At 37.4% G+C, this 72,089-nt stretch overlaps 3 protein-coding genes and 3 pseudogenes across 3 annotated transcripts; 2 read left to right on the top strand and 4 right to left on the bottom strand.

Moving 5' to 3' along the window:
* Nucleotides 1–5,232: 5,232 nt before the first annotated feature.
* LOC138092892 (olfactory receptor 4P4-like) lies at nt 5,233–6,165 on the top strand. The gene has a single exon (XM_068988949.1). The coding sequence runs from the start codon at nt 5,233–5,235 to the stop codon at nt 6,163–6,165; it is 933 nt and encodes a 310-aa protein (XP_068845050.1).
* Nucleotides 6,166–14,313: 8,148 nt separating this feature from the next.
* On the top strand, nt 14,314–15,245 carry LOC138092255 (olfactory receptor 4P4-like; annotated as a pseudogene).
* Nucleotides 15,246–21,935: 6,690 nt separating this feature from the next.
* Nucleotides 21,936–22,874, bottom strand: LOC138092254 (olfactory receptor 4P4-like). Its single transcript, XM_068988065.1, has one exon. The coding sequence runs from the start codon at nt 22,872–22,874 to the stop codon at nt 21,936–21,938; it is 939 nt and encodes a 312-aa protein (XP_068844166.1).
* Nucleotides 22,875–39,711: 16,837 nt separating this feature from the next.
* Nucleotides 39,712–43,659, bottom strand: LOC138093283 (olfactory receptor 4P4-like; annotated as a pseudogene).
* Nucleotides 43,660–50,447: 6,788 nt separating this feature from the next.
* Nucleotides 50,448–51,359, bottom strand: LOC138092667 (olfactory receptor 4C11-like). Its single transcript, XM_068988732.1, has one exon. The coding sequence runs from the start codon at nt 51,357–51,359 to the stop codon at nt 50,448–50,450; it is 912 nt and encodes a 303-aa protein (XP_068844833.1).
* A 7,340-nt stretch (nt 51,360–58,699) lies between these two features.
* On the bottom strand, nt 58,700–59,644 carry LOC138092665 (olfactory receptor 4C15-like; annotated as a pseudogene).
* Nucleotides 59,645–72,089: the final 12,445 nt, after the last annotated feature.

Below are 72,089 nucleotides of genomic sequence, written 5' to 3'. Positions count from 1 at the left end.
TTATCCCAAAGGGAATTTCCAAACTCACAGAGATACTACAATAAATGTCTGCAGGTTAAATATCTCCCAGTTAAAGTTGCTTAGAAATCAGACAGCAGCCTTGTGTTGTCTTTATTTTAATGTTTACCATAGAATATAATAAAAGTGTTATTTAAAGAGTAGTAAAGAATAGTTGCCAACATAAATGATGGCACATTTTATTCTCTTAAATATTAAAATAAAACTGGGGAAAGCCTTTTGAATTTACTTAAGAAAAAAGCTGGACACCTTACCTTAGAGAGAAGGTAAGTTCTATTTTCAGATTTCTACAAAATTATTTGTATAAAGAAACATATTACTACATAGTCATAGAATTTACTGGTTAATTTACATTACGGTACTGTGAAATATTACATGTATGTGAGATTTAAGCCAAGTATCTGGTGAGTTGGACATGAGTTAACTTTTCTTTAATCAACCCACAATTCATCACTGTTGCTAGATCAATATGTTTTTAGAATTCATTGTTTAAATATAATGATCATCCTCTTGGCTAATGTTTGTTAGAAAACTTTAACCACATTTTCATACAGTCAACATTTGAAACTATTGCTCTATCTACCTGGTAATACAGAGCATTTCTTTCATGGCTATATACTTTTTGTACAACTCATGTGTGATAACTTACCCTTCCTATGTCAACTGCATAAAGTAATAAAAATGACAGTGATAAACATTTTTTCATACCTTGGGGAATGTTAAAGGGAACCAAGTAAAGCAGAAAGTCGGTGACTTATATTTTAGTAAAGGATACAGAAAATCTGCTAAGGAAAAACTCAAGAAGTACAGAGTATGTTAAATCACTCTGCTCTTACTTTCTATTAATTGCCCGAGTGTGCCATATTTGTAGCTTGAGTTTCTCATTCCTGTGTTTAAAAACACTGCTTATCCTATTACAATTTGGCCAAGACAGGGTTGTCAATTAAAATAGGAGGTTAATGAAGATGATCTGAACAAATATTCAGAAGAAATGAAAGAGTGGCTAGTAGAGCATGGTCAGATTTAGTTCTGTACCTCTTGGAGACCACCCAGGTTGGAGACAACCAGGGTTTTAGGGCAAGTGACTAAGTTTTAATATATACGACTACTCTTAAGGGTCTAGTCTCCACAGTTAAGCCAAGGGAGTGAGAAGTGGGGGAAGGTTACAGGGATGGATTTATGTGACCTTCAAATAATTTTTTCTAATAGAATACTAGCAAAAATTAGAGAGCATTTCTAAGGTGATCTTTCTGAGTCTCCATCATTCTGAAGTAGATTTTATTATAAGCATTCTGTGTTTTTATGTCTCTTAAATACATGACAAAATAACTATAATGATAATGACATGGAATTAAAATGAATTTTCATTTCATTCTGTCAAATATTGAATTAAAATTTATTTATTTGCAAATACATAATGAATACTTAAAATAATCAAAGTATAGCGTGAGGATATAATGGGAAAACTAACAGAATTAATAATTTAATTCTTGATGAGACACAGTGCCATATAATTGATTAAGTGAGGAATGTATTGTATAACCTAATTCATCCTCAAGGATTCAATCTAAATCCTTCATAATTCATCATTATCCAGTCACAATCTTATTATGGGAGAACTAGGTAACTAATTTACTAAATGGGAATTTCAATAAAGCCTCCTACGCGATTTTAGTCTTTTTTCCACCATAATTCCTGACACATAGTAATTGATAACTGGTTAATAACTTTTCCCACATCCAAAAGAGATGAGTTTTATTTACATTTCTTTAGAGATTAAACAAGTAAGATGGCTCAGAAAGTTTATATAATCTGTTCCAAAGTCAAGCATTCACTATTCAACATAGATTTGAATGGTATAAATTTTGTTTGGTTTTGTTTTTCATTATGTCCAGTTTGGGGAGAAAATGAGGCACTGGCCCTAACTCTCACCACGATAAGATTGTTTTAGAGAGATAAGCTAAAGCACTTAATAGTATCTGGTAATAATTAGGAAAAAAAATACGAAGCAAGGTAGATATACAAGACTTCCCTGGTGGCTCAGACGGTAAAGCGTCTGCCTACAATGCGGGAGACCCGGGTTCAGTCCCTGGGTCGGGAAGATCTCCTGGAGAAGGAAATGGCAACCCACTCCAGTATCCTTGCCTGGAAAATCCCATGGACGGAGGAGCCTGGTGGCCCAAGGGGTCATAAAGAGTCGGACACGACTGAGCGACTTCACTTTCAAGGTAGATAGTTCTAAGAACCACAAGACTTAGAATATTTGAGTAACCATAGCATGGTGGGCTGTAGTTAGTAAAATCTACCTGGAAGTAGTAAGAGTTTAATACACTGTGATAGTACTGAGCAAAAATTGGTTTGAAACTGCTAGTCCAGGTTCACTACTTCAGGGAATCATTAGGGATTCCAGAGAAGAATACTTAAGTTTGAACTATAGATGAGGGAGCCTTCTATATACCTGGACTGGATAAAGGGAATTTAAAGTATCAGGCTATAAAGGATCCAAGGAAAAGGAGAGCTGGAGGAGTTGTGTTTCTTTCTGAGACTGGATCAGTTAATCTTAAAGGAAATGAGAGACAATAACCTGGAGGGGATTTGTAAGTTTATTCTCATTTGTTTGGAAAATAATAGTCAGCAACATCCAGCCATTGACTCCTCAAAATTTACATCGGAACCATGGACAAAGAGTTAGAGTCTAGCAGAGATCCTTAAATATATAGTTTAACTCCCATTGCTTATTGATGCTTAAACTGAAATACAAAAAAGGGATGTGGCATACTCATGCCAACAAGTTAGAAAACAGCACAATGAGATGAAGGAGACAATATTTTGCTTCATTTTCCTAATAGTCCAGTATTTTAAAGAATATCTTCTGTTGATATAATTATTAATTTTTAAAAAATATGAATATGACACTTGTAGACATATGAATCATGCTCTCTTATTTTCCATAGAAATAACTGAAAATAGGGAAAATGCTTTCAGGTTGTTCAGGAATATAGATTATAGTTTTGAGTCATGCATTATACAGCTTTTATATTTTAAAATGCAAATTAATTTATAGGTATTTTTCACGTACTGCCTCTCTTTCTAATGGCCTAGACTGAGTGCATTTTCAAGATTAAATTTTTTAAAATAATTTTCAATTTGTCTGAAATATGCAAGTATTGATAAGACAAAAGAATCTGCATTTTAAAAGCTTTTGTTTATTTTCTTGGTAATTCATAATCATTTCATTGATTTTCCACTTTTAGTCTGCAAACACACTTACCAAAATGGCATTTACACTGTATTTTTCAAACATGATTTGACCTGCTAACTGATAAAGAATCTCAGAGGTAGGATTTTAGACAAATCGTAAGGGAAAAAACGCTGAGAAGATATAAGTTAATTCATCAATTCATGCAGTAAGTTAAATATTAAATAAAGAATAATCTGTGATTGAATATATAACTTATAGTGTTTCCCGTCAAATCAGAAGAATATAATTTAGGGGAGAAGTTAGAATAGAGCCCTGCATTCTTTTAAATTATTGGGAATTATTTTAAAAGCCTAAAATGCAACTGTTAGTTGAATGAGATGGCTTATTTGACCACTACAAATATCCTCTCTTCACTATTCAGTTGTTACATATTTAAATGTCATCTTGTGGCCATTGATGATGACTCTCATACACTAGATAGATTTGCAGTTTTTCTCTTCCAAACCCTACTTTATGTACACAGATTCGAATGGCAATTTCGCTGAAAATGAAGAATAAGGAGAGGAGCGTTACAGATTGAAAATAAATTGTGAATATATTGGTTCTGAAGTTTGGAGTAAATGAAATAAAATATTTTAAATACTAAGGTCTTGTGTTTTATACAGTTGATATAGAGAATTTTGTTGTGATTTAGTGAAATAATTAATTCTCAGTAGTTGTCCCTAGTCTATCCTTCTTGAACTTCTGCCAATAGAAAGGTATTTGTTTGTTCAAAGGTGTAATAGTTATAAGCATATTATTAGAGCTGGTCTTACATTGCTTTACAGCAGTGACTAGGAAGAGGAGGTAAAAATAACAGGAATGGAAGAGACAAAAGCCAGCCTGAGATACTAAGACACGTGATGTAGGAACAGAAAGAAGCAAACATTTTTAGGATGACTGATCATTAGGGAGAGTTGAACAGCTTGAGTACATTGATTAGAAAGAAGCCAGTTTATGCAAGTGAGTAAGACACTATGTGAGACTAAAATTCAAGTGAAACCTACTATTTTTTTAATTTAAATTAATTTATTTTAATTGGAGGCTAATTACTTTACAATACTGTATTGGTTTTGCCATAATCAACATGAATCCGCCACAGGTGTACATGTGTTCCCAATCCTGAATCCCCCTCCCACCTCCCTTCCCATACCATCCCTGCATATATATGGAATTTAGCAATATGGTAATGATAACCCTGTATGCGAGACAGCAAAAGAGACACAGATGTATAGAAACATACTATTAACCTCAAATGCCCTACTGAATGTAAAAAACAAATATTTTTAAAGTTTGAGATGATACTTTTTGAAAAAATAGAGGTAATTATACTTTGCTTGTTATCCTTTTGTTTGACTATAAAATATACTATTCTATCTGTATATTAAGCACACTTGTAAATTAATCATATTGGTAAATTAGGTACAACAGATATATAGCTGATTTTGGCCATGTATATATACCTCATGAGTCCAGATTGGTTGATTATCTTCTATTTATCACATTTCCACCTAGGATAGATGGAAGGAAATTTCTCACATATAACAGTATCCACATATAAGTGCTTTTTTATTTTCTTTCAAAGTTTCATTTTTGTGTCTATTTTCTCAATAACAAATAGTGAGAATAGGAAAGGGATGACTGATTTTTTTCTACAGTACCATTTCTTGAATTCTACCAGGGCATAATGTCCAGTTATGGTTGATAATACATGCTAATAGAATAGTTACATAAACATGCTGCATTCTACAGCATATTTAAATCAGGTATCAAAGTTGTTTTATCAAGAATTAATATTTTCCAGAAGAACAAAAACAATGCAAGGAAAGCATTTCAAAATAAAAATCAAATCTTTTTCTTCAAGGTTTGAATACTTTCCATTTTAAAATGCCCATGACAAGGAATAATATACATCATCATATTTACATAAAGACTGATAACTAATTTCAGGTGGCTACACACTGCTCTGAGTCATGGAAAACAGGAATAACATCACAGAATTTATTCTCCTAGGACTTTCTCAGAAAAAGGAAATTGAAATTCTCTGTTTTTCACTGTTCTTACTTTGTTACGTTGCAATTCTGATTGGAAACCTACTTGTCATGATTTCTATCGCCTCCAGTCAACTTATGAAGCGGCCCATGTATTTCTTTCTGAGTTACCTCTCCCTGGCAGATCTTTGTTACACCTCCACTGTGACCCCCAAGTTGATCACTGACTTGCTGGCAGCAAAGAAGACCATATCCTACAACGGCTGCATGACACAGCTCTTCACCATGCACTTCTTTGGGGGGATCGAGGTCTTCATCCTCACGGGGATGGCCTATGACCGCTATGTGGCCATCTGCAAGCCTCTGCAGTACACTCTGATCATGACCAGACAGAAGTGCGTGGCCATGATCGCTGCTTCCTGCACTGGGGGGTTCCTGCATTCCTTTGGTCAGTTTCTCCTGGCCATCTTTGTACCCTACTGTGGCCCCAACGAAATAGACCATTACTTCTGCGATGTGTATCCATTGCTGAAACTGGCCTGCACTGACGCCGCCAGAATCGGTCTCCTTGTCATCGCCAATTCGGGCCTCATGGGCCTGGTGACGTTTGTGGTCTTGTTGATATCCTACGCTGTGATCTGGTACTCTGTCAGGTCCTACTCTGTGGAGAATCGCCGCAGAGCTCTCTCCACCTGCAGTTCCCACATCACTGTAGTGGTTCTCTTTTTTGCTCCTTTATTCTTCATTTACATTCGACCAGCAACTACTTTACCAGAAGACAAAGTGTTTGCTCTTTTTTATACTATCATTGCTCCCATGCTCAATCCTCTAATCTACACGCTGAGAAACCTGGAGATGAAGAATGCCATAAAGAAACTCTTGTGCCATATTGCAGTAAGAAAGGAAATGAACTAAAAGATACCTCTGATTTTCACTGCTGAACTTGTTGAATATATGAATTTTCTACTCTGAAGACTTTAAAATGTACAACGCTTGCCTTATATGCTTTTCTGTTTCATTTTGTTTTAGCAATATATAGATTTAAGTATGAGCAAAAGCTTACAACTGCCTGGATTTATCCAGACTCTCTGCTGTGCTCTTTTCTAGTTTTCTTGTTTTCTTATTTATATCTCCTCTTCCCCTCTGATCTTTTGGCTGTATAATCAGTTTAGACATTTAGCAGTAGACTATCAAAGGCACCATGTAATACAAATCAACACTGAGAACCATAGAGTCCATTCTTGTATGTGACTTTATTCAATAAAGCCAATTCTGGGTAGGAATGATTTAGAAGATAATTCCAACATTTTACTTGCATCATTTAAAGAATATTCTAAAAGACCAAATTTTGGACCTGCAAATATATTTCTTAAAAATATCGCTTTCTACTCTGATAATTTCGTAGCCAGTGGTGATCTGGAGCTTCTCATATGTCCAACACCAGTACTCTTATCTAAGCCCTACATCAGTCTCTTTTCTTTTGTTCAAAGAAACTGTCTCTCCCAACTCTGTCAGTGTAAATGTGAACTGCAACTCTGGCTAATTCCAGTGCCTGATCGTGTATATTTGTTATGGGCATGTGTTCTAGACCCAGAATTGCTTACTAACTATAAGGACTGGGACATATGCTCAACAAACCATCCATCAAGTGATAATAATAGCCCAGCACACAGTCTAGTGAGGATATGGGCAGGACTGAAACACTGCTTAGTCACACAGTAAGTGCTCAATACATATGAGCTATTTTATTGCCCAGTCTCCCGTTATGCATCAGAAATGTAACCATTCTGATAATAACTTTCCTTTGGAGGAGTGACAGTGTGAGAACGGGGCCCATATTAATGTCACACTCCTATTACTAGGCTTCCCTGGTGGCTCAGACAGTAAAGAATCCACCTGCAATGTGGGGGGGTTTGGGTTCAATCCCTGGGTTGGGAAGATCCCTTGGAGGAGCGCATGACAATCTGTTCCAGTATTCTTGCCTGGAGAATCCCCATGGAGAGAGGTACCCGGCAGGCTGCAGTCCAGGGGGTCACAAAGAGTAGGACATGACTGAGTGACTAAGCACAGCATGGTGTGCAATGGGCACCTGTTACTGGTGAAGTTCCTTTTTTCTTAGAGTGGGCAGGTGGAGAACATCACTTACAGTCAATGGTCACATCTTTGGCACTGTTCAAGCTAATGGCAGTTGGTCCTGTAAATTGAAAGTCATCCTGGAGCACCTTTGCCCAATGTCAGAAATGACTATGAGCAAGATCAGGCCACTAGATAACTGATTAGGAATGGGTAGAATCTCAAAAGTCTTTTAAAAATTTTGTCGATGATGTACTTGCATGGGAATTTGTTTTCAAGTTGTAGAGAGAGCCAGGTTAGGTAAAAATGAGTTGTCAATGTTGAGAATTCTTAAAATGGATTCATAATATAAAAAAGAAAAATAGCATTGTTCTATGACTAAGTTTAAAATGCCCAACAAATAAACCTAAAAATATGATGTGCTAGAAATTCTTATAGGAAGATCCTAACATATTTGCTTGTTGTTGTTTTAAACCTAGCTCTTGACAGCTGTCTGAAAACTCCTGGAGAGGGCATGCACAGTATACAGGTCAGAGGACATAACAGAGCAGGAAAGTGAACGATCACTTTCTGGTGTGAAATAAGCAGGGTCTTTAATAAGAAGACCAGCCAGCCCTCAAAGTTTCCCTCTGCTTCAGAAGCCCTATCCTCCAAACATAAATAAAACTTCAAAAATTAACACAAATGTTCTTGTTTTATTTTCATTCTTGGAACAAAAGTTGTGAATGTAGATTATTAAAATACTTGGAGTCTGCAGCAACATGGGTGGACCAAAAAATTATCTTACTAACTAATAAGTCAGACAGAGAAAAACAAATAAATGCAATCACTTTATGTGGATTCTAAGAGAAAAAAAAAAATACGCAGATGGACTTATTTACAAAACAGAAAAAGACTCACAGACACAGAAAACAAACTTATGGTTACCAAAAGGAAAAGGGGAAGGGAGGGATAAATTGGAAGTTAGGGATTAACAGATACAGGCTACCAAATATAAAATAGATAAGCAACAATGATCTATTGTACAGCACAGGAAACTATACTCAATATCTTGTAATAACCTACAATGAAAAGTAATCTGCAATGGAAAACATGCATACATATGAACACACATATATATGAACTGAATCACATGACTATATACCCGAAACCAAGACAACATTGTAAATAAACTACAGTTTAATAAGATAAGCAAGCAAACACTTCATTGTCAATATCAGTCAGGGAATTATGATTTAACGCCTCCACTTTTGCACTGTGATCTCCTCCCTTCTCAGCTTCTCAGGAGCATCAGCCATATTTCTCTCTTCAGTTGGATCATTAATAGCACATATAATATCAAGAAACCACAGTGAGATTCTTTGTAATTTAGTGAGTGACCTTACTAGTTCTTGCATTCAGGTTATTATCTATCTTTCATTATTTTTGGCTAAGACATTTTACAACTCAAAATAGAGAAGCTGACTCACACAAAATAATATCAATGTCAACAATGTCTGGCCATAGCAATTCAAATTGTGTCAGGTGAAATGCAATTAAGGATAGCCCTTTGGATATTTGACTAGTTTTGTATCAGCTTATAAATTCATTTTAGCACCCCTTACTGATGATAAATGTATGGTGAACTATTGCCTGAACTGATGGTAACATCTTACTCATTTCTACATTAAATATTAATAATAAATTCAATAGAATCTTTGACGTGTCCATTCATTTGCATAAAAATTCAAATATATTTTCTTTTAAAATGTATCCTTTAAAAAATGGTAAACTTTAAAGAAACTATAGAAATAGATCCATTCACAGATACCCACTGACTGTTTAAAAAAATTCAATGGTATATGAAAAGATCTTAGAAGCTTTCAGATAAACAATAAAGATGAAGTAAATTTTTTAAAAGATGAATTCAGTCACATGATTTCAACTTTTCAACAAATATAAATACTACATTTTCAGGTAAAAAATGAATGAGAAAATGCAATTGTCTTATGAAATTACATAAAGTAAAATTTAAGAGGCAACTCATTCGAAGAGTTAACTCACTGGAAAAGACTCTGATGCTGGGAGGGATTAGGGGAAGGAGGAGAAGGGGACGACAAGGATGAGATGGTTGGATGGCATCACTGACTCGATGGACATGAGTCTGAGTGAACTCCAGGAGTTGGTGATGGACAGGGAGGCCTGGCATGCTGTAGTTCATGGGGTCACAAAGAGTCGGACACGACTGAGCGACTGAAGGAAATGAAATGAATAAGGAATAAATATCTGTATAACATAAAAATGTCCAAGATTTCCACTTGCCTAAAACTTCTATAGATTAAAACGTCTATAGATTAAAAAGAAATGACCCACAACTTCCTATTCGTTTACTTAAAATATACTATTGTGATCATACATTTGCTTGCTTTCTTGTTTGTTTCATTGTCTGTCTCTTTCCTTGGCCTCCGGCCTCGCTGAGGACAGAGGCTGTTTTGTTCCCCACTAAATACGTTCTCTAGGGCTTCCCTGGCGGCTCTGTGGTAAAGAACCTGCCTGCCAGTGCGGGAGACGTGAGTTTGATCCCGGGGTCAAGAAGTTCCCCTGGAGAAGGAAACGGAAGCCCACTCCAATATTCTTGCTGGAAAATTCCATGGACAGAGGAGTCTGGCAGGCTACATTCTGTGGGTTTGCAAAACAGTGGGACATAACTTAGCGACTAAACAACAATAAATGCTTTCTCCATAGTAAGCTTTGTCCAACTCAGACCTTTTAGAATTAAGAGATAGCAAATATTTTTATATGAATAAATGTATAAGACCATTTTATTTTTGTTACAGTTCTTTTTAAAATATATGTTCTGCAATACACATATGGAAAATTCAATCAGAAAAAGTCTATCTTTTTAGAAAGGAGTTTGCCTTACAAAGATAAATTGGGAAATTGTCTGTGCATCTGCAAGAGAGCCCATGGGGGCATGTGAGCTTCCCCCCTGCCGCCCCCCCCCCAAAAAAGCATAGGGGTAAAGCATAGGAGTCTTTTCCAGGCATCAGCCAGAAATTATAGTGCCCTAACAAGCTTCATTTTTTTTTCTCCCCAGGAAAAATTAAGTCTTAAATCCTGGGTCTACCCTCTGAACTTTTAATTCTAGCCATAAGGTTCTCAATATTTCCCTTGGCAGCTCACTGCAATCTCCCTCAGCTAACTGATTCTGCCCTGTCCTGACAAATGAGCATTATATTCTCCATGTCCATAGTCATTATATGCTCCATTTCCTCATAGTCTCCGTGTCCCATGTCTGATCTCAGTGCTTTGGATGTTGATGCAATAGGGAAATGCAATTAAGAGCTTTGGCTTACCTAATACTTATTTATTAGGTAGAAATTGAGAAATTGAAGCTATGATTTACATCTTTGGCAAAGTATACTGATGGGAACTTTCTATATCTTCAGAGATTGAGACCTTTTCTATATGACACATTTTGTCAGAATTCTCTTTAAATGCCAATTTAACATCAAGCAGAATATGTCATGTATATATGTACACATATATATGAATATATGTAACTTTTTCATAGAGATAAAGGTAAAATATCAGAGACACATTTATTTTTTTAGAAATGGAAAAACTGCATGCTAAAAAAAAATCTCAAAATTAGTTCCATTTACCAAACATATCTGTAACAGTGGAACTCATGAGTTCTCTTGTAAGATTTTATGCAATTAGAGATGGATTACTGCATGGAAATGATAATTTTTAAAATTCTGACTTTATGTTAGGTGTGAAGCCTCATCTTATAAGCAATCTGTCTGATGAGTTAAGCAGCTGGTAAGTTAAATCCAATTCCTAATTATAATAGTGACTTTCCTTAAAATGAATATTTGAATCATTCTGATTGTATTTATGATCTAAGTCTTCTAACTAACCTTTGAAAAATTGAGAAACTTTGAAATGCTATTTTTACTATTTGGGAAAACCTGGCTTCAACTATCATGACTTGTGATTTGCACATGAGCTCTTAAAGTAATCAGTGCCATGTCTCTCAGCAGCTATCAGAATATTACTAGACTTACTTGTCTTTTCATATTTCACAAACTTAATCATATTATTAGTCCTTTGGATTCCATTATGGAAAAAAGTTTAATATGAAGAAGAATGTACTGGCCCAGCAGATAAGTGGACAGCATTGCAGTGAAGGAACTGAAGATATATTTAGAAAAAAATAAAATCAAAACACCAGTATGCTTCTAAGATTATGCAGAAGCAAAAATGTGTGATGAAATTTTCAAACAAGCTATTTGAATGGATAGTATTTAAGTGGTAGATTTCTTTTTCCTAAGTTTAGTTGAGATGAAGAAAAATTATCAAAGGAGAACATAAACATCTGTCTAATTTGGATAAGGTTAATTAATTCAAAAGAAAGAAGACCAAAAATACTGGCTGAAATAAGCAGTACATTTATCTTCAGAAATGTGGGGAAGTCAGCTCAACCCAGACCAAAGAGAAAGATTTGGCTTAATGATAGGATGTTTCCCCAAAGTGAGCAACCCCAGCCTTTAGGTAAGAAAGAGCAGATTGTTTACAGTGGGAAACTCTGCTATGTCTTATCCATATTTTATCCCATGTTACAATATTACATATTTTAAATAAGCTACTCAAAATGTATAGTAAGAATAATACAATATACCCATTGACATGACAAATATAATGTCAATGACAATGAATATTTACTAAATGTTTTATCTTAATATATACCAGTTTCTTTCCTAAGCTGTTATATAAGTGAACTCATCACATCTTTACAGCAGATCTTAGAGTTAATTACAGTATTATTCATTTTATAGATGAAGAAGCTGAGGTTATATATTTTATCTGTGATTATGCTCCAAGTGAATTTTGGAGCCAGTATCTCATTCTATGTAGGTCCAGAACTCATAACCTTAATTACTAGAATCACCTACCACTCGAATAGTGTGAGGACCTCCTAAATTTTTATCACTATGGGGGTTCCAAGAGGAAGGAGGGGAAATTGACATGTTTTTGAGCATCAAGTTCTGTATATGTAAGCTTATTTACATTCCACAGTAATCCTGTAAATTAGGCACCACATGCTTATTTTAAGGAAGAAGGAAAAAGTATTTAAGGAGGTGAAGACTCTTGCGTTTGAGTATCAGAGCTGTGTGCTGAATAAGACTCTATCTCTGAAGTTTCTGATGTTAATATTAATAATATTTCCTATCTTGTTCAGGGAAGGATAGTACAAGATACAATTCCTGAGATGGTGTACTTACATTTTCTCTGGGGCCTTGATATTATAGTTAGTAATCATGTGTGTGTTATTTGCTCAGTTGTATCTGACTCTTTGTGACCCCATGGACTGTAGCCTACCAGGCTCCTCTGTCCATGGAATTTGCCAGGCAAAAATATTTATCAAAGTGTGTAGCCATTCCCTTCTCCAGGAGATCTTCCCAACCCAGGGACTGAACCCTGGTCTCCTTCATAGCAAGCAGATTCTTACCACTGGAGCTATCAGGGAAGCTGTTAGTAATTGCTGAAGTTGGCCAATAGTTATTCAATAGATAGTACTTTCCAGATATTGCTTTAAGAAATTTCATATTTAGAAACTGATTATTCAAAATATCACCAAATAAAGAGATATTATCTTTACCTACATTTTCATAGAAGGAAACTGAGGCACAGCAAACTGAGGAATTGTGATGAAACTGCCGCTGTATTTGTTACTTTCTATAGTCTCAATGTATCAAGCAGAGGAGGGACGGCAGGAGAGAGGTAAACAGATGTCTTCTCCAAATTAATGGAGGATTGGAAGTCACACATTACTGCAATCTGGGGAGATCTTCAGAGATCATCTAATCGCTTTAATTTTATGAATGGGAGCTTGGGATCCTAGGGAATGAACAATTAAGCAACAGAATGGGAGGAAAACCAAGGTATTTTGCCTGCTTATATAGTGTATTTACCTGATGGTTCCCTGAATACAGGTATAACTGCTTCCATTTCAGAGAACTGAAGAGACTCGTTTATGTAGTCATGCAGATTGTGCGGGTGAATTCTCTAAGAAATGAAGGGGAGAAGGGCTACCTCTTGTTTAGTGTATTGTGTTTGGGGAACTATTTTGGAATTAGAGGAGCCCGCTTCTCAGGGTATTATTTCCAAACTAGGCAACTATAATTACAGTCTGATAAGACGTAACTCAAATAACTTCTGAATGTTAATTTATTTTGAAAGGGGAGATAATCTTGCAAAAGAAATGTAGACAAATAGGAAAAGCAGAGTTGTAGATATATTAACCTAGAGATGTTACAAATAAAGTTTAAGAAGTATGAAAGTTTCATGTAGTATTTCACATGAAGGAATTATCTCCTCTTAAAAGTCAAAAAGGATTATGAGTCCACTCATGAAAATGATTTGTTCTTCAGTTTTATCATGAATTACCGGACTAAAGGATGATTGATGATTTCTTGTATTATTCCTTCAAAATTATAGCACATTGTTCACTTTCCAGTTTTTTTTATTTAATTGATATTTATTGAACATTGACTCTGCACCAAGCACTGTAAAAGCTACCCACACACCCTGCACCAATTTTGTGATTTCATTAGAAACCACTTAATCAAGCAAATTCTGTAGTTACCTCTATTTTGCACCCTAAATTAGCACCTTATATGTCACCCTATTTAACACTATTACGATTAACTCTTTTTTTATTTTTGACAAATATAATTCATTGCTTCCTCACAAAATAATTTAAATTATATAACAACTGGGACTTTGTCTAATTTATCACTGTATTCTTAGCTCTTAGAAGAATATTAGTACTAGATATTCAAAAAGAGTTGTATGTATTAAATGAAAATGATTTCAGTGGGTCTCAAAATAACTTGTCTTTAAAAGGCATTGGTGCCATTTTAAGTAGATATTAGGTTTTCATTTTCTCATCAATGATTAGTTTCATTGCTTTTCATTTCAGATAACTTTCTTGAACATCAGATCATGGAAGATAGAAATAATGTTACTGAATTTATTCTCTTGGGGCTTGCTACGGACAAGAAAGTCCAGATCCTCTGCTTTTTATTTTTCTTATTCTGTTACCTGGCTATTTGGTTGGGGAATTTGATCATCATGATTTCTATTACTTGCAGTCAGCTAATCACCCAGCCCATGTACTTCTTCCTTAACTGCCTGGCACTCTCAGATCTCTTCTACACCTCCACTGTGACACCCAAACTCATGACTGACTTACTGATGGAGAAAAAGGTCATTTCCTACAAAAACTGCATGACACAGCTTTTCACGACACACTTCTTTGGGGGGATTGAGGTCTTCATCCTCACAGGCATGGCCTATGACCGCTATGTGGCTGTCTGCAAACCTCTCCACTACGCCATCATCATGAACAGGCAAAGACGTCACTCAATTCTCATAGCATCAGCTGCAGGGGGACTTCTTCATTCTCTTGGTCTCTTTCTTCTTGCGATTGTTTCACCTTTCTGTGGCCCCAATAAAATAGATCACTATTTCTGTGATGTATATCCTTTGTTGAAACTAGCCTGCACACAAAAATTGGCTTTTTTGTCATTGCCAATTCTGGCTTGATGGGTCTGGTGATCTTTGTGGTTTTGATGGCCTCCTGCATTTTGATTTTGTATAACGTGCGCACATATTCTGCAGAAAGCCGCCATAAAGCACTTTCCACCTGCAGTTCCCACATCGCAGTCGTGATCCTCTTTTTCGCACCTGTCATCTTTGTTTACATTAGACCTGCCACAACATTACCAGAAGATACAGTGTTTACGCTCTTCTACACAATTATTGTCCCCATGCTCAACCCGCTTATCTACACACTTAGAAACATGGAGATGAAAAATTCCATAAAAAGAGTTCGGTGCAATAAAAGGTCCTGGGAAGGGAGGTTAATCACTTGAAGGTCATTCATCTTTGATGTCAGTCTTCTCATCACTCCCTCTGTTGCCGATTCTCTCCTGCTAATGGGAAAATCAGTCAGAATGTGTAAAAGCCAAGCCTTCAACAACAGCTTGCCTTCAGTGGTTCTTTCTTTATTTTCCTCTCAATGCGTTTTCCTCAATTTCACTTTTCACTAATAATCCCCTTTGTTAAAAAAAAAGAAAAAGAAAACTTTTCACAGAGTAAAAACACACTGAAAAATCAGGAGGGAGAATGATCCTGCCTGTATTGAAGGCTAAACCTGAGGGAGAATTAGCTCTCAAAATATTTGGCCTCAAAGTATAAATGGTAATAATATGTTAAAAGGTAAAAGACAGTTAAAGAATCCGCCTGCTAATGTAGGAGACACAGGTTCCATCCTTGGGCCAGGAAGATCCCCTGGAGAAGGAAATGGCTTGCATTGCAGGTGGCTTCTTTACCAGCTGAACTACCAGGGAAGTCTGAACCATTAAAGGGTAGAGAGAGAAAAATGGAATTTTTGAGCAATTATCTAACGGAATTTAATGGAGTTAAAACTATCTTTGAAAAAGTAAGATTCATTTACCCAATATCTAGTTTGCTGAAAAACTAAGCCAGGGGTTCCTCAGTTTTATCTAGTCTGATAATCCCATTCCACTCTATTTTCTGCTTTTTCTACTATAAATGCATGCTGCAGACCATGGGGTCACAAAGAGTCGGACACAACTGAGCAACTGAACTGAAGTGAACTGCTATACATGTCATTATTGAGGATGAAATCTTTGCTCTCCACGTTTATGATGACTTCCTCCTTGCTGAAAAGCTTTAAATAAAACTTTGAGTGTTGCCATCAATTTTATGGTTTTTGGTTTCCCTTACCTGACTATTTAGGGAGCTTCCCAGGTGGTGCTAGTGGTAAAGAACCCACCTGCCAATGCAGGAGACATAAGAGGCATGAGTTCAATCCCTGAGTCTGGGAGATACTCTGGAGGAGGTTAGAGCAACCCCCTCCACTATTCTTACCTGGATAACCTCGTGGACAGAGGAGCCTGGCGGGCTATAGTTCATAGGGTCACAAAAAGATACTACTGAAGCAACTTAGCGCACACACACACAAACCTGACTACATTAGTGTCTAAACTATACTTTGCCATTTGATGCTTAAAAGAATTTTATCTGCTGCCAGGGTCCAGCCCCGGTGGATCCAGGGTGATTCAAAGGTAGGGACGGAGTCGGCGTCTTTGGAAAAATACATATTTAATCACAGATATACAGAGATTAGAAACGGATAGTGTAATAGGAAGATTAGTGGAGAAAAAGAGGCTGAATAACTTGGATTACGTGGAATAGCATCCATGCTCCAGATGGGAATTCAGCCAGAAAAACGGGAGCAAGAAAGAAGCGACATGGGGGAATCAGTCTTTCCAGAAACTGATCTGATTTCTTTATTTTGGGGTTTGCTTATATACCTTTTGTTACACATAGGGATGAATACAGAGTCACGCAGGGGTCAGCAGTCCTGACCTTTATCAAAATCAGGTGCTTCACATAAATGTATAAAAAAAGGTACATCATCTTCTGGCCATAAGTGAGACCTGCTGACATTTTATGATCCTTTCTTTCTGATAACCAAAAAACTTATTTCTTCCAAGGGTGTTTTTTCTTAAACCAGGCACCACCCTCCAAATATAGTTACATTCCTATAGGGTGAGGGCGTAGTGAGTTACAATCAAGAAAGGAATTTACTTAACCCAAGGTTAACATGATTAGTCTTAAAGGTTAATACTTATTTCTCCTATATGTTAGTTATAAGGGTAGGGAACATGGAGATTTAGCAGCAAACATCAGCCCAACAAATGAAAATCCTTTCACCAATGTTGCCCTTAAGATCTATTTGGTCTTAAGATAGTGATAAAGTTACGTTTTTGCATAACAAGGACACAGTGATTATAACAAAGCACAGTGATCTATTATAAAAGAGAAAATCCATTAACTCAAAAAGTCTAGTATTGCTAACATCAAAAACTACCATATTTTCTTTTCTATATTCCAAATACATTGATTAATATATTCCCAGGTGCTTAAGGATATGGAGGCCTGGCAGCAATCATTGACTCAAGAAGAAGAAAAAGCCCTATGCTAATTAAGACTCTCAAAATACTCCAAAACTCTCTGTGCTGTTTATGGTTAAGAGGTAGTAAACAATCATGTGCCTAGTGGCAGGAGTATGGATAATCCTGTCACACAAGCTAGTCTGTCAGCAGAGAGGTTTGACCTGAGACATCCTTGTCCCACCCAGAGCAGGGAATTAGCAGCGATTATTGACACAACAAATGAAAAACCCTTCACCAATATAATTCCTAACCAACCCATTATACTAATAGTTTCTAACTCCCCAAAAGAATTTGCCTTTAGTAAGTCTAAACATCTCGTGCCTCTCAGATCGAGAGGCTGTAAACAATCACATGTGGCCGGACGAACCTATACAGGCGGGCTAGATAACCTTCAGAGGAGTCCATAAGCTGAAACACTGTTGTCACGCCCAGGAATTTTTATTGCCTTGGAGCTGCACGTTTACTCCTTCTCCGAGAGAAACGGTTATCGGGGAGAGCCCCCAGTAAAGTCAGAGGTGTAGGTGAGAGCATAAGACAGACTCTGGTTTGGGGGTAGATGCTTGGGAACAGGGGGTTTCCTGAGGCTTGATCACGCCTTTGCGTATGCCAAGCCTCCTTCCTCATGACCTTTGCCATGGGCAGAGTCCCTCACGCTGGCTCCCGGCAATCTGCTGAGTTTCAATTTACACCTCTGTAACATAACATAGATAATTAGATCAATATTTCAGAACTAGAGTTTATAGGGCTTTATAAGAAAAAATTATCACATATATCTTGTGAAGATTGAAATCATATTGTATTATAATGCTACTTAAACATGAATGAACATAGGCCACAGAAATTTTCTGCTTGTTTCTAATATAATGAAAAAAGTAAAAATAAAATATTTATTATAGAATTATTTCACAGAAATTAATTTATAGAAATTATTTGAATTGTATTCTAATGTAATATTAGATATAAGAACAATAGTGAAACAATTTTGAGCAGTTTCCATTCTAAGAATAATATTATACATTTCCTTTAAGCATCACAATTAGCTTATAAGCTAGTTACTAATATCTCTAAACAACAGTTCAGTTCAGTTCAGTCACTCAGTCATATCCGACTCTTTGCGAACCTATGAACCACAGCATGCCAGGCCTCCCTGTGCATCATGAACTACCGGAGTTCACCCAAACTCATGTCCATCGAGTTGGTGATGCCCTCCAGCCATCTCATCCTCTGTCGTCCCCTTCTCTTCCTGCATTCAATCTTTCCCAGCATCAGGGTCTTTTCAAGTGAGTCAACTTCACATCAGGTGGCCAAAATATTGAAGTTTCAGCTTCAACATCAGTCCTTCCAATGAACACCCAGGGCTGATCTCCTTTAGGATGGACTGGTTGGATCTCCTTGTAGTCCAAGGGATTCTCAACAGTCTTCTCCAACACCACAGTTCAAAAGCATCACATCTTCGGTGCTCAGCTTTCTTTATAGTCCAACTCTCACATCCATACATGACCACTGGAAAAACCATAGCCTTGACTAGACGGACCTTCGTTGGCAATGTAATTTCTCTGCTTTTTAATATGTTGTCTAGGTTGGTCATAATTTTCCTTCCAAGGAGTAAGCATCTTTTAATTTCATGGCTGCAATCACCATCTGCAGTGATTTTGGAGCCCCGCAAAATAAAGTCAGCCACTGTTTCCACTGTATTCCCATCTATTCCCCATCTATTTGCTATGAAGTTATGGGACTGGATGCCATAATCTTCATTTTCTGAATGTTGAGCTTTAAGCCAACTTTTTCACTCTCCTCTTTCACTTTCATCAAGAAGCTCTTTAGCTCTTCTTCACTTTCTGCCATAAGGGTACATATCTGAGGTTATTGATATTTCTCCTGGCAATTTTGATTGCAGCTTGTGCTTCATCAGCCCAGTGTTTCTCATGATGTACTCTGCATATAAGTCAAATAAGCAGGGTGACAATATACAGCCTTGACATACTCCTTTTCCTATTTGGAACCAGTCTATTGTTCCATGTCCAGTTCTAACTGTTGCTTCCTGACCTGCATACAGCTTTCTCAAGAGGCAGATCAGGTTGTCTGATATTCGTATCTCTTTCAGAACTTTCCACAGTTTATTGTGATCCACACAGTCACAGGGTTTGGCATAGTCAATAAAGCAGAAATAGATGTTTTTCTGGAACTCTCTTCCTTTTCAATGATCCAGTGGATGTTGGCAATTTGATCTCTGGTTCCTCTGCCTTTTCTAAACCAGCTTGAACATCAGGAAGTTCACGGTTCACTTATTGCTGAAGCCTAGCTTGGAGCATTTTAAGCATTACTTTACTAGCGTGTGAGATGAGTGCAATTGTGCGGTAGTTTGAGCATTCTTTGGCATTGCCTTTCTTTGGAATTGGTATGAAAACTGACCTTTTCCAGTCCTGTGGCCACTGCTGTTTTCCAAATTTGCTGGCATATTGAGTGCAGCACTTTCACAGGGTCATCTTTCAGAATTTGAAAGAGCTCAGCTGGAATTCCATCACCTTCACTAGCTTTGTTCATAGTGGTGCTTCCTAAGGCCCACTTGACTAAACTACAGAGGAAAAGAAAAAAGAGAACAAGGTCTTTTCAGGGCCCCTCACTTAGTAAGATATGATTTATCTGTATGCTTCCTGTTCATTTGTTACTAAATTCATATTTTAATAAATCACTTGAATCATAATTGCCATGTTTACTATTAGTACAATTTTAGAGTAACTCAACATTCTATAATAATAATTTTATTGGAAAACAAAGTCTTTTAACCTAAGGTAATGTATTAAAAAATGAAACTCTTGTTAATAATTTCCTCATTGCTTCAAGATCTCTTTAATGAACTAATGCAAACTAGCATGCATCATGATGTAGGCCTCATAATAACTCATAGAATTCGCTAGGTTATCAGCTTTAATAATAAATTTTCTTAATTTTTTATTACCTATATGAACATTTCCCTTACTTCCCCACTTGAACTCTGAAATTTTTCATCATCCACTGTGCTATGACATTATTTTGTCTTTCTCTGTATGGATTCATTTACATATTCAGTCTATCTGTAACTTTTTTCCCGTCACACCTGCTGCTGCTGCTGCTGCTGCTAAGTTGCTTCAGTCCTGTTCAACTCTTTGCGACCCTATGAACCATATCCCGCCAGGCTCCTCCGTCCACAGGATTCCCTAGGCAGGAATACTGGAGTGGGATGTCATGCCCTCCTCTGGATCCTCCCCACCCGGGGACTGAGCCCACATTCCCTTTCCTGCATTCGCAGGTGGGTTCTTTACCCTAGCTCCACCTAGGAAGCCCCTATACGTGTGCAATATAATACATTATTCCTCCCACTCGAGTTATTTTCATGATGTCCAATGAATCTTATTTTGTTAAAGAATTAAGAAAAGAAAAGAAAATTCAATTATTTGAAAACAGATACTTCTTAATTCTGTATATATACCTAGGGATCTCAAAGTGTATAGAAATTCTATGGAAATTGAAAACATGTACCCTTTGTTTCGAGCCTCCCAGATGGCACTAGCAAAGAATGTGCCTGCAGCGTAGGAGATGCAGGAGGCCTGGGTGAATCCCTGGGTGGGGAAGATCCCCTGGAGGAGGGCACAGCAACGCGACGGTAATGGAAAACCAAAAGTATACACTAGATCGAATAGTTTCAGTACCAGCATTTACTTCTGTTTTTACAACCCCATTGACTTCAACTAAGATAACATGCAGATTCTGCAATGTTCCTGCCACTAACCTTTTCACTAGAAGAGTATCCATACATCTCAGACTTGAGAAGTGGGCAGACATCCTACTTGCTTGATACAATCCCATTCTATGTCCATTATTTCAGCATGATTATTAGCAGAACTCCTCTTTTTACACTCAAATAATCTCAATTTGAGCAATAAATCATATAGCTATCCTTTCTATGTCCAAACCAATTTTTCAGTATATTTGAAAATATTGTTATGGTAAAAGGTTATATAATTATTAATTTTTGTCATCTTTAAGATGATTTCATTAAAATCACTTTAGATACATCTTCCAATTTTTATATAGTGATTCTCACATAAATCATATTTTGGTTGTTCAGCTCCTACATAACTAATTTTTGCTTTTCAAATAGTTGCAATGAATATTGGAAGTCATCAGTTGAGTAGCAAATAAGACTTTATATTTCTTATACTCCTTTTTTATGAGTATGCAGGGAGTATAGCAAGGTTCTATGGACTTTCTTTCTTGGATGATCAACATGACTGTAGCTTATGTACATTTGGAGATTCGTTTCATGGAACTCAATTATGGGGAGATTAGAATGGTATCCTTCATTTAGCAACTTATGGAAAGAGAAAAAAATCAAAGCAAAACATAACTTCAATAAGGAAATGATGACTCCTGTTACTAGGGGAAGACGTTAATAAGAAACATGGCTTGTTAGAAGAAACGATTTCAACTGATGCTAGTGTTTATGCTTAGTTTTTCTGGAGCAAAGGCCATTGTTTATTAAACTAAAGTAAGCAAATATCACTTGAATAAGATGTGTAATGAGGAAGCAAAATGATTTCAGATGATTTGCCTTGCAATCAAAAGTAGCTTCTGGCACCACACCCTCCTCAAGGCACTCTTCATCTCTGCATTTCTGAGAGTGTAAATCAGAGGGTTGAACATGGGGGCAATGATGGTGTAAAAGAGAGCAAACACCTTGTCTTCGGGAAATGTTGTGGCTGGTCTAATGTAAGTGAAGAGAATAGGCACAAAGAACAGAACCACAACTGTGATGTGGGAACTACAAGTGGAAAGAGCTTTGTACCGGGTTTCTGCAGGGTAAGCCTTGATGGTGTATAATATCAAAATGTAGGACAGCATCACGACCACAAAGATCACCAACCCCATCATGCCTGCGTTGGCCACCACTAGGATCCCAACTACGTAGGTGTCTGTGCAGGCCAGTTTCAGCAAAGGATACACGTCACAGAAATAGTGATCTATTTCATTGGGGCCACAGAATGGTAGGTTAATTGTGAGGAGACCCTGGACAAAGGAGTGCAGAAATGCCCCAGCACAGCAAGCGCTGATCATGGCATAGCGTCTGTGCCTGCTCATGATGATGGTGTAGTACAGGGGCCTGCAGACGGCCACATAGCGGTCATAGGCCATCACGGTGAGGATACAGATTTCAATGCCCCCAAAGAAGTGCATGGTAAAGAGCTGTGCCATGCAGCCAGTGTATGAAATTGTGCTACTTTCTGCCAGCAAGTCAGTGACTAACTTGGGTGTCACTGTTGAGGTGGAACACAGATCTGATAGAGCAAGGTAATTAAGGAAGAAATACATGGGTTGATCCTTTAGCTGACTGCATGTGATAGAGATCATGACGAGCAAGTTTCCCATCCAAATAGCTATGTAACAAAATAAGAATAGTAGGAAGCACACGTGTTTGATTTTCATGCTCTGGGAAAGTCCCAAGAGAATGAATTCAGTGATGTTATTGGTATATTTCATGGTCTAATGCAGTGAAGACTCAGTGAGTTTGCCTTAAAAAAAAAAAAAGACAGGTTAGCATGAGAAATATTGACTAAGCATGGTGTCAATCAGAGTGAGTATTGGAGAAATACATTCATTTAGTAAATCAGCTTCTTACACTATACTTTTAAATAGTTAATTCTAAGCCCCATATGATTAGCTTGCCATATAATATGCCAGATCTGTTTACTTTCTAGAGTGAAAGAGAATAGTATTAATAAGTACACTTGCTCAAATATAAACAAACATGTGCAGTCATCTTATGTATGGCATGAAAAGTGAGCTTAGGAAAGATCATTTCTTTTCCTGAAGCAGCTTGTTTGCTTAGGACATTCAAACAACCAGACTTAAAGTGAAGGGAGTAAGGTAAGTTGTGCAATTGCAGGACAGAACCCTGTCTTTATTTAAAATGTTTGTAATTTTTTTGTGGAATATGATTTTTTTTAATACTGCACTAAATTATTATCTTTACCAGTGAGTTGCTTGCACACAGGGCAAGTGACTCATTTGCCTCACTGAAGAAAAGCTATAGCAAACCTAGACAGCATAAGAGATATCACTTTGCCAATATAGGTCCATATAGTCAAAGCTTGGGTTTTTCCAGTAGTTATGTACAGATGTGAGAGTTGGCGCATAGAGAAGGCTGAGTGCCAAAGAACAGAGGCTTTCAAACTGTGATGTTGGAGCAGACTCCTGAGAGTCCAAACAGCAAGAAGAACAAACAAGTCAATCCTAAAGGAAATCAACCCTGAATATTCATTGGAGTGACTGATGCTGAAGCTGAAGTTCCAATATTTTGGCCATCTGATGTGAAGACCTGACTCACCGAAAAAGACCCTGATGCTGGGGAAGATGGAGGGCAGAGGGAAATGGGGATGACAGAGGATGAGATGTTTGGATGGCATCACCAACTCGATGGACATGAATCTGAGCAAACTCCAGGAGACAATGAAGGACAGGGAAGCCTGGCATGCTACATGTAGTCCATGGGGTCACAAAGAGTTGGACACACTTAATTACTGAACAAGAAGAAGTCCGGATTCTGAGAAAAAGTATGATATATTTACAAACAGTGTGGAAAAATAAAGAAAATACTGTATCAGGTAAAGCAAAAGTAACTGTGGCATTTCTTTTTAATTTAAATTAATAAAAGGTAATAGTAATTATGTGTAAAATTGAGAAACAAAGATTGCCTAAAAGACTAATAACAATAATGAGGAAGTGGATGGCACTTGCTTGACACAGATCAGGTTTCAATAATTTCTATAATAGAATATTTTACAATTTGACTAGTTATAATCTCCCTGCTTTGTTATCTTTTAGGTTACAATGATTTCTTTTAGAAATAATGAAAATTTCATAAGTAATATATCCTAAGAAATATTTTTCAAAATATCACATATATTATTAGTATTTCTATAATCAGAAAAATATGTAAAATTTACTTCCTTAAATAGCTTTAGTTTTCCATTATGCTTCTATAGTTTATAAGCATATTTTTAGTCCAAGAATTTAACATCATTTTGATACTTTGCTCATAAGACTTTTGGAGGAAAGGATATCCTAACAAAAAAAAAGTAGAAACATTCCATTAATTCCCAGGCAGGATAGGTTGAAAGTTTGTCTCTCTCATGTTAAATAGATGCTATACTAACAAAATGGGAAAATAATTAGAAAACTTAACTGGTTCCCTTTTTTTTCCTCTTAAATATTTCTCCTTGACAGCCTCCAACTTAATATCAGAGACTTCATATTCATGTTATTTAAATTATAACTTATATTTCCAAAACTCCCATGTTATTTCCAGTTTCCTTTGTTAATATTTGAGTTACTGATTTTATATATACAAGATCTTCATATTCATATTTAAGTGATTTAAAGAGAACATTTCGTATCATAAATTATAAGGACTAACATTGCTGCTAACACAAATTCATTATATATGACAACAAATTTCTTTTTAATATGAGCATTTCTAGTATAAATATAATCGTTTCGTGGTAGTGCAGGTAGAATTACCAGGTACATACTATGAAATGGGCATTGATTATTTTCTCTTTCACTTTGTTTCTCTTCATATCATATAGATTGAGTATCCCATACACCATGAGTATCCCATACACCAGGATAAAAAATAAAAATGTGCTGAAAGATTAACAGCTAAAAATGAAGCTATTACAACTCATATCAAATTGATTGTTATTGAAGGTCTTTCACAAACATAAAAGATAAGTAATGATAATGATAATAATACCTAATATTTCCTTCAAGTAGGTTTAAACATTTCACATTTATTGAACCGTTAATCCTAATAAAGACCAGTGATCATTTTGTTATCTCTCTTTTGCAAAAAAAGGAAGCCAAACAGTTAACAATCTGGATAAATACTGATAAATATTAAAGACTGTTTTTAGGTTTACTTTACATTTTTTTCACTATTTGGATGTTGCTAATTTGGTTGTCAGATACAAACTATGATTCTAGGGAAAATGTTGCTTTTTCTTTTGTTGTTATTTCTTTCATAACCAAGTTGTCTCACATGACAAAAAGTCATGAATAAGCTAAGTTTTTCCCAACAGCTTCAAAGTTTTCTCTTAACAGCTGTATCAATTACATTTGGTAAACTGATTATATTTGCTCTGTGTAACTGTTCATCCTGTTCTCATTCTTCCTAATTGAATTTGCTCTACCTTGACATTCCGGATCCTCTGATATCAAGGTTTTCTATACGATAGCCTTCCGCTTTTTCAATTAGTCAGTATATATGGATTTTGCAGAGAAGCAAAGGAAGCAGAAGAGCGATGAATCTCTATACCAGCACATTCCCTTAACTTATTTTAACTGTAACCCTTTTTGTCTTTAATATTTTTTTTCTCTTCTGTCTGAAGCATAAGAAGTCTTTTTTTTTTTTTTTACTTTTCTCTTATATAGCCCCTATGTGACACAAATGCTATCATTTCTTCATGAATTTCTCAAAATCATACCAAAAAAAGTCTGTTTAACTTTGGCATCTTCTGAGGCATATGACAAGGGGAATGAACATGTGGAATCAGCATGTTTATAGATAAAATTTAATTTAAATTATATATGCAAAATTTATTTTTCTTACTTGAAAGTTATTATTAGTTACTATAGTTTGATTGAAATTTGACTTACCAGATTATTATCTCATTAGATAAAATCTTTTATCTCTGAGTAAATGGTGGCAATGTTCTGAATGTGGTCAGAATCTTAACTGCATTGCTAAAGATTCATGAATTTTATCATATAATCAGCTCACATGAATTCTGGTTCTAAGACTTTGCTGCTGTCCTTATAGAAATAGGAAATGCTCTTCTGATTTTTGAAACTAAGACAAAGTGAAACGATTGCTAGCATTTATGTTGAATAGTGGTTTGTTTGTTTGTTTTTTCCTACACAAATGTTGTATCTCTTCTGGGGTTCTGGGAATGGAAATGTACACATAAGCCTTCTGTCTGATTTCCAAAGGTGTTTAAATTAGGTGACCTGGGAGATCATAACCCCCAACCTCCCTGTCACCTTTTCTAAGGATGAGACAGTTCCCCAAAGAAGAGCTGGCCAAGTCCTTAAAAAACAGTTATGCCACAGCTAACAATTTCTTATACTCTGAGGAGTTAGTACTAACTGAAACCCCACTTTTGTTCAATACTGAGACTGTAAATCATGGCCTTTATGTTGAAACACAATTTGAGGAAACCAAAGGCCAAGATAATCAGAAATAAGCTTTTTTTTTTTTTCAACATGGACCATTTTTAAAGTCTTTATTGAATTTGCTACAATATTGCTTCTGCTTTATGTTTGGGTATTGGTCATGTGGGGTCTTAACTCCCCAATCCAGGGATCTACCCCACACTTTCTGCACTGAAAGGCAAAGTCTACTGAACTGTCGGGGAAGCCCCAGAACCAAGTTTTGAAGTTTGGTTTATTATAGAATAAATGGTTTGAAAAGAGAATGAGAAACATCTTGTGTGTTGCTTCAAATCTAAAGGACCCTCCCAACCTCACTAGTTGCTTTATTGTATAGTTTTAAATTTCAATTTGTTTAAAACATGTGCTTATTACAATAGATACTTAACTGAATTGTCATCAGATGAGGTGGTCAAAGTAATGAGGATTTGAAGAAAATTAATTTATAGCACAACATATGATATTTTAAAAAGTAATAACTGTGTGCTTAAATTAAATGCATATTCTAGTCTCTGGCTCAAGTGATCTGTAGCTGTTCATGAGATCTCATTAGATATATGAACTTCTATTTCCATAGAATTTTTATAGTTTCCTAGTGCAATGAAATGTCATTAACACTATTGACATAATTTTTTCTGTTAATTTTTTCTTTTGATACTAATATGAATACTATCTTTCTTTTCATTAGTGCTTACCCACTCAATATTCTTCCTTTACTTTTAACCACTTGGCATCTTTATTATTTAGGTTAATCTTTTAAAAATATATGGCTATATTTAAAAGTCTAGACTGATAGTTATTATCTTTTCACTCAATAATTTAAATCAAGCAGTCTGACATATTTTCATGGATTCATTTCAATAGTTCTATATCTGTTTTCTATTTTTGAATATGTTTTTACTTTGATTCTGTCCTCTTTTCTTGTCTGTTAAGAAGATTTTTGTTTGTTTGTTTCACCTTCCCGAAATTTTGGAAATTTTCATTTCTGTCATTCCTACAGAAATTTGTCACATGTGAATCCTATTTATTATTTAAAAGAAGATTTTTTTTGTTTCTGTCATAGTCCATAAAGTTTAAGGGGCATAACCTTCACTGATGATGCCACTGGTTTAGATCTTTGCAGCGGTAGCAGATATTGTAACAAGAAGTTTATAGAATATAGTAAACAGGGATTCAATTACTGTGAACAACAATTTATGATAGATCAGTAAGTTCCCAAAAATAGACTTCTTTTTTTCAGTAAGAATCTTGGAATTCTGACATGGTTGACCTCAACTGAAAGCACTTCACTACTCGAGATAAGGTGGTCCCAGGCCATCTTATATTGGTCTCCATGGGAACAAAGACTCACACTATGTTTATCTCCACAGTTCCTAAATGCACAGCTAAAATAAACATTTTTGATGACAGAAGCCTTTCATTGGTTTTTTATTTTGATTCTTATTATACCCAAATGTAAGCCCATGGAATATAGTTTCCCTACCAGTACAGTGTAACCAAAATAACACCGTATCTCTGATAGACATGCATATATTAAGGTCACCATAACAACAACAACAAATAAACAATAGAAGGCATTAATTTCTATTACACATTCTTCTCAATTTGCTTGTTTAGCCTGGGGATAGATATACCTTGGACTCTGGTAACAGATGTTCATAAATTACTTAGATGATGACTTCAACTGTACCTCCTGTTGCAGATCCAGTAACTTGACCAAAAGCTCATGTCAATGTCTGAGGATTTAGGTCTCTGAGGCAAAGAGTATATACCTTCCCAAGTGAAAAACAAGGTGGTAAATTTACCACCATGAAGAAACTTAGTGATTGCCAGCAATATACCATCAAGTCAGAATGATATCTAAGAGGTTAGGTTTGAACAAATCTCATTGGCTTAAGAAATGTTCATGAAACTCTTGCCAAATTATCTCTTTTCCCTCAGTCAATAGCTGTGATCTTACAGGGGGTTGGCAGAGGAGGAAACACATGATTGCCTCTGTTTGCATTTAGTTCTACAAGAAAATTCAGCATTGACTGAACATGGAATGTTATAGCATTACAGCCTCAAACATGAATGTTTCCAAAAGGGTAGAGGTGAAAACCTTCTTAGTAGTCAAAACCTCAGCCAGTGTATTTGGTTGTCTAGTTTGTATAGGCCACAAGATGTCTAGATGTGTAGGTCTATTCCCATTCATGACATTTGCTAATGATTTCACTGGATGTTTAACTTTAGAAAGCATAGAATAGAAGGCGTGAAAGAAAAAAAGCATTTTTTTTCAGCTTCCATACTGTACAGAAACCCAAACTAGTCCTTTGAAAACCCACACATACAAGACAGATACAGATTTTTATGGCCAACAGCTCAGCTGAGGTCCTAGCTCACAGCCAGCATCAACTTCCAGGCATGTAATTCAAGGTGCTAAACAACTTCAGCTGCCAGTTAATGAACTTTTGAATTTTCTAAGCTGCAACCCCAGACATCACAGAGCAAAGATGATGAAGGGTTAATAGGGTAGCAGAGATGTGCCTGCAAACGGGTCTCTCTGCTCGGGCTGAGCGTCCTTGCATACGAGGCGTTCTGCCAAAGAGTCTGGACACAGCCTTGAGTTTAATGGTCCCTTGCAAACGAGGGAGCATTCCCTTCTTGAGATAAGAAGGAGATGGGGATTTTGTGAAGACTCTGCAGTAAACAGAGATTTCACTCCCCTTTGCTATACGATAACATGTATGCACCTGCGCTGTGCTGAAAAGGCTTATTCATGCAGTCTGGAATTCTGCCTAGGAGGCTTTGTATAATAAACGGCAAATAGTTTTTTGCCCAGTTCTGTTCCTCTGGCCAGAGTGGTGTCCTGTCTGTCTCTTGTGTGTCTTGTATGTTCTGTGTCATTTCACTTGTAATCACCAGTAATCTACAGATAAGCCATCTTCACTATGTCTAAATTCCTGATCCCAATCACAGAAACAAGGGCTAATTCAGTATTGCATAATTTTCATACATTTAATTATATACATTTTTCCTCTTTAAATTTCGAGTATTAATTTTACAATCTACTCTTAGTGTTACAGATTATTCAATAAAGATTGCAACTTGAACTAGAAGAGAAACTAGCATTGTCCAGAATGTTCAGGATTTGCATTTCTTTTTTGGGAGAGAAAGAGGGAGACGATCTTAAGCATCTTGTTTGGCAAAAGCATAGAGATGTTATTGGTTTTTGTAAGGAGGTTCAAATTTGATGTAGAAGAGTGTTTATAAACAGTAGCAAAAGGAGTTAAATGTCCCACTCATTTACTTATTAGCCTCAGCTCAATAATCCACCTTTAAACGCTCTCCTCTGAGATGCTGGGAGTAAAATTTCACAATATTTTTCCTTTAGCAGATGACTTCCTGTTAGTTTACGTCACTAAGAGCACACTAGAATGAGACTGGCAATCCAAAAGAGAGAATTAGAAAATTAGCTATAAGATACTAGAGAATTTATGTTTCAGTAATAAAGGATGCTTATTTAATATTGGTCTGATATTTTAAGAGGGCTTCCCTGGTAGCTCAGATGGTAAAGAATCTGCCTGCAATGCTGGAGACCTAGTTTCGATCCCTGAGTCAAGAACATCCCCTGGAGAAGGAAATGGCTACCCACTCCAGTATTCTGGCATGGAGAATTCCATGGGCTGAGGAGTATAGTGGGCTACAGTCTTTGGGATCGCAAAGAGTCAGACACAACTGAATGATTAACACTTTCACTTTCATTTTAAGAATTGACAAAATTATTTTACTCAAATCTAGTAAACATCCAGTTCCCACTACCTACCACCTACCCATTTCCTATAAAATTAAGCATTTCAAAATTTAAAATATATATATATGAAATTCCTTAATTTGACATTGTGCTATATTGTGCTATAGCATAGTCAAAATACAATGTCAAATTAAGGAATTCTTGAGACAGTTACGAGAAGAAAAAAGGGGGAAAATAAACATGAAAGAATTAAATTTCTCAAGCAAGAGAGAGCTGAGAAACTGCTTAAGCTTCTGCAGCCAGCTTTTGCAATCACTGTAAACTCTATCCAAACATCGTTTTCTCATCAATTTTATTAAATACTTTGCCCTATATAACAAATATTTTTAATGAGCTCAGTAAATAGAATTGATTTTCTCCCCCTTCCCTATGATTTGTGAACATTGCTCACCACTTAAAAACACATTGTCTATATTTATAGATTTAATATACTACTACAAAAATTCAGAATACAATGAATAAGGTAAGAAACAATTTGAAATACCCCAGGGTCATATATGGGTATGATGTGCTAGTTTACTATTCCTTACTGTATTTTTTAAGTGAGCAGTTTCTGAAATCGCCATATACACATTTCACTTGAAAATCCAATCAAGATAAAATAAAAGAAATATAACAGCACAGATTTATGAAGATAATCAGGAAAAGTTTTAATTTAATCTGTTAATAAAAATAAACAAAATTACTCTAAGATATTGGTTATCTCAGGGCATTTGTTAACACTAACTACTGTCGCAATTTTCTCTGCACCACAATAATATAGTTAAATAATTTTTTTCCTTAGTAGCATTTCACAAAAATTAAGCATTTTTTATTATTTTTCTGGTTAAATTATAAAAGAATAGTTGTTATTATAGTTAAGGTAAAATTTCTGCCATAAGTTCAAATTTTCTCTTAGATGTATCAGAATATGATCTGCTATAAAATTACCTTAATTGAATTGAATAACTCTAGTCCATTTCAGGATGGCAAGGATTTTGAAGGTAGGAAATTATTAGTCAGTGGAGATATGCAAGCATAAACTTGATAAGAATATGAAGGAAAATATAAAAGAACCAAAATAACACTCAATGCAATTCGCTATGGATAGAATATTTTATCACTCTAACTCGACTGTTATTCTCAGCTGGAATTCTACTTGTGAATAATGTGCAACTAACAGTAAAGTTAGCCAAATAATTTTCTGGTAATCAAAAGTTAAACTAAAGAGAATAAATTTCAATGATGTATAATGCACACTTGTTCAAGTATTCTTTTAAAAATATGAAATGGTTTTTTCACTAATTCACTGACAATCACATCTAATGGCTGTGCAATGAATTTTTAGGTTGAATCAGGAATAGTTTCTTCCTGAAACCTTCACTTTGCAGAGCCTTAAAAAATTGTATATATTTGCCCAGGGAGTAGAATGTGAGTCAGTGACTCAGTGATGGAACCAATGGACCTTCAGATTGAAATAAATAAGTAAAACAAGTATTCTGCAATTCTCATACAAGCAAACAAACATTTTCAGTCCTGAGAGTCATAGAGTGTTTTATGCCTATGCCTAAAGGAAATTTGGTTGAGAAGAGCAGAATATGACTTCTATGACAATGCAACAATTAATTGGCCTTTGAATATTCTAAGAAATCATGTTCCCAGAGGCATTTCTAAACAAAGCTTCACAAAAAGCCTCCCACCTCTCTGTCCAAGGTCATGTCCCTGGAGCTGTGGACATTGCCTATCTCAGAGCTTCTATTCTGCTGACCATTTTGTTTTTCTCTTATGCCACTTCATTTCCACAGGTCATATACGCTCAGGCCCAGAAGTACACCCTAAAGTTCAGGTATTTAATCCCTTACTTCATACTGAAATCCATGTGTTTCTTTCAAGTATGTAAGACTTCAGAAAATCAATTTTTATAATATCTTAAGTAGTACAAAGTAATAATAACGATAGTTTACTGAAAGATTATTCATGCTTCAAGTTTATAATCCCATCTCACAATAATGACATAAATGGCAGTACCTCTATTGTGTTAAGAAGAACATAAAGTAATTACCAAGCTGATCAGAATCTGTTTTATTCACTCACAGAAAGCACTCAATTATTTTTCTCCTGTTTACTAGCTATTTGAACTAGTCACTTAACTTCTAGAGACTCATGTTTTTATCTTTTACCTAATAATATTCATGTATGTGTCCACCATATCTTCTCATGGCATGGTAGCTCATTTCTTTTTAATACTGAAGTGTATTACATTGTCAATATGTGCCTCAGTTTGGGGCTTCCATGGTGCCTCAGCCATTAAGGAATCTGCCTGTAATGTGGAAGACCTGGGTTTGATCCCTCGGTTCAGAATATTCCCTGGAGAAGGGAACAGCAACCCATTCTAGTATTCTTTCCTGGAGAATCCCATGGACAGAGGAGCCTGGCAGGCTACAGTCCATGGAGTTGCAAAGAATTGGACATAACTCTTTCACTTTATTTACTGAAGGGCATCTTAGATGTTTCAAGGTATGGCAGTTATAAATGAAGTTGGTATAGACATCCATGTGCAACCAAATGTATTTGCAGTCAGTTTGTTTGTTCTTTTCTATATCACATTTGTCTTTTGCTGATTTTATTTTATTTTTCCTAAGTGTATAAGGTAAGGTCTTTGGTTTTGGCTCTCATTCACTTATCAGTTTTAGACAAGTAGGAGTAGGTGAATATTTACACACTTTAATTTAGTTCCTTAAGTTTTATGGGGAATGTTTTTAAAATGTGGTCAGTAGGTAAAATATATGTTAGTCTGAATTTTTGCTTCTTCCTCTGTCTACGCTAATTACAATTATTATTTTTTATTTCAAAGGAAAGTCAGGACACTTGACGAAGAAACTACCTTAAAACATAATCTACATACTGATATTCTTTGTTGCTGTTGTTGCACAATTCATTTCTCAATGACTCTAGAGGATGTATATATGAATGTTCTATCAGAAATTGTAAATGTTACTTTAATTTTAGATTGCAACTTCTCCGGTACCACAGAATCAGTATCAGTACATGATTTGATGCATAAGTGCAATGTTTTTAATAAAAATATAATTTAAAATATATTTGCTATTTTTTTTTTTAAGGATACAGGATGCTTGGGGATGGTGCACTGGGATGACCCACGAGATAGTATGGGGAGGGAGGTGGGAGGGAGGTTCAGGATTGGGAACACGTGTACATCCGTGGCGGATTCATGTTGATGTATGACAGAGAAAATACAATATTGTAAAGTAAAAAAATAATAATAATAAAATAAAATATATTTGCTTATAATTCATTGATCCATTACTTCTCATTACATAATAAAAGTCATTTATGACAAATCCATAGGTAACATCATGCTCAGCAGTGAAAGCAGAAAGTCTTTCTGTTAAATCAGAAATGAAACAAGCCTGCCCACTCCCACCACTTACATTTAACAAAGCATTGGAAGTCCCACACAGCAATCAGACAAGAAGAAGAAATAAAAGCTATCCACATTGAAAGGGAAAAAGTAAAACTCACTCTTTGCAGATGGCATAACTTTATATAGAAAAGTCTAAAGTCTCCTCCTTTAAAATATTAGAAAAATGAACTTAGCAAAGTTACCAGATTTAAGATTAGTATATACCTGTTGCTTTTCTAACACTAATAATGAACTAACAAAGAGGGACAATATTTTTTTTAATTCCTGGTTAAAATGACATCAAAAAGAGTAAACTACCTAGTAATAGTTTATTGTGGTTCATGGGGTTCTTATGGCCTTGAGAACCCAATGAACAGTATGAAAAGGCAAAATGATAGGATACTGAAAGAGGAACTCCCCAGGTTGGTAGGTGCTCAATATGCTACTGGAGATCAGTGGAGAAATAACTCCAGAAAGAATGAAGGGATGGAGCCAAAGCAAAAACAATACCCAGCTGTGGATGTGACTGGTGATAGAAGCAACGTCCAATGCTGTAAAGAGCAATATTGCATAGGAACCTGGAATGTCAGGTCCATGAATCAAGGCAAATTGGAAGTGGTCAAACAAGAGATGGCAAGGGTGAACGTCAACATTCTAGGAATCAGCGGACTAAAATGGACTGGAATGGGTGAATTTAACTCAGATAACCATTATATCTACCACTGTGGGCAGGAATCCCTTAGAAGAAATGGAGTAGCCATCATGATCAACAAAAGTGTCTGAAATGCAGTACTTGGATGCAGTCTCAAAAATGACAGAATGATCTCTGTTCATTTCCAAGGCAAACCATTCAATATCACAGTAATCCAAGTCTATGCCCCAACCAATAATGCTGAAGAAGCTGAAGGTGAATGATTCTATGAAGACCTACAAGACCGTTTAGAACTCACATCCCAAACAGATGTCCTTTTCATTATAGGGGACTGGAATGCAAAAGTAGGAAGTCAAGAAACACCTGGAGTAACAGGCAAATTTGGCCTTGGAGTACGGAATGAAGCAGGGCAAGGGCTAATAAAGTTATGCCAAGAAAATGCACTGGTCCAAGCAAACACCCTCTTCCAACAACACAGGAGAAGATTCTACACATGGACATCACCAGATGGTCAACACCGAAATCAGATTGATTATATTCTTTGCAGCCAAAGATGGAGAAGCTCTATACAGTCAACAAAAACAAACCAGGAGCTGACTGTGGCTCAGATCATGAACTCCTTATTGCTGCATTCAAACCTAATTTGAAGAAAGTAGGACAAACCGCTAGACCTCAGGTATGACCTAAATCAAATCCCTTATGATTATACAGTGGAAGTGAGAAACAGATATAAAGGCCTAGATCTGATAGATAGAGTGCCTGAAGAACTATGGATGGAGTTTCGTGACATTGTACAGGAAACAGGGATCAAGACAATCTGCATGGAAAAGAAATGCAAAAGAGCAAAATTGCTGTCTGGGGAGGACTTACAAAGAACTGTGAAAAGAAGAGAAGTGAAAAGCAAAAGAGAAAAGGAACAGTATAAGCATGTGAATGCAGAGTTCCAAAGAATAGCAAGGAGAGATAAGAAAGCCATCCTCAGTGATCAATGCAAAGAAATAGAGGAAAACAACAGAATGGGAAAGACTAGAGATCTCTTCAAGAAAATTAGAGATACCAAGGGAACATTTCATGCAAGATGGGCTTGATAAAGGACAGAAATGATATGGACCTAACAGAAGCAGAAGATATTAAGAAGAGGTGGCAAGAATACACAGAAGAACTGTACAAAAATGATCTTCATGACCAAGATAATCACAATGGTGTGATCACTCACCAAGAGCCAGACATCCTGGAATGTGAAGTCAAGTGGGCCTTAGAAAGCATCACTATGAACAATGCTAGTGGAGGTGATGAAATTCCAGTTGAACTATCTCAAATCCTGAAAGATGATGCTGTGAAAGTGCTACACTCAATATGCCAGCAAATTTGGAAAACTCAGCAGTGGCCACAGGACTGGAAAAGGTCAGTTTTCATTCCAATCCCAAAGAAAGGCAATACCAAAGAATGCTCAAACTACTACACAGTTGCACTCATCTCACACACTAGTAAAGCAAGGCTCAAAATTCTCCAAGCCAGGCTTCAGCAATACATGAACTGTGAACTTTCAGATGTTCAAGTTGGTTTTCGAAAAGGCTGAGGAACCAGAGATCAAATTGCCAACATCCACTGGATCATGGAAAAACCAAGACCATTCCAGAAAAACATCTACTTCTTCTTTATTGACTATGCCAAAGCCTTTGACCGTGTGGATCATAATAAACTGTGGAAAATTCTGAAAGAGACGGGCATATCATACTACTTGACCTGCCTCTTCAGAAACCTATATGCAGGTCAGGAAGCAACAGTTAGAACTGGATATGGAACAACAGACTGGTTCCAAATAGGAAAAGGAGTACGTCAAGGCTGTATATTGTCACCCTGCTTATTTAACTTCTATGCAGAGTACATCATGAGAAACGCTGGGCTGGAAGAAGCACAAGCTGGAATCAAGCTTACTGGGAGAAATATCAATCACCTCAGATATGCAGATGACACTGCCCTTATGGCAGAAAGTGAAGAGGAACTAAAAAGCCTCTTGATGAAATTGAAAGTGGAGAGTGAAAAAGTTGGCTTAAAGCTCAACATTAAGAATTGAGCCAGAGGAATGGTATGGGGAGGGAGGTGGGAAGGGCATTCAGGATTGGGAACATGTGTACACCTGTGGCTGATTCATGTTGATCTATGGCAAAACCAATACAATATTATGAAATTTAAAAAAAAAAGTAAAAGAAAAATAAAATAAAATCAATTTAAAAAAAAAAAAGAAAGAAAACTAAGATCATGGCCTCTGGTCCCATCGCTTCATGGGAAATAGATGGAGAAACAGTGGAAACAGTGTCAGAATTTAGTTTGGCGGGGGCTCCAGAATCACTGCAGATGGTGATTGCAGCCATGAAATTAAAAGACACTCCTTGGAAGGAAAGTTATGGCCAACCTAGATAGCATATTCAAAAGCAGAGACATTACTTTGCCAACAAAGGTCTGTCTATGGTTTCTCCAGTGGTGATGTATGGATGTGAGAGTTGGACTATAAATAAAGCTGAGTGCAGAAGAATTGATGTTTTTGAACTGTGGTGTTGGAGAAGACTCTTGAGAGTCCCTTGGACTGCAAGGAGGTCCAACCAGTCCCAGGGAGATCAGTCCTGGTGTTCTTTGGAAGGACTGACGCTAAAGCTGAAACTAAAACTTTGGCCACCTCATGCGAAGAGTTGACTCACTGGAAAAAGCTCTGACGCTGGGAGGGATTGGGGGCAGGAGGAGAAGGGGACAACAGAGGATGAGATGGCTGAATGGCATCACCGACTCGGTGGACATGAGTTTGAGTGAACTCCGTGAGCTGGTGATGGACAGGGAGGCCTGGTGTGCTGCAGTTCATGGGGTCACAAAGAGTTAGACATGACTGAGCGACTGAACTGAGCTGAACTGACCTAGTAATAAACTTAACCAAGAAAGCAAAAAACCTACACTCTGAAAAAAATTTTTAAAAAGGAAAAGGAAAATGATGGAAGAAATTATAGACAATGCAACTAAATGAAAACACATCTTATGCTCTTGAATTATAATAATTAATATTATTAAAATATCTACACTATTTAATACAATCTAGAAATATAATACAATTCCTATCAAAATACCCACAAAATTTTTACATAACTAGAACAAATAATTCTAAAATTCATATGAAACAAAAAGATCCCAAATTAACAAAGCAAATTTGAACAACAACAACAAAAAAAGCTGAAGGTATCACAATTCCACTCTTCATACAATATTCAAAGCAACAGTAAACAAAATGCATGGTATTGGTACACAAACAGACTTATGGATCAATGGAACATAATGGACAGCCCAGAAATAAACCCATGGACACCTATGGTGAACTAGTCTTCTACATAAATGCCAAGAATACATAATGGGGAAAAATATAATTTCTTCAGCATTCCCTGTCTGGTATAGCATGGGATTTATGCTAATTTTTAGTTTTTCTGACATATTATTAATAAATAAGGTGAATTTTATATACAAGAGAACAATATATACATTCATTAAAAAGAGAATACAGAGTCTTTGAATTTAATTACATAAATGTTTAATTACAGTTTAGTAAAAGTGAAATCGCTCAGTTGTGTCTGACTCTTTGCAACCCCGTGGACTGTAGCTCTCCAGGTCCCTCTGTCCACAGGATTCTCCAGGCAAGAATACTGGAATGGGTTGCCACTTCCTTCTCCAGGGGATCTTCCCAACCCAGGGATCGAACCCGGGCCTCCCACACTGCAGGCAGACGCTTTATTCTCTGAGCCACCAGGGAAGCTAATTGCAGCTTAATTTGTCTCAAACTTATTATAAGAAACTTCAGAGGTACAAAGAAATAGAAAGATACATAATTTTTGCCTCAATCAAACAGGGAAAATGCAATTCACACACACACACAACTGTAGTATGGGGTTTGGGTTATTTGGTATACGGTAAATGTACAGCTGAAAACCAATAAAAGGAAAAGAAAAGCAAAAGGGAAATACTTCTGGTCTATTTATGGATCTGCAAAATATTCCTGAATAAGAAATATCTGAAATGTGAATAATATTTAAGACATGGACCCTAAAACATAAGAGTAGAGGGATCCTAGCCAGAGAAAATAGAAGGAAAAAAGTCATAGATTGCCAGATTTTAGGGTAAGTTTAGAGAATGTAGAGGGGCCCAATGTAGCTTGATAAAAGCATCTAATGAAAGGAATTGAGAGAAAAAAAACATAAAGAAACAAGAAAGAACCTAGTATGAGTTTCTTGTAGCCATACCCCAAGCAAAATTTAACAGATGGTAGCCCAATTCATAGTTCATTTATGAAGCATAATATTATCTCATTCCATAGACATTCATTTTCAAAAACATTAGAACTGAACAAATTTCTAAGAGAAAGGCAGAAAACCAAACAAATTGAGGAGTCACCCAGGTTTCCTTGACCACACAGTCTCATTGTAACCCCATAATTTCTTTCAATGTGATGATTTATGAAATTAGATAGTTATACCTAATTTTCTGATGCACGAGTGAGAAGGTTGGATTTTATTCCAAGGAAAATAGGGTTCCTCAGCAATTACTGGGCAGGTCGGTCGTACTATAAGAGATGTACTTTAAAAGGACAATTCTTGCATTCCTCCAAGTCACATGCAAAACTAGTTGGGTCCTTTAAAATGAAGATTGTAGTCTGAATCACAGTAGCATGCTTCTTTGGCTAACCTAATGCCAGGTGTGAGAGGTAGACTATAAAGAAAGCTGAGCACCAAAGAATTGATGCTTTTGAACTGTGGTGTTGGAGAAGACTCTTGAGAGTCTCTTGGACTTCAAGGAGACCCAACCAGTCCATCCTAAAGGAAATCATTCCTGGGTGTTCATTGGAAGGACTAATGCTGAAGCTGAAACCCCAATACTTTGGCCATTTGATGCGAAGAACTGACTCATCTGAAAAGACCCTGATTCTGGGAAAGATTGAAGGCAGGAGGAGAAGGGGATGACAGAGGATGAGATGGTTGGATGGCATCACCGACTCAATGGACATGAGTATGAGTAAACTCCAGGAGTTGGTGATAGACAGGGAGGCCTGGTGTGCTGCAGTCCATGAGGTCACAAAGAGTCGGACATGACTGAGCAACTGAACTGAATGCCAGATGACATTTAATTCAATTCCTCAAAGAAAGTGTCTGTTTTTTTCTAATACCTCAAAGGACACAGGTCCTGGAGATGAGACATGAGTTCTAAACCATAATGAATATCACCCTATTTACTTTAAATCTGAATGTGTCACTTTAGGCCATACCTTCCTCATGGCAATTTTCATCTCCATGTTTCTCAGGGTGTAGATGAGAGGGTTCAGCATGGGGGTAATCACAGTGTAAAACACAGAGATATCCCTGTTCTTGTTCTCGCTCCCTGCAGGTAGAACATAAGTATAGATACAGGGCACAAAGAATAACACTGCAACTGTTATGTGAGAACTACACGTTGAGAGAGCTTTTTTTCACCCTGCAGAAGAATGTGTTCTAAGGTTATATAGTATGACTATGTAAGAAGCTACTAGAACAAGAAATATGACAACCACAACCATTCTTGAATTTGCAATCACTAAGATACTCAAACGTGAATATCTTTGCACACCATTTTCAAAAGAGGCTTCGTATCACATAGGTAGTGATCTATCTGATTAGGACCACAGAAAGGTAACTTGAGTACCATGAGAAGTAAAGCAATAGAATGCCAAAAACCCACAGCCCAGGCCAGGACAATCAGCATGTCACACCTCTGTCTGTTCATGATGACCATGTAGTCCAGGGGCTTGATGATGGCGACGTAGTGGTCAAAAGCCAAGGACACCAAGATGAGTATTTCCACACCTGCCAGCAAGTGGGCAGTGAAGAGCTAGGTCATACAGTCGTTATAGGAAATGTCTCTTCATGCTGCAACTAGGTCCCAGATTAGCCTGGGGACCACTGCCGGGAGCCAACATGGGAGATCCCACCCATGGCAAAGGTCATGAGGAAGAGACCTGACAGGCAAAGGCGAGTCAGGACTCGAGAGACTCCCCAACCCCACCCGTGACAAGGTCATGCAGAAGAGGCCCGACGGGCAAGGCGGATCAGGACTCAAGGGGTCCCCTGGATCTGCTTGAGCATCTACCTGCTGGGGTCCAGCCCCTGTGGATCCAGGGTGATTCGAAGGTGGGGATGGAGTCGGCATCTTTGGAAAAATACATATTTAATCACAGATATACAGAGATTAGAAACGGATAGTGTAATAGGAAGATTAGTGGAGAAAAAGAGGCTGAATAACTTGGATTACATGGAATAGCATCCATGCTCCAGATGGGAATTCAGCCAGAAAAACGGGAGCAAGAAAGAAGCGACATGGGGGAATCAGTCTTTCTGGAAACTGATCCGATTTCTTTATTTTTGAGTTTGCTTATATACCTTTTGTTACACATAGGGATGAATACAGAGTCACACGGTGGTCAGCCAGTCCTGACCTTTATCAAAATCAGGTGCTTCACATAAATGTATAAAAAAAGGTACATCATCTTCTGGCCATGAGTGAGACTTGCTGACATTTTATGATCCTTTCTTTCTGATAACCAAAAAACTTATTTCTTCCAAGGGTGTTTTTTCTTAAACCAGGCACCACCCTCCAAATAAAGTTACATTCCTATAGGGTGAGGGTGTAGTGAGTTACAATCAAGAAAGGAATTTATTTAACCCAAAATTAACATGATTAATCTTAAAGGTTAATACTTATTTCTCCTATATGCTTAAAGGTTAATACTTATTTCTCCTATATGTTAGTTATATTCATTATAAGGGTAGGGAACATGGAGATTTAGCAGCAAACATCAGCCCAACAAATGAAAATCCTTTCACCAATGTTCCCCTTAAGATCTATTTGGTCTTAAGATAGTGATAAAGTTACGTTTTTACATAACAAGGACACAGTGATTTATAACAAAGCACAGTGATCTATTATAAAAGAGAAAAGCCATTAACTCAAAAAGTCTAGTATTGCTAACATCAAAAACTACTATATTTCCTTTTCTATAGTCCAAATATATTGATTAATATATTCCCAGGTGCCTAAGGATATGGAGACCTGGCGGCAATCATTAACTCCGGGAGAAGAAAAAGCCCTATGCTAATTAAGACTCTCAAAATACTCCAAAACTCTCTGCGCTGTTTATGGTTAAGAGGTAGTAAACAATCATGTGCCTAGTGGCAGGAGTATGGATAATCCTGTCACACAAGCTAGTCTGTCAGCAGAGAGGTTTGACCTGAGACATCCTTGTCCCACCCAGAGCAGGGAATTAGCAGCAATTATTGACACAACAAATGAAGAACCCTTCACCAATATAATTCCTAACCAACCCACTATACTAATAATTTCCAACTCCCCAAAAGAATTTGCCTTTAGTAAGCCTAAAACATCTCACGCCTCTCAGGTTGGGAGGCTGTAAACAATCACATGTGGCCGGACGAACCTATACAGGTGGGCTAGATAACCTTCAGAGGAGTTTGTAAACTGAAACACTCTTGTCACACCCAGGAATTTTCATTGCCTTGGAGCTGCACGTTTACTCCTTCTCCGAGAGAAACGGTTATGGGGGAGAGCCCCCCGTAAAGTCAGAGGTGTAGGTGAGAGCATAAAACAGACTCTGGTTTTGGGGTTAGATGCTCGGGAACAGGGGGTTTTCCAAGGCTTGATCACACCTTTGCGTATGCCAAGCCTCCTTCCTCATGACCTTTGCCATGGGCGGAGTTCCTCACGCTGGCCCCCGGCATCTACCCCCGAAACCAAAATCTGTCTGTTATACTACACTCCTCTGACATTAACAGGGGCTATCCCCGACCACCTTTCTCTGAAGAAAATCAACTTAGAGCTCTAGTTAATAAATTTCCTGAGCATAATAGAGTGTTCCAATCCAAACCCCTCTGATGACTTTTTAGCTTGCCTGACAGATTTGTTCAGACTCCTGCAGTTACGCATGTGATTGTTTACAGCCTCCCAACTGTGAGATGCACGGGAAGCTTAAAACATTCTAGGAATGCAGAGCCTTTCCAGGAGTTAAAAATCATTAGAATAGAACTGGTTAAGGGTTTCATAGTTGAGCCAATACTTGCCACCAAGTTTTCATATGGTTCATTATGTACCTGGGAGTGCGTTAATTAATATAGTTAATATATAGAGATATAAGTAAGTAGCCTTGATATTTACAACATTAAACCTTGAGTTAATAAATTCCTTCCTTTTTATAGCCCACCGCACCTTTGCCCTATAGGAATGCAACTTTATGTAGTGCTTTCAGGGAGTGGCTCTAGACTTTAGAAGAATCAACTTTAGAAAATAAGTTTTCTGGTTAATTAAGCTTTATCAGAAAAAAAGGGTCATAAAATGTTAGCAGGCCTCCTGGCCAGAAGATGATGTAAACCACGTAAAACTTTTGCATATGGAAAGGTGTGCAGAAAGAAAGCCTGGTCTCAACAAGGGTCAGAACTGCTGACCCTGCATGACTCTGCATCTTCCATTATTCTCTATATTCAGCTCAAGCTATATAAGCTCTGCTGGAATATAAAGTTTGGGGCCTTGCCTCATCATCGCTTGGCTCCCCCATGTCTTTCTATGTTTCTTTCTTTATCTTTTCAGGCTGACTCCCTGGGGTGTAGGGGCCCTCTGAGTTCACTCTCCTGCCCGGGCTTCTAAGACCCACACGAGAAGGAGCCCAAGGCAGGGCACCTTCCGCTATTCAAGAGGGCGCCTATGGCCTATGTGAACAGAGCAAGTCTCTTGTCTGAGGCTTTATTGGCTTTCTGCGTAAACCAAGGAATATCAGTCTCTTTTCTCTCCTCTATTCTCTTAACTGCAAATTCTTTCCTCGTCTCTCTCTATATTTATATATCTCTCTTGCCTCACCATCCACGCTTCGGATACCCTGGATCCAACCGGGCCTAGACCCCCGGGGCTGGACCACTGTGGAGGTGTAGCTGACATCCATGAGGGAGAGGTGACAGAAGAAGCGGTGCATCGTTTGTGGCATTAGAAGGCTGCAGGTGATGGTGAGAGAGACGGTGAAATTCCCCAGTAAGGCAGCCAGGTAACAGAGAAGGAACAAGGAAAAGAACAGTAGCTCTATTTTCTTATTTCCCCACAACCCTATAAAAACAAATTCTGTGACATTGTTTTGGTTTTCCATGAGGCTGAGTAGAGTTCAGAGGACACAACAGAAATTCAGTTCATCTGAAACAATACGGAACATAATACATCTTTAATTGCATATTTACAGTTTTGGATTATTGTACATTGAGCAAAGATGTAGGTCACAGAAAATTTACTATAAGCAATCTATCATTTGATATTCAGAGCAACATATTTCGAACATTATTTAATAAAATAATAATTATTTCTGGAACATAACAACCCAACCAAGAGGTGGTATTCTGATACTCATTTTATGCTTGTAAAATAAAAGCAAGAGGTTTCAGTAATTTGCACCAAATCATTAAGATATTAAGTTGCAATCAAACTAAGATGAGCCTGACTCTGATACCAGAGTTCATGGTCTTTGGAACTATGCAACAACATTAACTGACCATAGAAATTCCAGCTTTTGTCCATCTCTGTAAAAAATATAAAGTCATTCTCCATCCAGCCTTTAGCCAGCTATGTAATGGCTATTTAAATACTTAAGAAAATCTCTCCACTTCTTCATGTGCATGTAAATCACGTACAAAGTCCCAATTTCAGATGAACATTCTATACATTCAGTGGAACTAAATATTATTTTTGAAAATTTTGAAAAATGCTTTTAGTTGTAGCAGAGCATACCTGTATTAGTTGAAAAATATTTTCAGTGACTCTCCTTGTAGTCGTGTGTGATAAAGATCCAGAACATGGAGAGACTGGAAACAGAGAAGTTAACAACAGTGTGAACCATGTGAATATAGGAAGAAAGGTTATTGTTACATAAAATTCACTTTAACCTTAATTTCTATAAATATATGTTTCAGAGGTTTCTGTTGATACTCCTTAGAGCTAGTAGGGTTTTTTTGTTTTGTTTTTTTTTCGACATTGGATGAACTCAACACAAAGAATGACCTATTTAGTTAAACACTTTTAGAACAGTGGCAGCTTTTTGATATAGTAAACCAAGGAGAACAGAGTGAATATGTTGAAAAAAATCAACTTTTACCCAAAACCAAATGTTCTCCACAATAAAATCATTGTTTGCATCAAATACTGTTAATTGTAATTTGTTTTTGTTTAATGGCATCATTGAGAAACAATGGGATATGTTAGATAGATCCATCATCTAATGATACAAGCTCACATATTCTGTTTGATTTTTGTTGAGTACTATACGGTTCACCCTCTCTAAGCCTTCTTCAACTGGCAAGTGAAATTAATACTGCTGGGTGTATTTTCCTTACAGCAAGAACAAAAGTGAAATTCACACCTAGTCTATATTTATGTGGAAGACTGATCACAGGATATAAACAAATTTAAAGATACTTTCTATTAAAATTATAGTAGAAATTATAAAAAACTAGAGAAGCAAAACTGTAGAAAATGCAACTCTTAGTTTAGCATATTTTTTAAACAGAAGTACAAGCCTCAGCATCCCTTAATATTTGAATCAGTGCTGTGCTACTTGCTATGGTTCAGCAGAACTTTGGAAAATACAGACTCACAGAAAAAGATCCTTCAGTGCAGGCCTTATTCATCTTTTGGTCTTCCTTTAAACCGGAAAAAAAAAAAAAAAAGACTCCACCTTGTCCCTTTCTTTGTCCCTCCCTGTCTAAGCAGGTAAAGAAGTAAACCTCTGACATGCTTGATGCATGTCCTGACTAGTAAATGAGTGCAAACTTCCAGATGGGTCAAACGAAGAGATCAGCATTTTAGATGTATATCTGAAAAATTATAGTAAGGAGTAAGGGACAGAGAGATTAGAGAACGGTGGCAGAAATCAGAGCAAACGGGGAAATTTTGACTGTGGGAAAGAGCCAGAAAAAGAAGAAGAATTAGGGGATGAGACAGGGCAAATCTCACTAGACAAGGGTGAGCAAAGACCCATGTTAGGGATAAAAAGTAGTTTATCCCAGGTTTTCACTAGAGAGTTGATTTTTCTCTTCTCCAGCCCTCATATTATCCCTTACTCCAATCCCAGAAGGAGAATGTGATTTGGGGCTGTAAGTAGGGGTGATGGGGTGTCCTGGACAGAAAATGTTAGTGTAATGATTAGGACAATAAGTATCACAACATCACCAGGATCAGTGCATACCCACTGCATATCATTAATCCATGCCCTGTCCTTTTCCTACCCTTATGCCTTGTAAATAAGAAATGTGTAGGCACAGAAAATTGTACCTCTGCTCCCTTCAATATGCCCCCTTTTGGTTAAGAATTGGGCCTGAGCCAGTGTTGCATTAAGCAGAGATGGAGAGTTGGACTGTGAAGAAAGCTGAGCGCCAAAGAATTGATGCTTTTGAACTGAGGTGTTGGAGAAGACTCTTGAGAGTCCCTTGGACTGCAAGGAGATCCAACCAGTCCATCCTGAAGGAGATCAGTCCTGGGTGTTCATTGGAAGGACTGATGTTGAAGCTGAAACTCCAATACTTTGGCCACCTGATGGGAAGAGTTGACTCATTGGAAAAGACTCTGATGCTGGGAGGGATTGGGGGCAGGAGGAGAAGGGGACGACAGAGGATGAGATGGCTGGATGGCATCACCCCCTTGATAGACATGAGTCTGAGTGAACTCCGGGAGTTGGTGATAGACAGGGAGGCCTGGCGTGCTGCAGTCCATGGGGTCGCAAAGAGTCAGACACGACTGAGCAACTGAATGAAGCAACTGAATGAAGGAAGTGAAAGTGAAATCGCTCAGTCATGTCTGACTCTTTGCGATCCCATGGACAGTAGCTTGCACCAGGTTCCTCCATCCATGGGATTTTCTAGGCATGAGTACTGGAGTAGGTTGCCGTTTCCTTCTCCAGGGAATCTTCCCGACCCAGGGATCGAACCCAGGTTTCCCGCATTGTAGACAGACGCTTTACCATCTGAGCCACAAGGGAAGTAATGAAAAAAGTTCGGTTCAGTCAGTTCAGTCGCTCAGGTGTGTCCGACTCTTTGCGACCCCATGAATCGCAGCACGCCAGGCCTCCCTGTCTATCACCAACTCCTGGAGTTCACTCAGACTCACGTCCATCGAGTCAGTGATGCCATCCAGCCATCTCATCCTCTGTCGTCCCCTTCTCCTCCTGCCCCCAATTCCTCCCAGCATCAGTCTTTTCCAATGAGGCAACTCTTCGCATGAGGTGGCCAAAGTACTGGAGTTTCAGCTTTAGCATCAAAAGAAGAGGCTCCCCCAAATATTAAAATCCTCTCATTGCCAACAGAAATGTGTTTCTTGAACTTAAGGTTTCTCAGAAGACAGAACTGGACAGAGGCAACTGAACTAAAACCCAGTCTTGAATGGGAGGCAAGAAAAAGGAAATTGTCCAGTTGGGCTTGAAAACACCTTTTTACTTTGTGGGGCGAAAAAAAAATGATAAAGCTATGAGCTCTTTCTCCTTCAGTTCTGATTTGCTATGAAGATGAATCATGCTCAGTATTTGCAACGTGTACATTGTACTTCAAATGGGTCCATTCTGCTTTCTGTCCCAGGACCTACAGGGAGAGAAGAGACTCCATAGATACCAACCCTTCCTAGAAGGCCTGAGTTAGACTCTCTTCAAAAGGGTCTGTAATACTGGCAGAAAGTTTCTTACTCTGCTCTTATAAATTTCTAGAATAAATAGGAAATATTCCCACTAGTCTGTGATAAAACTATCTCTAAATAGCCAGATTCATTACCCCAAATCCTTCCCTGGCAGAGCATGTGAATTAAACATTTCCTCTTCCTCCAACAGATATTTATAGGGATTTCATGAAAAGTTCTTTGCTGAGGCTTTGAAGGAAAAAATGTCTTCACCCTTCCCACCCAACCCTGAAGGATTTGCTAAATGAGCTATTTAGTTCAGTTAATCCAGAATCACAGCAAACCATGAGGCTAATAAATCCCAGACAAGATTGTCAAATGGGAGATTCTGCCCGGAGAGCCCTCCCCTTCTCCTACTCTGTCTTAATGAATGGGACACCTTCCATTTCAGTTACCAAGAGCTGCACTCATGTACCCTACTCCAAGGAAAAACACACGTTCAAAGTCACATGGAGGTATAGACTACAAAAAGTTACCAAAGACTCTGTCCTTTAAGTCAAATCTTTCCCAATGACAGAAGCAGCTCTGAGTGTAGGGAAAGGTTCAGATGGATCTGATCTAAAAGAATTCTAGCTTCAAGACTTATGTTTCTGTGGCTTTAAGCAAGTTTCTTAACTTCTCCTAGTTTCATATTCTAGAAACTGTTACTGTTAGATATGTTAATTATTATATAAATCCTGATGATACCAGTGAAATATACCTAATGACAATGAAAACTACTAATTTAATTTTCTATAATTCCTATAGCATTTTGAAATCAGTCACTAGATAAAGGAAGGGAGAAGAGAAAAATGGAAAGAAAAATGTTTTTACATACTTTTATATTTAAATGAACTTCTTAAAGTATGATTTACATACAATAGACTGCACCATTTTAAACATACAGTAAATAACTTATGACAAATATATGCACTCATGTAAATGCCACCACATGACAGGGGAATATTAATTTTGTTCTTTTAGTCAAAGGACCAGATTATGGCTTTCTGTATGTCTTCTCTTCATAAATATATTCTTTACTTTTCCTTCTGCTTTTTATCATTTGGTATTATAAAATGGTTTCTTCTGAAGTAAGACAGACAATCCGTTCCGTGCCACTCTCTAGCCTCTGGTGGTTTATATATGTTTCTACAATTATTTATTTATTACCCGACAGGTACTTGACCATTTACACTATGCCAGGTGCTATTCGAGGCACTGAAGATGTAATATTATTTTTAAGACACAAATTCCTACCATCGTAACCAGAAAATAAAATGAGTAAACTGTATGACAGGTTAGAGAATAAGTGTTAAGGAGAAAAATTAAGCAGAGGTGGAGGAATAGGAGATACAGAAGGTTACTGGATGGGTGCTGCAATTTTATGAAGTAGTCTGAAAAGTCATTATTGAGAGGATACATTTTAATAATAAATCAAAACTATTGAGGGGATAAGCTACGAATATATCCAGAAGAATAGTAATTGAGAGACAGGAAACAGGCTTGCAAAGATCCTTAGAAATGATCACAGCAAGAAGACCAGTTACTATCTTTAACCATGAGAAGTTGTTAACAGAAGAGAATATAATCAGATCTTCCACATTTTGATTGTCAGAGTCTAAAGGTCCATGAGTGCTGAGACTCCCAAAGAGACACGCTCATGCAGAACATCTCAGAGTGACATCATATGAGTTCATCTGCCACAGTTCACAGTCCAGTTTTCAGATCTATAGGGAAATCAGTCAGTGCAGTCGCTCAGTCGTGTCTGACTCTTTGTGACTCCACAGACTGCAGCACGCCAGTCTTCCCTGTCCATCACCAACTCCCAGAGCTTGCTCAAACTCATGTCCATTGACTCAGTGATGCCACCCAACCATCTCATCCTTTGTCGTCCCCTTCTCCTCCTGCCTTCAATCTTTCCCAGCATCAGGGTCTTTTCCAATGAGTCAGTTCTTCACATCAGGTGGCCAAAGTATTGGAATTTCAACTATAGCAAAATAGTCTTGATTATATTTATTCTCAGAGGTAGACTCAATGTCTGTTTCCTTGCGGGCTGGCTCCTACTGCTGATACTCGTTAGTTAACAGTACTCAAGCAAGAATACAAATTTAGTGAGATACATGAAGAATAAGAGCTTCCCAGGTGGCACGGAATCTGCCTGCCAATGCAGGAGATGCAAGAAATGCAGGTTTCATCACGGGGTCAGGAACATCTCCTCGATAAGGAAATGGCAACTCACTCCAGTGTTCTTGCCTGGAGAATCCCATGGACAGAAGAGGCTGGCAGGGTGCAGTCCATGGGGTCTCAAGACAGTCAGACATGACTGAGCGACGGAGCTCACACACACACATTATGACATTAGTTCTGTTGTATTTGTCAGTTATTGCCTTTTTCATATGTGTGATCTCATCCATAGGTGTTAGATTTTATAACTCTAACAGCTTTATAAAATGGTCATCCATTCAGAAGTAAACAAAGACGGGGAAGTGTCCATGAATTTAAACTACAAAAACAGATATATATAAAAAACTAAGAAATATGAAAATAATAATCAGCATGATGAACAAAACATATTAATGTATATACAGAGAAATTATGTATCAATACAGTGAATATCTTTGTTATAACTAGAATTATCTGATTTGAATAGGAAGTGATGCATTATTTCCCTGTACATACACAGGCAAAGAAAAAGCTAGTTTTTAAGAGTATTACAAAGGGGAGACAAGCACCAAATAAAGAGGCTTGACTAGTTGATATTTATGCTTCTTGGGGAGCATAGGTTTCTGGGAGTGATGTTATGCTATTGACTCTTGAGCCAGAAAGTATATGATACAGACGTAGCAGTCCCAGAGCTGGTTTACCAACAAAATGGATGATAGAAATCAGGGACAAACTATTAAACTTGGATAAGAAAAATAAAAAATAATGTACAAAACCAGAAGGTAAACCTACAGAAAGAACAGGATGTGGCTCACAAGCAGAAACATAGAAGCAGACAGCTGACACGAGGAATGGGCTTGTGCCCCACAAATGGATGGGACTTCAAGTTGTCTCTCTGAGACATCGGTTAAAATAATACAGATTTTGCCAGGTGCTCATTCTGCCTATTCCCCTAAATGCCCCACTGGAACACATTTATACTGTCCACAATAGAATGAGAACATTTTCTCTTTTCCATCAGTCCAATTATACTTAAACTCTGACAGAATTAGCAGTTGGCATCTTTCTGCTCTTCGCCATCTCAAGTCAGACTTTGTTGCACCATAACTTTCTCACGGCCTGTTTGACTTCTGCATTCCTCAGAGTGTAAATCAGAGGGTTGAGTAAGGGTGTTAAAATAGTGTAAAATACAGCCACCATCTTGTCCACTGGAAATACAGTTAGAGGGCGAGCATATATGTATATACATGGTACAAAGAATAAGATAATAACAATAATGTGAGAGGTGCATGTGGAAAGGGCTTTCCTTCTTCCTTCTGTGCTACAGTTACTCAGAGAATGTAAGATGAAACCATAGGAGATAAGCAGCAACAAGAAACTCACCATGCATATGGTCCCACTGTTAAACACTATGAGTAGGTTGATGACATAAGTGTCCACACAAGCAAGTTTCAACAAAGGTTGCATATCACAGAAATAGTGATCAATAACATTGGGGCCACAGAAGGGTAATTTCAAAACCAAGAGAATCTGTGCTGAAGAATGGATACAAGACCCCATCCAGGCCAGTCTCACCAGTGCACCACAGACACGCTGGCTCATGATGGCTGTGTACCGCAGGGGCTTGCAAATGGCCACATAGCGATCGAAGGACATGAGGACAAGTACCAAGATCCCCATGCACCCGAAGAAGTGAAATGCAAAGATCTGGGTCATGCACTCATTGTAGGAGATGGTTTTCTTCTCAGATACAGAATCTACAATTAGCCTAGGGGCAGTAGTTGTTGAAAGACAGGCATCAACAAAGGACAAGTAGAAAAGGAAGAAGTACATAGGGCTCCCAAGTGTCTGGCTATATCGTATGGTCATCACAATTAGGAAGTTTGCCAACAGAGTCCCAAGGTATAGAAATAAGAAGATAACAAATACTACTTTCTCCTTTAGTACATCCTGTGTTAACCCAAGCAGAATGAACTCATTCACACTGCTGTTCTCCATCACGGTTATGGTGAATACAGAACAGACACAGCTGAAAAGTGGTTCATCTGCAAAAAAAGAGTTCGAGAAATGATGACTTGGCAATAGCAGTTTATTTGGATCCAGAATTGCAACTTTTAGTGTTCTAATTTCATCAAACATATAATTTAGTGTTTCTCAGAGTTTTCGTACTATACTATAGTTTTCAGACTATACTCACTCAGGAATTTTTTTTTTTTTTTAATGTTGACATGCTTTAAACATTGGCATTGATTCAAGGTCTTCTTATGGGTTGCCAAGACTTTTTTTGTGGGGGAAAAAGCCCTCAAGTGTTTGTGCATTCTGCCATGGCCTGAGAACTACTGAATTTGCTTTATGATCTTGATACAATCATTTTAATGTCTTGAGGCTCTTTTTTATATGATAGAGAATTGAACAGATACGTTATTAAGCATATGCATATGATACATATATGTGCATATAACGTGTCTGCTCATCAATTACTGATAATAATATCCTTATATAATTTAGAAATAATATATCTGGAGATTCTCTCCTGACTGAATACATTTGTTTATTTGAACGACAGTTTGTACCATTATTTCTGATCTCTTCAGTATCTTTGTTGGGTTATAATTAAGAAAAAAGCTTCTTTTTCCATCTTTAGCTTCATTGCAGTTATAACTTCACCTTCATTGCCATGAGATATTTGAACAAATCATTGAGGCTAACAATATTTTTCAAATTGCTATATATTTTATATAAGCCATTACATATGTTAGATGCATGCTAGTAAATTTCAAATTCTGTGGATCCAGCCTGTTATTTCACTTCCTATATTTCTGTAACCTGTGTCCTATCTTCCTTCATATCTGATTCTCCTATCACTGTCATCTAGAATATTGCATTCTTTCATGTTTTATCTCTTTAAACTTTGTTTAAAATGTATTTCAGAAATTCAACATAAAAATACATCTCCTTGCCCTCCTTTACTTTTTCCTCATATGCATGCTGCTACTGCTGCTAAGTCACTTCAGTCGTGCCCAACTCTGTGCGACCCCATAGACGGCCTCCTACCAGGCTCCTTTGTCCCTGGGATTCTCCAGGCAAGAACACTGGAGTGAGTTGCCATGTCCTTCTCCCCTATATGCATATATCTATATAATTTCAATCATCTTATTATATTTTCTGATTTCCCTGTTTTAATTTAAAAGCCTCTTCTATGTAGTTAAACTGTATTTGTAGTGTAATTATCTACTTATCAGTTATAAATAAACATGATGTTAGTCATTCAGTCATGCTTGTCTCTTTGTGACACCATGGACTCCACCAGGCTCCTCTCTCCGTAGGATTCTCCAGCCAAGAATACTGGAGTGGGCTGCCGTTCCTTCTTCCAGGGATCTTCCCAACCCAGATACAAAACCCAGGTCTCCTTCATTGCAGACAGATTCTTTACCAGCTGAGCCACCAAGGGAGCCCAAAATTAACATATAAAAGTCTTAAAAATCTTAAAATATAAAGTCTACCATTCATTTTTTGTTTTTCCAAATTTTCAATTTAATTAAAATATTTTTAATAAACTCTTCTCATATAGCTTGTGCTTATTTTAATAGTTTCATCAAATATATGCCCAGGGGATTCATAATATAAATATCACTATTTTAAGTCAATGTCCAACTCTTATTCACATGGACTGTACCCCACCTGGGAGAAGGAAATGGCAACCCACTCCAGTGTTCTTGCCTGGAGAATCCCAGGGTTCGGGGAGCCTGGTGGGCTGCCGTCTCTGGGGTCGCACAGAGTCGGACACGACTGAAACAACTTAGCAGCAGCAGCAGCAGCAGTAGCCCACCTGGCACCTCTGTCCATGGGATTTTCCAGGCAAGAATACTGGAATGGGTGGCCATTTCCTTCTCCAGAGGATCTTTCTGACCCAGGAATCGAGCCCACATCTCCTGCATTGCAAGCATATTCTACCACTGAGCCCCCGGGAAAGCCCAAAACTATTGACACTATTCTCAAATAATCTTTCAATTTGATTGATTCAATATTTATTAGAAAATTAATTATTGTATGGCTATATCTGTATAATAAAATGTCTGGAGCTTCCACTGTATTACACGGTGAGAAAAGTGCCCTTCAAAAATTCGTACTTAACCAATCCCATGGTAGTGTTAGTCACTAGTCCTGCCAGACTCTTTGTGACCCCATGAACCCCATCAGGTTCCTCTGTCCATGGGGTTCTCCAGGCAAGAATACTGGAGTGGGCTGCCATTCCCTTCTCCAGGATGTCTTTCTGACCCAGGGATCAAACCCAGGTCTCCTACATTGCAGGCAGACTCTTTACCATCTGAGACAGCAGGGGAGCCCATAAACCAGAAGTAAAAGTTAGTTCCCTACATATTCTGCTGGCTTCTCAGATATGTATGTATGTATATACATTCAAATGTATATGTGAACTATTTTAATATACAAATTAGATCATTTTCCATTGTTTCTAAAACTATAACAATATGACAAATTTAAATTATAAATAAAATTATAAATGATAAATAAAAATTATAAATGATAAATAAAAGTATATAAATTATAAATAAAATTTAACTTAGGCACTATTATATTTGCTTAGTTAACAGAATTAACATTATGAAATATATATTTTGATTAGCCATACAGTATAACATTTTTGTACATTTTAATTTCTTATATTTCACTTGTTTTGAATTTTGTATGCTTTGTCTTTTTAATATTTTATATCTTCAAGTTTTGAGCTCTTCTTTTTCAGCATTCTGCAATAAACTCTATCAATTTTATGCTCCCATTTCCATTTTAGTCAATCATGCCTTTAAAATTTAATGTCAAATGAAACAAATTTTAACATGAATTTTGATGTACATGTCCTCTTTCTGATTAATCATCAATTCTTTGGTGATTCAATAACACTATCAACTCAGTCATCAAATGTGTGCTGAGAACCTACTCATAGCTGGAGTCAACTTATAGAGCATGAAGAGATGTCCTCAACCTCCTCACAACCACATTGGAGGGATAAGATATCTATGTAAGATTCTTAATCACTGAAAACAACACACAACTCTGTGATAAAACCAAGTGAATTTTAATTCCATATCAGAAAAATCCTAGAAAATAAATTGATTGGTCATTAAAGGTTTAAACATGGGAAATAAGTGAAATTATGGCTTTAATTGAGTTAAACTGCAATTTCCAACAAGGTTCTCTGAAAATTAAATATTCAAAAAGTTTACAAAGGGTTTCCCTAAGTAAGATAAATATATTAATATCAGTAAATCAAACTATTTAACTCTAGTAAAGTTGCACATCTAAATACAATAAGGTTTTCCTTGCAGGTGAGCTAAAATAATATTAGTTCACTGTGAGAAATTAGAAATATCACAATAATTGCAAACTCTTATTGGAAGTTTCAATTTTCTCTGATGATTATTTAAAAAAGAAAATAAATCAATGATTATTTACTTTTAATACATTAGGTTTCCAGTAGGGGATAAAAACAAAAAAGAGTGAGCCCTTTGTTGTGAGAAGAGGAGGAGTTAGGATAGAAGAGTGATTAAATACTTTTAGAAAGGGAACATGCATTACTTCAGGAAAAAATAGATGCTCCCTTCATTAAAAGTTACACTCTCATTGAATCCAACAGTTTGAAGAGATAAATTTTGGGTAGATAACAAACAACCATGATATCCAGTTCAAGTAATTCTATTTTATTTTAAGTAAGCAAAGAGAAGATTTGGAGACATACAAACAGGAAAGCATCATTGACAAGATGTATGCATTAGATCAAATCAATACTACCTGAGGACTTTACTATTGAATTCAGCCATTATCTCCAAACTTTTCTAGACCACCGTGCCTCTTTGATTTGGGAGGGCATCATGGTGACAGAGGTCTTTTTACTTCCTTGATCCTTAAATTTTCCTTTTACCTACTGAGAGGTTAACCAATTCAAGTATATTTGGTGCCAAAATTCTTCCATTCTTCCTAAATTAAATAAACATCTGCCTCTATCTCCTTTGTTCCATATATATATATATTAATGATATATATGAACTGTTTATCCCACAGTTCAGCTTCTTTCTCCCTGAACAACCATGCCATCACTTACCCCAATTAAAGAGAGATTGTTGTTGTGTGTCATAGCAATATATATGGGATATATATATATATATGATTGAATAAGGCAATTCAGGATAAAATATTCTTGTTCCATAATCTTATCATTCAAACAAGTTTTTGCTTGTGTTATTTCATTTGACCTACAGTGTGTGTGTGTGTGTGTGTGTGTGTTTTGGCAAGGTAACTGACCATGTGATTCATCCATTTCTATTTACAAAGCATGAGCTGTGATAAGGAGTGCTCTAATTAAGGCACTTAGGCTAGAACTAGAAAGGGATGTTACTAGGCAGGCTCCTCTCAGCATTCTCCTTACATGTCATATAAAATATCAAATCCTAATCATCATGTGGACTGCATCTTAGAAAAGAGAAATGATGAGTAACTAGAGAAGGAGGACAATTGATATCTTAAATTTCTGTCCTGGCTCCAAAAGCAAGTTCATTAAACTGCATGCTGAGGCTAATATCAAAGCGAAAGAAAATAAAGATTTAACTGGATAATAGTGAAGAGGAGGAAAGAAGCAGACTAATGTAGTCAGAACAGGAGAGAGGAGGGAGCAGGTACCAGGGAAAGAAGAGTCGGGGATGGGATATGGAAAGGCATAGAGTGGGAAGGAGAGCAAACATCTTAGAGAAAGTAGTTTTAGCAAGAGTTTGTCCCACAGTTCAGCTTCTTTCTCCCTGAACAACCACACCATCACTTACCCCAATTAAAGAGAGATTGTTGTTTTGTGTCGTAGCAAGGATTGTCATGGATCTTGAAAACCCAGGTGTGTAGAAAGGGGAGCCCAATTTCATGCTCTGTCCCAGAAACATCAGCACTGACCATGAACTTTGAACCAGGAGCTCCCAAGAGAGAAACGTCGGCCAAGCTGGCCTTCATTCAGTTTGTTTCAGCCTCTGTGAGCAGAGATGCATTTGAGAGGTAGTTCAGCTATGTGCTGAATCCAGGGAAGGGCTAGGAAGCCTGAACCACCATAATTCTTCATTGGTAGAAACACTCCCTAGGAGCTCTGTCATTTGTTAGAAGGCACACTGAATATAGATTCCAAGAGATCTGTGTTTAGGGCTCAGATGGTAAAGAAAGTCAGGAAAAGAAAGTGAAGTCGCTCAGTCGTGTCCGACTCTTTGCGACCCCATGGGCTATAGCCTACCAATCTCCTCAGTCCATGGAATTTTCCAAGCAAAAGGACTGGAGTGGATCTCCATTTCCTTCTCCAGAGGATCTACCCAACTCAGGGATCGAACCCGGGTCTCCCGCATTGCAGGCAGATGCTTTACCGTCTGAGCCACCAGGGAAGTATATGGTAGAGAATCTGCCTGCAATATAGGAGACCTGGGTTCAATCCCTGGATTGGGAAGATCGCTTGGAAGAGTGCAACCCACTCCAGTGTTGTCGCCTGGAGAATCTCATGGACAGAGGAGCCTGGCAGGCTACAGTCCCTGAGGTCACAAAGAGTCAGACACGACTGAGAGGCTAAGCACAGCACGGAAGAAAATATTTCAGACAGACTGAGAAACTTACCTCTTTTCTTACAACCAAACAGATGACTTCCAATAGAGTGCATTTTTCATATCTTCAACTTTGATTTACTTAGAAGGTGAATTATGTGAAGCTTGAATAAAACACACAAACTATACTTCATTGAGATTTATCATTGCCTTCTATCACAAGTGATGACGGGATGTAAAGAGTTTATGGAGAAAGGGAACTCTTCATGTAGCCATAATTCACACAGCTCCTTCCTGGAAACACTGGGTCAGACAGAACAGCAAGGTCTGTACTGGAGCAGAGAGAATGCTCTGAAAATGGAGTGAATTTCTTAATTCGGTTCTTGGAAACTTAACTGGTATAAACTATTCCTACAGTCTGAGAAATAAATGCCTCTGTGGCCAGCTTCCTGCCCACTGTATCTGTGTGTGTGTGTGTGTGTGTGTGTGTGTGTGTGTGTGTGTGAAAAATCATGAGGCTAAGTGTTTTATTTTTCCTGTACTGCATATTTATAGAAATTCACACAAAAGTTTGCAAATGCTTAAGATAGGCTTTAAGCCTCAGGAGCTCCAAGGAAACTATTTCTTCCAAACTAGTCCCGAGTGATATGCAATGAGCTACCTAGCTCAAACAGTCCAAGGGCAAAATCAAGCCTTGGGGACAATTGGTTAACTTCAACTCATATGACTTGATATGAGGCAATTCTGTTCTCTTCCCCATAAACTTTCCTTAAGTCCATCTCTTCTAGAGCTCTGGAAGTCTTTGAAGGCAGTTGAAAGCCCATAGATGAAATATGTGTGGCTAACTACTCTTGTTTGTTTTATATCAAAGTGTGAACAGGTTTCCCTGGTGGCTCAGATGTCTGCCTGCAATGAGGGAGAGCAGGGTTCTATCCCTGGGTCAGCAAGATCCCCTGGAGAAGGAAATGGCAAGCCATTCCAGTACCTTTGCCTGGAAAATCCCATGGACAGAGGAGCCTGATAGGCTGCAGTCCATGGGGTCACAAAGAGTTGGACACGACTGAGCGACTTTACTTTCACTTTTCACTTTCATGCATTGGAGAAGGAAATGGCAACCCACTCCAGTGTTCTTGCCTGGAGAATCCCAGGGACGGGAGAGCCTGGTGGGCTGCCGTCTCTGGGGTCGCACAGAGTCGGACACGACTGAAGAGACTTAGCAGCAGCAGCAGCAATATCAAAGGGCTAATGTCAGCAATAATTACAGTTCTTTGGCAAATCTGAAACATTAATATGTTAATGTTTTTCTTTCTATTGTTTATTATTTTTTAAAATAGAGTTGATTTACAGTCAACTCTGTTTTGTTATTTTCAGTTGTACAGCAGATACATTAGGTTGGGCAAAAAGTTCATTGATATATATACATTTATATATGTAAAACCTAATCTCTAAGATCATTTTGTTTTCCCTCCAGAAATATTTTCCAAAATATCAAATGAGTAGCAAGAAGTGAGAGTATTTTTTCATTCTTCTTTGACTTTTAGATTCTAAGTAAGCATAAAATTCAAGTCTTCTTAATTTTCATTTGAGGATATTGAATTTCCAAATAAGAGTTCATATGTGATCTAAGAATGAAAACTAAATTAGTTCCTGGAACTTATGTTATCTTTTATAATATTACCTTACTTTATCCCCAGTCAAACAATGCTCATCCATATAAAATTTTTGTCCGATTAGAAAATTTGAATTTTTTACTCAACTTTAAATGTTTTCTTTTTCATTAGAAAGCACCATTATCCTGTCCCACACTTTCCTCATGGCACTTTTCACTTCTTTATTCCTAAAAGTGTAAATCAAAGGATTGAATAAGGGAGTTAGGATGGTGTAAAATATGGCTACCATTTTGTCAAAGGAGAAAGAATATGGAGGTCGTACATATGTAAACATGCATGGGATAAAGAACAAGATCACAACAGCAATGTGAGATCCGCAGGTGGAGAGGGCTTTCTGCTGCCCTTCAGAGCTATAGGTTCTCAGAGATAGCAGGATGACCCCATAGGAGACAAGCAACAAGGAGAAGATTAAGATGCTGAAAAAACTCACCGTTGGTGACTACCAAAGGCCAAAGATGTGAGTGTCAGTGCAGGCAAGCCCCAGCAGTGGGCACAAGTCACACATGAAATGATCAGTGATGTTGGAGCCACAGAAGGGCAGCTGGAAAATGAAGAGAATCAGTATCATGGAACGAACAAAGCCCCCTGTCCAGGCTACTGCCATCAGAAGGGCACAGAGTCTGCGGTTCATGATAGAAGAATAGTGCAACGGTTTGGAGATGGCCACATAGTGGTCATAGGCCATGGCACTGAGGACAGTCACCTCCACCCCAGCAAAGGAGCGTTCATCAATGAGCTGGGTCATGCAGCCTTCGAAGGAAATGGTTTTCCTCCAAAGGAGAGCATCCGCAATCATCTTTGGGACAATGATGGAGGAGAAGCATGCATCCAGAAAGGACAGAAAAGCCAGGAAGAAGTACATGGGGGAGCCCCAGAGTGCTGGGCTGCTACTGATGGTCACCACAATTAGCAAGTTGCCCCCGACAGTTGCAATGTAAATGAACAAAAAAACAACAAATATTATTTTCTGCATGGTTGGATTCTGTGATAGCCCCAGGAGGACAAACTCAGTTACAAAGCTTTGGTTTTGCATAATTTCCAAGGAAAAGGTGAAAGGTACCACCACAGTGAGCATGTAGAATCTACAGTTAGAAGAAAGACAAATGTGTCTCAGACCAGTTTTTGGAGCCATTACAGTCATCAACAAATCGGTGCATCCATGTGAAAAATTGACTTATGTTCTTGTGCTTGCTTTTTCATTGAGAACACAAAGCTAGAAGTTTGTTGAAGGTGGTAGGGGGATACCAGGAAGAATTGAAGCTTAGATAAATTGTTAAATGTTTTAAGATAGAGCTTCAATGTAGAAGAAGGGTAGGTATCCACCTGGGGTGGGGTTAAGAAATAGTTGTTATCTAAACTGCCAACTCTGGTCATATGTTAATAGTACTGTTTCCTGGAGTGAATTGTGAGACGAGTTCTGAAGCCTCATCCATGATCTGAGGAAAGGAAAAGAGCAGTTTATTGGTCACGCCTGCCATGTGCATGGGTGGGAGAAGGGGCAATTGCATGTCCTCCATGATCAGGTGACTTCCTTATCTCCAGATAGAAGGAGAAATAAGACAAAATTGAAGAAGTGCTTGGATCATGGCTATACTCCTAGTTATTTCTTTTAAATCTAAAAAAACTGAGACTTTAAAATCAACTAATTCATTCTTCAAAAAAAAAAAGAAAGAATGTTCATTGGGAACACACCTTGCTGTAGACTAATACATAATAAATATCCATGTGTTAAGTTGGCTTTCTTTTCACTCATTATTTAACAACAAGAATAGAAGCTGATAAAAATAAGCAATACCTACTAATATGTACTGTTATGATGACTAAGTTAAATAATGCAAGGAAGCAGTGTTCAGAGTTAAGTGACTAGGAAACAGTCCATGTCAGATCTTATTACCCAGTTTTACTGGTAGGAAGCCCATGCTTAAAGAGATAAAATTAAAGAAATAACAAATGCTGGCCCTGGAGACTTAACCCAGAACCTCTGACTCCAGCATGGAAGTGACTGACTCTACAGGGAAAGAAGCAGAAATTTTTCTATCAAGAACTTCAGAGCAGGAGGGGCTTCTCTAGAGTCTCTATTCACTGTAGAGGTTATAGCATGATTCCTGTGTTCATGCTTGACTGATGCTTCTTGATAAAGGACACGGAGACAGTGATGTAGACTCAGAAGGTAAAGGCCAGATTATTTACAGATACAAACTGACAGTAACCACATGGGTAAGGAACAGAAACAGAATGCTGACTATAGTCAGAGCCTGAGGCTTTACTAACTGTTAAGTATTTATTCAAGGTGGCCCATCAGATCAAGCAGTACTCACAAGTGTGTGTCTGTTTCAAATGTATATGACTTACTATAATGTAGGGAGATTCACATATAACGTCCCTACCCATTTCATACAATTATAATGAGGGTCAAATTGGAAAATGTGAAATTGCTGGCTTATGATAAAATGCCCTTACTGATTCTAGTGACTCTTCTGTCACTTAAAAAGCCGAACAGCTTACCCACAGAAAGCTTTTCCATTAGTCATCCAGATATTACTCCAACTTTTGACTTCATTTCTTATAGCAAGACACCGCTTTGAAGAATGACCATGTCCTTTGTCGTTTTTTAGCCACTCAGTCATGTCTGACTCTTTGTGACCCCATGGACTGTAGCCTGTCAGGCTCCTCTGTTCATAGTATTTCCCAGACAAGAACCCTGGAGTGGGTCATCATTTCCTTCTCCAGGGGATCTTCCTGATGCAGGGATTGAACCCGTGTCTCCCGCATCGGCAGATGGATTCTTTACTGCTAAACAACCAGGGAAATATGATTGTGTCCTTCCTTGTACATATGAGAAATTAATCAGTTAAGTGACAAGTGAGTGTGTGTGTGTGTGTACATATACATACTATCTATGCTTGTTAAATAAGAAAGTAGAAGAATATTGGGTTTTCTGAAAGAATTAAAAATGAGTTGATTTTTATGAATGACACTGACAGCTAACAAAAATGATTGAAAATATGAATAAAACTAGCAAATATACAGATATATATACAACACGTCTTTTTTCTTACTTTAAAACAAATTGTTTCCAGGGTACTAGACATTTCTAAACAGGACCTGTACTCTGAACTCCATATTCAGCTACGTCATCAAGCAAACAAGGACATGAAACAAACCTTATAAGATCATTCTATCAGTTAATGACTATGAAAGAGTAAAGACTATCAATATATGTAGAGACAATGAAATGAAATAAAGACATCAGGTTCAGATTCATAGAGACCTAGGTTCAAATCCAAGCTCTTGTACTAAGTTATATTATGTGATGAGAAAAGTTACTTAAAATTCTCAAGAGCTCAGATTCTATTCTGTAATTGTGTGTAATAACAACACTTATTGATAAGGTTCTTGGAAGAATCAGATAAGGCAGTATTGATATTGATAAAACCATTAATGCAGTTAGATGCACTGGAGAAAAGCGCCATAAGTGCCAACAAGCTCCTAGAGCCTTTGACACAGAGCAAAGATGACAATCCTTTCACTTCTAATTTATGCTTTACCATGATCTAGGCTTACAAATATCTTTACTCATCCTTTTACATATTCACAAATATAAAATAGTTTTATTGGTTACCACAATGAAGATATGTTATCATTTAAATTTCCAACACTTTTAAGTCTTTAATAATCCCTGAATACAATTTTATAGTCTTCAGACCCTCATGTTTGCGTGTGTGGGTGTTAAGTTGCTTCAGCTGTGTCTGACTCTTTGTGACCTTATGGACTGTAGCCTGCCAGGCCCCTCTGTCCATGGGATTCTCCAGGCAAGAATATTGTAATGGATTACCGTGCCCTTCTCTAGGGGATCTTGCTGACCCAGGGATCAAACCTGCATCTCATCTGTCTCCTGGATTGGCAGGCAGGTATCTTTACCATTAACATCACCTAAGAAGCCCAGATCCTCAGGCGTCCACTTCTTTTCCAGGTAGTGTCATTTTACAAAGAAAATCAAATAATGCAAACAGTGGAGAGAAAGAGCAAGGCTCTGTATTAATCTAACAAGAAATTCTTACGCTCTGTACTTCCCTATTCTGGGGAGTGTCTAAGAAATACTAGTTTAGAATCAAATGCTTATTAAATATGAACAAATCAAACTGCCATTTTTTAGATAAAAGGAATTTCCAAAGCTACTGTTAATACTTAGGCAATGGAGAAGACAGTGTCCTCAGAGTTTATGATCACAAGGTTTACGATTATAAATTATTTAAAAGGTAATTAAATGTGCTGTGTTGTCCTGGATTGACCCCTAGAACAGAAAAGTAATAGAAGTGGAAAAGTTGGTGAAACATGATTAAAATCTTGTGCATCTTTAAGAGTAATATAATCAATGTTCATTCCACAGTTTTGACAAATATACTACTAGTAAGGTTAGATGATAATTATTAAGGGAAAATAATTAAGGAGTAGACAGAAACTCTGTATTATCTTGGCAACTTTTCTATTAATCTAAAATTATTCCAAAATGAAAAATTAATTAAAATAATATAATAATTGTTCAGTTTCCAATATAAAAAATCTAGAAGCTACAGGTTTATAGTCATGTGTCACTGAAGAAACCACGAAGCTTAAAACAGAGTACCATTTGTTCAAGCTATTGACCTGTGAGAGTCAAATAAGACAGTTACTATGAACTGCTTTGTAATGTATAATTCAACAGGAAGATGCGAAATATTGATATAAGCTTTATTTTTTTATTTTTTTTACCTTCATACATCAGACAGTAATTTAATTATGATAGTCTTTTAGTGTTTACACATACAAAGTACACTGAAGAATCTATCATAAGAATAAAATAGGTTTCTGAGTCAGGTTTTTAAAAAACTGTGTCTTCTAAATTGCAATGAAACAGCTTCATTCATATTATCTAATTGGGAAATGTTTTAGCAAAAGTTTTAGAGTCATTAAAATGGCTATATTTTTTATACAAGTAACCCCAACCCTAAAAATTATTCTAAGAGTCAAATAAAGTGATGTAAATTTTATGGAGATGATATTTCATTTATGAAAAACTCAGAAATATCTAAAATGTTGAATAAAATGTTTATGCAACTCAGTCTACTATAAATAAATAACAAAACATGCTATGAATAAAACACTAATTAATAACATAAGGGCATACTTGGTGAAGAATTTTTATAGCATGTTAAATGAAAAATTGTAGCAACCCTATTCATTAATAATGTATGAAGATAGTAGAGACGTTATTTTCAACATGCATTTGAAATAATAACAAGAAAAATTAACATTAAAAATCAATTTTAAACCCCACAACATTGTATTATTTATTATCTAAATATTTGTTCAGGAAAAGATGATGTTTGAGGATAATTTTATTACTTATCCAGTGTAATTAATTTGTACTGGTGGAACCAACATGCTAACATAACTTAGAATCTTGCACTGTAAGTATTTTCCTGGTGTAAAGAATCCACAGATAGCCAAATCATAGGCCTAGCCCTCCTTATCAATTTTCCCTTCATACATTTTTCTTGGAAACAGCTTGTTCTGTTCATATTTCTGAGAAAATATCTCACAGACTTCCCTTCCCTGAGAGCTATGTTCTTCAGACACTGGAGATGTGCAGAAGATTGCTGAGGGCCCTTCCTACCTGATCTGAGGGCTCTGAACCATCTTTTGGACCTGCTGCTGCTGCTAAGTCACTTCAGTCGTGTCCGACTCTGTGAGACCCCATAGACAGCAGCCCACCAGGCTCCTCGTCCCTGGGATTCTCCAGGCAAGAACACTGGAGTGGGTTGCCATTGCCTTCTCCAATGCATGAAAGTGAAAAGTGAAACTGAAGTCGCTCAGTCGCGTCTGACTCTTCGCGACCCCATGAACTGAAGCCTACCAGGCACCTCCATCCATGGGATTTTCCAGGCAAGAGTACTGGAGTAGGGTGCCACTGCCTTCTCTGAACAGGACCCTGGAAATTTTGCCTCCTGACTCTTACCATTACTCAGTTTTCTTCCAATTCATTTTGGCAACAACATTGTTGATCATTCTGAAAATAATATAGAAATTTCTATGTCTAATTTAAAGCTGATATAACTATTTTATAATAGTTTATATAATAGCTTTATGAAACAAATACAATATTCAAAATTATATGAGAAATTAGTAATAGTTCAGTTCAGTTCAGTCGCTCAGTCATGTCCGACTCTTCGCGACCCCATGAATCGCAGCACTCCAGGCCTCCCTGTACATCACCACCTCCCGGAGTTCACTCAGACTCACGTCCATCGAGTCAGTGATGCCATCCAGCCATCTCATCCTCGGTCGTCCCCTTCTCCTCCTGCCCCCAATCCCTCCCAGCATCAAAGTCTTTTCCAATGAGTCAACTCTTCACATGAGCTTCAGCTTTAGCATCATTCCTTCCAAAGAAATCCCAGGGTTGATCTTCAGAATGGACTGGTTGGATCTCCTTGTAGTCCAAGGGATTCTCAAGAGTCTTCTCCAACACCACACTTCAAAAGCATCAATTCTTCGGTGCTCAGCTTTCTTCACAGTCCAACTCTCACATCCATACATGACCAAAGGAAAAACCATAGCCTTGACTAGATGGACCTTAGTCAGCAAAGTAATGTCTCTGCTTCTGAATATGCTATATAGGTTGGTCATAACTTTTCTTCCAAGGAGTAAGCGTCTTTTAATTTCATGGCTGCAGTCACCATCTGCAGTGATTTTTGAGCCCCAAAATATGAAGTCTGACACTGTTTCCACTGTTTCCCCATCTATTTGCCATGAAGTTATGGGACCAGATGCCATGATCTTCATTTTCTGAATGTTGAGCTTTAAGCCAACTTTTTCGCTTTCCTCTTTCACTCTCATCAAGAGGCTTCTTAGCTCCTCTTCGCTTTCTGCCATAAGGGTGGTGTCATCTGCATATCTGAGGTGATTGATATTTCTCCCGGCAATCTTGATTCCAGCTCGTGTTTCTTCCAGTCCAGCGTTTCTCATGATGTACTCTGCATAGAAGTTCAATAAGCAGGGTGACAATATACAGCCTTGATGTACTCCTTTTCCTATTTGGAACCAGTCTGTTGTTCCATGTCCATTTCTAACTGTTCCTTCCTGACCTGCATACAGATTTCTCAAGAGGCAGGTTAGGTGGTCTGATATTCCCATCTCTTTCAGAATTTTCCAGTTGATTGTGATTCACACAGTCAATATAGGGATGTCATTATATGCTGTGTTTTTAAATTATATTTTAACATGAAAATAATAGATTAAAAACCCATTCTAATTACCTTCCCAGTTAAATTCCTTGAATCCACTGCATTTTTATCCTGCATTGTTATTTACTCTAACAATAATAGTTTAGTTTTTCATCTATTTAAGCATCTTCTTTTCCCTTAGGGCCTGAGAAATGTGTTCTTTTCAGATTTCAGATCTTTTACTCTCCCCTCAATATTGTTCTGCTGATTTCTCTAAAAGTCTCAAATTATATACTCTTACTATTTGGGGAATTTAGAAAAATAATCTTTCAATGTTCCTACCTGTGCCCTTCCTGATGGATGCCTGAGCCTTTTTCTTTCTGTTTTCTTAGTTATTTAGTTCATATTAAGAGAGAGAAAAAGCCACAACAATTAGCACTAAGGCAGTTAGTAACTTCAGCCATTTAAATATTCTTGAACAATTCTGGAGCAGAAATTTAAAGCTATTTATGACATCAAGTGTACATAGAGACAATTAAATGAGCAAATTTAAAATCAGAAGACTCTGCTCTAAAAAACAAAACAAAACTCTGCTCTATCAGTTGAGTAAGACACAATTACCCTTCATGTCCTTTCCTGGGCCATTCTTTAGTGCTTTTTGTAGGAGATTAACTACTGTATTACAGATCAATACTTCTCTAAATAAATCAGCTTCCTTCTACATAGGCATTATGTAGTCCACTTTTTTAAATCTAAAACACTAGGATGAGTGGTAAAAGAATGATAAATATAACATATAAAGAAAGATAATTAAATGATAACAAATTAAGAAACAATAATGATAAATGATAAGATATCAAGAAACAGTAAATAAAATGCAATCAACCAGTTCTAACAAAAATACTCAGATGTTGCATTTTATAGTTATTTGGATTTAACTTGAAGATAAAAAATTGATGATAGCTCTAATTTCATTAGACTTGCATAGAAACACATAACCCTCCAAAAATGTGTGTATTCAAACAGCTGCTATATATTCAACACTTAATTTCAAGTCCTATCTAAGTAATTCCACATGTATTATTTTATTTGTTTCCATATCCTTTGGCCTTGTAAACATATAATCTCCATTAAAAATAAACATTCTGAGGGCAAAAAGTTCACAGAACTGGCCCAAATGTACCCAAACAAGTGATAGACCACAGCTTGTCTTAAACTTGGTAGCCTGCATCACAACACCCATAATTTTACATACTACATCACAATTTAAAATCACCTGTGAATATGCAAAAATGTGAATTATAATTCTCAGTCTGTGTCAATCTCTTGAAAATCCTGGCAATGGTAATATTCTTCTCTCTATGGAGAAAAACCCATTCAACAGCTGGTCAAAATGTGACATAAAATTTCTAAGTATTACTTCTACATCTAAGAAAGAGAGATGTTGCAATCCTGGTAGATGTGGTAAAGAATTTTCCCTACTGATTCTCAAACACTGTCTTCACAGTGGTCTCAATGAAAACATAAAGAAGCAAAACTTTCATCCTTGACCTGTAAGTGGAATTTAAACAGGTTTCCCTGAGAGGTCATGAACCTTAGGATTGAATCTCAGTTTCCATCATGGTATGGACATTTCCCATCATCATAATTTTCCAAGACACAGTTATTTATGGTTTGACTTCTTCAAGTGTTTGTAAAAATTGTATGACCCCAATCAGTCAGTGTTTGTTGTTTTTTGGGGGGGCTTCTCCTGGGCTTCTATTTCTAGGTGCTTTCAATTACCTTCATATTCAGAAAGAGAAAACTGTATAAATTAGGACAGAACATAGTCCCTTTGCAGACTGCGGTGAAATGTCTGTTTATTTACTAAATGCAAAAGATGAGTTCTGGGATAAGGCATAACATCAGTCACAAAGGCAGGTACTGTGTGGGGACTAGAGCAACAGTCATGCTTACTAAAGAGTAACAACTTTTATGTGTGAATGTTTTTCATGAAAAAATCTATTCATTAACCCAGAATCTGCTTTTCTTCTCTCTGTACATGATCTTGATATGCCATAATTTTAAAATTAAAAGTACAAGAGGCGGTCCTAAGATGACGGAGGAATAGGATGGGGAGACCACTTTCTCCCTCACAAATTCCTCAAAAGAACATTCCAACGCTGAGCAAACTCCACGAAACAACTTCTGAATGCTGGCAGAGGACATCAGGCAACCAGAAAAGCAGATCATTGTCTTCAAAAACAGGTAGGAAAAAATATAAAAGACAGAAAAAGAGACAAAGGAGGTGGGGAGGGAGCTCCGTCCCGGGAAGGGAATTTTAAGAAGAGAGGTTTCCAAACACCAGGAAACACTCTCCCTGCTGAGTCTGTGGCGAGCCTTAGAAGCACAGAGGGTAACATAACAGGAAGGAAAAATAAATAAATAATTCAAACCAATAGATTACAAGCCCAACAGTAACCCCCCCAGTGGAAAAGCAGCACAGATGCCTGCATCCGCCACTAACAAGTAGGGGCAGGGCAGGGAGGCACAGGAGGCATGGGCTGCAGTGCTTTGTAAGAATCAGGCAGGAACGCCCCACACGTAACCAGAGCGAACTAACTTGGGCTAGCAAACCAGACTGTAGCTACCACGCGAAAAGCTCGAACATAAGACACCGCCAGGACCACGCACAGAACAAAGGACGGAACGGAAATAGCCAGCTGCAGACCATCCCCCACCAGGGACAGGCAGCCAGAGCCGTAAGGGCTGGAAAGGGGCAATCGCAGCCCCAGAGAGACTTTACCTACCAAACTGCAAGCAGGCTTCTTTGCTAAGACTTCTGGGGGTGCTGGACAGTCACCATCTGCCTCACAAGGGGCGCCAGCGGTACAGCCAGAAAACTGAGCAGCAGAGACAGGAAAGGTGACAAGTCGCAGTGACCGCGCTCACCAAACACCTGAGATACTCGGACCTGGGAAGGGCACAAAATGCAGTCCCAACCGAATCTGCACCTCTGAGGGCTACCTGAGCACCGAACCTGAGCGGCTTAGACTGGGGAGGTGCACGCAGCCTAGGGCCGGCCACAGACGGTTCCTGGCTGAGCATCGTAGAACCGGAGTGATTTGTGCGCCGTGAGCAGGGACAGGCCCAGCGGGGATGAGACACTGCATGCACACGACAGTGCTATTTGTTTGCAGCATCCCCCCCTCCCCACAGCACAACTGAAAAAGTGAGCCTTAAAAAAAAAAAAAAGTCCACCCTGTGTCAGGATGGAAATCAGACACTGAAGAGACCAGCAAACAGAAGAAGTTAAACAGAGGGAATCGCCTTGGAAGTGACCCCACACTGCCCACAACACCAGAGAAAGGGCCAGATATATCTTTACTATTTTGACAATCATTCCTTTTTTTTTTTTTTTTTTTTTATAAAAGATCAATCCAAGAAGAAGATATAACAATTATAAATATATATGCACCCAATATAGGAGCACTGCAATATGTAAGACAAATGCTAACAAGTATGAAACGGGAAATTAACAATAACACAATAATAGTGGGAGACTTTAATACCCCACTCACACCTATGGACAGATCAACTAAACAGAAAATTAACAAAGAAACGCAAACTTTAAATGATACAATAGACCAGTTAGACCTAATTAATATCTATAGGACATTTCACCCCAAAACAATGAATTTCACCTTTTTATCAAGTGCTCATGGAACCTTCTCCAGGATAGATCACATCCTGGGCCATAAATCTAACCTTGATAAATTTTAAAAAATCAAAATCATTCCAAGCATCTTTTCTGACCATAATGCATTAAGATTAGATCTCAATTACAGGAGAAAAACTATTAAAAATTCCAACATATGGAGGCTGAACAACACGCTTCTGAATAACCAACAAATCACAGAAGAAATCAAAAAATAAATCAAAATATGCATAGAAATGAATGAAAATGAAAACACAACAACCCAAAACCTGTGGGACACTATAAAAGCAGTGCTAAGAGGAAAGTTCATAGCAATACAGGCATACCTCAAGAAACAAGAAAAAAGTCAAATAAATAACCTAACTCTACACCTAAAGCAACTCTAGAAAAGGAAGAAATGGAGAACCCCAGGGTTAGTAGAAGGAAAGAAATCTTAAAAATTAGGGCAGAAATAAATGCTAAAGAAACAAAAGAGACCATAGCAAAAATCAACGAAGCCAAAAGCTGGTTCTTTGGAAGGATAAATAAAATTGACAAACCATTAGCCAGACTCATCAAGAAGCAAAGAGAGAAAAATCAAATCAATAAAATTAGAAATGAAAATGGAGAGATCACAAAAGACAACACAGAAATACAAAGGATAATAAGAGACTACTATCAGCAATTATATGCCAATAAGATGGAAAACGTGGAAGAAATGGACAAATTCTTAGAAAAGTACAATTTTCCAAAACTGAACCAGGAAGAAATAGAAAATCTTAACAGACCCATCACAAGCACGGAAATTGAAACTGTAATCAGAAATCTTCCAGCAAACAAAAGCCCAGGTCTGGACTGCTTCACAGGTGAATTCTATCAAAAATTTCGAGAAGAGCTAACACCTATCCTACTCAAACTCTTCCAGAAAATTGCAGAGGAAGGTAAACTTCCAAACTCATTCTATGAGGCCACCATCACCCTAATACCAAAACCTGACAAAGATGCCACAAAAAAAGAAAACTACCGGCCAATATCACTGATGAACATAGATGCAAAAAGCCTCAACAAAATTCTAGCAATCAGAATCCAACAACACATTAAAAAGATCATACACCATGACCAAGTGGGCTTTATCCCAGGGATGCAAGGATTCTTCAATATCCACAAATCAATCAATGTAATTCACCACATTAACAAATTGAAAAATAAAAGCCATATGATTATCTCAATAGATGCAGAGAAGGCCTTTGACAAAATTCAACATCCATTTATGATAAAAAAAAACTCTCCAGAAAACAGGAATAGAAGAAACATACCTCAACATAATAAAAGCTATATATGACAAACCCACAGCAAACATTATCCTCAATGGTGAAAAACTGAAAGCATTTCCCCTAAAGTCAGGAACAAGACAAGGGTGTCCACTTTCACCGCTACTATTCAACATAGTTCTGGAAGTTTTGGCCACAGCAATCAGAGCAGAAAAAGAAATAAAAGGAATCCAAATTGGAAAAGAAGAAGTAAAACTCTCACTGTTTGCAGATGACATGATCCTCTACATAGAAAACCCTAAAGACTCCACTAGAAAATTACTAGAGCTAATTAATGAATATAGTAAAGGTGCAGGATATAAAATCAACACACAGAAATCCTTTGCATTCCTATACACTAATAATGAGAAAGTAGAAAAAGAAATTAAGGAAACAATTCCATTCACCATTGCAATGAAAAGAATAAAATACTTAGGAATATATCTACCTAAAGAAACTAAAGACCTATATATAGAAAACTATAAAACACTGAGGAAAGAAATCAAAGAGGACACTAATAGATGGAGAAATATACCATGTTCATGGATTGGAAGAATCAATATAGTGAAAATGAGTATACTACCCAAAGCAATCTACAGATTCAATGCAATCCCTATCAAGCTACCAGCCATATTTTTCACAGAACTAGAACAAATAATTTCAAGATTTGTATGGAAATACAAAAAACCTCGAATAGCCAAAGCAATCTTAAGAAAGAAGAATGGAAATGGAGGAATCAACTTGCCTGACTTCAGGCTCTACTACAAAGCCACAGTCATCAAGACAGTATGGTACTGGCACAAAGATAGAAATACAGATCAATGCAACAAAATAGAAAGCCCAGAGATAAATCCACACACATATGGACACCTTATCTTTGAGAAAGGAGGCAAGAATATACAATGGAGTAAGGACAATCTCTTTAACAAGTGGTGCTGGGAAAACTGGTCAACCACTTGTAAAAGAATGAAACTAGATCACTTTCTAACACCACACACAAAAATAAACTCAAAATGGATTAAAGAGCTAAATGTAAGACCAGAAACTGTAAAACTCCTAGAGGAGAATATAGGCAAACCACTCTCCGACATAAATCACAGCAGGATCCTCTATGACCCACCTCCCAGAATTCTGGAAGTAAAAGCAAAAATAAACAAATGGGATCTAATTAAAATTAAAAGCTTCTGCACAACAAAGGAAACTATAAGCAAGGTGAAAAGACAGCCTTCTGAATGGGAGAAAATAATAGCAAATGAAGCAACTGACAAACAACTAATCTCAACAATATAC

The sequence above is a fragment of the Capricornis sumatraensis genome, chromosome 16 (genome assembly GCF_032405125.1).
Source record: "Capricornis sumatraensis isolate serow.1 chromosome 16, serow.2, whole genome shotgun sequence".
NCBI classification, from domain to species: Eukaryota; Metazoa; Chordata; class Mammalia; order Artiodactyla; family Bovidae; genus Capricornis; species Capricornis sumatraensis.
This window is presented reverse-complemented; position numbering and strand designations above follow the sequence as displayed.

What these genes read in the sequence shown, in the direction of transcription:
- LOC138092254 (XM_068988065.1), bottom strand. Translation starts at nt 22,874, where the DNA reads ATGAAATATACCAATAACATCACTGAATTCATTCTCTTGGGACTTTCC.
- LOC138092667 (XM_068988732.1), bottom strand. Translation starts at nt 51,359, where the DNA reads ATGGAGAACAGCAGTGTGAATGAGTTCATTCTGCTTGGGTTAACACAG.
- LOC138092892 (XM_068988949.1), top strand. Translation starts at nt 5,233, where the DNA reads ATGGAAAACAGGAATAACATCACAGAATTTATTCTCCTAGGACTTTCT.